The sequence below is a fragment of the Phodopus roborovskii genome, unplaced genomic scaffold, assembly GCF_943737965.1.
Source record: "Phodopus roborovskii unplaced genomic scaffold, PHOROB, whole genome shotgun sequence".
NCBI classification, from domain to species: domain Eukaryota; kingdom Metazoa; phylum Chordata; class Mammalia; order Rodentia; family Cricetidae; genus Phodopus; species Phodopus roborovskii.
In genome coordinates this window covers 13,570,936-13,643,024 of record NW_026126588.1, presented here as the reverse complement: position 1 = coordinate 13,643,024, position 72,089 = coordinate 13,570,936, and positions in this window count along the sequence as shown.

The following is a 72,089-nucleotide window of genomic DNA, read 5'->3' as shown; positions in this document are numbered from 1 at the left end:
AATCTTCCTGCTCCCTTGTGCCCTCCTCTTCCCTCCTCTTCTCCCCTCTCTTTTTCTTACTCCCTGCCCCCTCCTCTATGCTCCCAGTTTGCTCAGAGGATCTTGTCCCTTTCTCCTTCTCCTGGGGACCATGTGTGTCTCTCTTAGGATCCTCCTTGTTTCCTAGCCTTTCTGGTGGTGGGGATTTGTGGGCTGGAAATCCTTTGCTCTATGTCTAAAATCCATGTATGAGAGAATAAATACGATGTTTGGCTTTTTGTAACTGGGTAACCTCACTCAGGATGGTTTCTTCTAGTTTCATCCATTTGCCTGCGAATTTCAAGTTTCCATTGTTTTTGTTTTGTTTTGTTTTTCTGCTGAATAGTATTCCATTGTGTAAATGTACCAAATTTTCTCCATCCATTCTTCAATTGACGGGCATTTAGGTTGCTTCCAGGTTCTGGCTATTATTACAAATAATGCCGCTATGAACATAGTTGAACAGATGTTCTTGTTGCATTTTTTTGGGTCTTTGCCTAAGAGTGGAATTGCTGGACTTGTGGTAGACTGATTCCCATTTTCCTGAGAAACTACCATACTTATTTCCAAAGTGGCTGTATGAGTTTGCATTCCCACCAGCAATGGAGGAGTGTTCCCCTTTCTGCACATCCTCTCCAGCATAAAATGTCTTTTGGTTTTTATTTTAGCCATTCTGACAGGAGGAAGATGGTATCTCAGAGTGGTTTTGATTTGCATTTCTTTGATGGATAAGGATGTTGAGCACTGCCTTAAGTGTCTTTCAGCCATTTTAGATTCCTCTATTGAGAATTCCTTATTTAGCACTGTACCCCACTTTTTAATTTGAATATCCCCCATGGAAGGCCTCACTCTCTGGGGAGCAGATGGGGATAGAATGGGTTTGAGTGTGGGACAGGGGAGGAACAGAGGGTGAGGGAACTAGGATTGACAAGTAAGACATGTTATGAATTTAAATAAAAAACATTATAAAAAAGAAAACAAAAAGTCAGAAAGAACTTATCTTCATTTAACAGCTACTGTGTCAATCCAGTAAATGTTAATATAGACCATAGAATAATTTTCAGTCCATTAAAGAATCAAGGTTATGATTCTTGCTATTTGAGCTGGAGAGATGGCTCAGCCATTAAAGGCTAGACTCACAATCAAAAAAGTATAAGATTCTTCCTATTAAAGGTATATAATGTTTATATAGATTAGGCAATGCTATGCATATTTGTTTGTAGCATTTTTAGAAATAGAATGAACAATAATGCTTGTCAGACATTATATAAAGTTTAGTTTTGTATTTTTTATTTTGACAAGCATCAATATTTACCTGTACATGCATAATGTTCCTGCCAACAAACAAAACTGACAGTTGTTATTTATTTATATACATCCCATTTAAATATTCTCGTTTATAAATCTTTTTCTAATCGATTCATCCCATTCCAATGCAGACAGAATTTTCCACTTGTTTAGGCTTTCAGAGGACTTTGTTCACAACAATGTAGAGCAGCAATTAACAACTCCCAGATCTGTCTCTTCTAATAGTCCAAATATTTCTAAAGCAGGGAGCATATGCCATGTCTTTGGATTACCCGAAGTCTCTGTCAGTGTTTATTGACTGTGCATGAATACTAAATTGTTTACAACAATAAGTAGAAGGGGCTTGGCACTTTTCAAGTGTAATTGTAACTCAGTTTTACTATGAACAGATTTACTAAAATTCACAAAATTAATTGCACCACTTCCTAGAATATTAGTAGTCATATCAAACCTTGAAAATGCTCCTGACAAAGTGCCAAAATAGCAAAATTCATTATGAAGTTTATTGCATAGTATTCAAAGCCATATTTGTAAATATGAATACAACTGCCTGTCTCATTTCATCATTTCAAATGAACTATCACTTTGCATTTCAAATCTGTGTTCATCAAGTAATGCAATAATGATCAGCACTTGGAATTTGAACATGAGTACTAATCAGTAGATATCTATCAAAGAAGCAAGATCATTTTAATTAGCTACATTTCAACGTGCTCTATATAAACAGGACAATGTCTAATAAGAAAACAAATTGCTCTGGATCATATTCAGTAGCAGTGATTCTGACAGAAACTGTATTTCCAAAGTGATCCTAATCTAATAAGGTGTTTTGTAAATCATTCAAATTGACTAGTCATCATTTTCCTTCATTGTAAATGTTTTCCAGACTCTTACATTGAGTATGCTGGCTTGAGTCACAAGTGTATATTCAGACCTCAGACTTTGCCCATATGCATATTTTATGCATGCACTCTGAATTGGATGTCATTATGTAGAGTGTCAAGGAAACCCCTTCTCAAAGGAATTTCAGCAATTTTTTTTTCACAGAACTATGATTGCTTTAGAGGAAAGACAATATTGATGATGTGTGTTTAAAAACATCAGCTTCCTGGCTATATCAACAGATAAAATCAGCCTAAAATAGTTACAGAATTCACACATGAGGAAAAAAATGAAATGCATCTATTGTTAACCTTCAACAACTCCATGGTGCATACATATTCAAGTCTTATCTCATTTATTAACTCTAACCGAACAAATAAACAAATTCACTAAATTCAAAGACACGTATGCAGAATTTAAATCTTTAGGACATTTAGTTCTTGGAGAATTCCACACATTATTTTGATCACTTTCACCTCCCTCATCCAATTCTTCCCAGAAACAAGATGCCCTTTCCAACCCAGCCAACTCTCTTTTGTAGTGTTCTTTAATCTGTAAAGAACAATTTATGCTGCCCAAATGTTCTTGAACATGTGGTCTTCTAACTGAGTGTGGTTGAATTATCAAGGGCTACACTCTTAGAGGAAACTTTCTGTCATGAATAGCTAACAACAGCGGCAGTAAGGATTTTGTGTCCATCTTTTCTGTCTATACAAGGATTTGCTGAAACTTGGGCTTGCATAGGTTTGGGGCCTGTGTAATTGTGGCTTCAATTTTGCAGCTGTCCTTCTGTGTATTTATTTACTGCTTATAACACTTTTATCCATTTAGTCTCTACTTCCACAGTGATTCCTGAGCTCTGTCAGGGGGCAGTGTTATATATCTGTTTAAAACTTGATTTCTTAGTATCCTCCTACTGTTATTTTAGATCTTTACACACATGAGCAATTTTATTACAAAACCAATTTATTTATAAAGATCATAACTGCCTCATATCATTGGCTTCAGATTTGCCACTGCTTACCTTTACCATTAACACTACAATCATTGATTTATTCTTTATAATTTCCTTAATCAGAGATACATTTGATTTAGTTGAACAACTGACACACCAGCATTGTTGGTTGATGCCTTTAATTTTAGAAAACATTAGTTCTATACTATAGATAGTCTTTTTATAGCTTTGAATGTTTGTTCTCTGATTGCTTCTTAGACTGAAGTATCACCAGAATTCTTCCAGTTACAAGGCTGGGAAACAGATCCATTATTAGATAAAATAGCTATAAAGTGTAGTAAATACAGAGATTACATAATGATCAAGAGCAGCTAAATATGGCTCAAATATATCAATGAACCATATTTATCAAAAGATAAATAAGAGAGGACTAGGAAGATGGGGAAGAAGAGAAAATGTGATGAAGAGTTAGTCAAAATGATAGGGCTTTTGAGTAATCCAGGTGGAAATCTAGTACCTCGTAAGCCAATTAAATGGGATAAAATAGAGATTGAAAAAGGATACAATAAAAGTCTGTAGAAAGCTGGAACAAGTTGTCTCCAAACACAAACCCCATTGCCAAACATAACATACCTCTAAAATAGTTCTTGGTCAGGTGGTACCGAGAGACTCACAAACCTTTTTGCCATTCTTCCTGGTGACTTAACAGAACCAGTTTCCAAGACCTTATCAAATACACCACACACCTTGCTTGCAATATATAGAGAAATCAACAAGGAGTTCAGTTTTATTCTTCCTTGATGCTGGTTAGCTCTCATCCTCTGGTTGTTCTATATAGGTGGCTGAGGATCAAGTTGAATAGGCATTATCAATTTTTCCCAGATGTTAACCCTATGAACTCTAATCACAATCTTCAAGACAGGAACTCTCATTTATGTGAGTACAGTGAATGTTACAGTGTTAAACAACTTATACCCCATTGAATTTGAGCTTGATTTACAAGAATGAACCCATAGCTAGTACTGTAAATATGGTCCCAAACCAATAACTTAAGAGCTCTTACTTAGCCCCTACCAGGGAATTTAAGAGTTCTGCTTAGTTAAATTAACATAGCACCAAAGCCACCTTCTAAATAACCCATGTTATTTTCATAGTTAAAAGAGATTGTTAAGGCAATTTTCCCACCAGCCTGGTTTCACAGCTGCATCGGCCACAATTAACACGCAAAGATGCTATATTAGATATGAAGCTTTTGGCCTGTTACTAGCATTTAGTGGCTATCTCTGTCTTAAATATTAACCCATTTCTGTTAATCTAATTATTTCAAAGTGGTTTTATCTTACCGAAGAGAGGGTCAGGACCTTCTTCTTAAGTCCCTAAATCTTGAATCTCCTCCTATATCTCCCAGAATCCTCCTTGTCTCCTAGCCCTGCCTATCTTGCTTCCCTGTTTGCCCTATTTGCCTATTTGCTTTATTCATTAATCAATAAGAGAAGCATATTTACAGAATGACATCTACCATCAAGAGATGTCTCTCTTTGCAGTGAACAAGATGAAAGAAAAAACATAAGCCTGCTCATAGATGCTGAGAATAAAGGGAAGTTGAGGGCTCAGGCTTAAACAAGGCACTTAAAACACCCTTTAAATCTCACAGCATATTGTAGAAGAGTGGGTAGAAAGAATATTAAGAACAGGAAATTAGGGGAAAGGACAATGAAATGCCATTTTCTAAGCATGACATGGGCATAGCCATCATGAACTCCCAATAGCTGTGTCTACTCGTACTGTACCAATAGAGTCAGACCTTCAAAACAGCCAACTATGGAGGAGCAAGGGGCTACTACAGAGTGCTGATCTTGGAGATATGTGGAGATATTATCTAATTATGTTCCCACTTGTAAGCTAACCAGTCTTCGGTCATTACTAGCAAACCCAGGGCAGCACAGATGACCCTAGTGAAACTTTGGAACATAAAACAGAAACTGCTAAATACAGGCAGAGATTTGTAAGGAAGAGAGAGATAACAGGACTGGAAGATAAATGAGAGATGGGGAGGCTAGTCAGATATGCGTGATGATAAAATTTATTAATATTTTTTGTGTAGTTGGACTTAAGGTAAATGAATAATTAAGTAAGTAAATGAATAAATATCTACCATGGTGTCAGAAAGAGTAAAGTGTATGAATGGTTTTTTTTTTCTTTTTTCTTTTTTTTTAAAGAATAATCAGAAGGGAAGGTTATTAGTTCTAGTAGGAGCAAACAAAATTAAGAGTCACCCAAAAGTGTGGTGAAATTTTTCAACAAAATTTACCAGTTTATGATATAGACAGTGGAACACGATGATGTCAATTTTTTTGAAATCTCCTCATGCTGATACACTGTTAGGATATGCACGTTACAGTGTAAGTATAAGGATAACCATAGTAGAGCAAATAGAGTAATGAATAATAAAAGTATATCATAAGATCAGACCTAAGTTCTGATCAGGGTTATATACTTATTTACCTATTGTACCTGTCTGCTTTAATATTGTATGACATTTTAACTTGTGACTGAAAAAAGTACACAAACATTATTGAGCTATTTTTCTCATATAAATTATATAAAAGTCATCCTGCCTCAACTGTAGCATGAATACTATTCAGGTGAGCTCAATCATTGTGTAATTTTCCCTTAGATGTTTAGCAACATGCTGAAACACAAGCAGCTAATATCACATATGGGTATACTGTACCCTCTCTCAAATCTTCAAATGTTTGATAATTTTATTTCATCTACTGGGACTTTTATTGTCTGTCTCCTCACATTCCATTTATCCATTTCTTAGTTTAATCCTTTCTATAATTTATTAGTTTATACATGATGACTTTTCTCTAGAAATTCTTCCTTTGTCATCTTTGAGTGTAATATGCATTGGGTTCTCGTGAGCTCAATAGTCTATGATTGGGTATTAATATTTTTAAAATAATAACTTAGAAATTTACATCAAATAAAGCCCATTTAAATATTACGAACACAGGAATAAGGAAAAAATATACTTAACTAAACATATTAGCATGATATTGAAAAAAATTGATAACAATGTGTCTTGACTGATTTAGAATAAAACAGAAGTACATTTACAATGACATATCTGTAGATATGATAGAGAAATATTGATGCAAAATTACTTATGTGGTGTGTAAAGGAATTATAATTTTGTCTTAATAAAATAAATTTGCAGTAATACAAATCCAGAGTAATGACACAGTTGTGTAAAACTCTCAATGAACAAGAAAATAAATTTACTGTGTATAAGAATCATAAAAAAATTACATTGCTTGAGGTTTCTTCTATATTATAGGGAGACACTGAAAGCTTATAAGCCTCAATTATTTTTTTAACATAATCTTTTTATTTATCATTTGGGAACTTCACATAAAGAAACCCTATCATTCTCACTTCCCAGTCCTTCCAGTCCACTGCTCCACAAGGTGGCCTCCCTGCAAAACAAAGACGAAAAACAAAACAAACAAACAAAAAACACAAGCCAGTTTATGTTGTCCGTATGGAAAAATATGTCATATATTCCCTCCATTGATTATATGTAATTTTCAAGGCTTAATAAGAAAATGTGCCATGTTTTAAATAGAGAGTAGGCACTTGTGGGTTTAGAAGCTGTATCTAAAATTTTCAACTTCAAACTTTCTGATTTAGGGAAGACAGCAAAAAATGCAACACGAGAATTTTCTTCCCTGCTGTTATGATAATATAGATCAATGTAGGCAATATAGCAGGAAGGGGTTGTTTCAAGGTACATTCCATCATCACAGGGATGTCAGAGCAGGAGGAATCTGAAGCAGCTTTCACATATTTGAATAGTCAAAAATAAAATCGAATAATATAATACATGTATGATTGTTCTCAGATTGCCTTATCTCTGCATGCAATCCAAGATCCCTTGGCCCCTAAATATTATAACCCACAGTGGACAGATCTTCCCTACTTAATTACTACAATAGAGATAATATCTCACAGACACGCCCACAAACCAACTCAGGCTATACATAGACCAAAACTCTCTTCCCAGGAGATGCCTGATTGTATCAATACTATAACTAATCATGTAGCGCCCGTGCTACATTCTGGTCCACTAATCAGCTGAAGGCCTAGAGATTTAAATAAAAGACAAGACAGTGGGTCATTCGTGAAACAGGAATGCTGGAATGCTGAATGGTGTTTATCCAAGGGAAGTTGTGGGTTTATATACTGGCTCACAGCACATTGAAAAACAATCAAGGGTCAAGTGTGCAAGTTTTCAGGCTTAGTTCATTCCCAGCAGATGAGTGTTAGCAATTCAAGAAGAGTACCAAGAACTGCTCTGGTACAAAATGTTCTAGCCAACAACTCCAGCCTTGCTCAAGGTGCCTCGGGGGTCCATGCAGGACCCTAAATAATCACAACTTTCTTTTCCTATTATTTGTTGTTTTCAATAGAAATTCAAACAAAAAAAGTAGCTTTTAATTTTGATGCTCTTAATATAGAAAGAGAATTTTTATAGTACTGAGTATTTATAGTAGCAAACACACAAGTTAAAATTTAAGTATCACAAGATGTTTATATATTTCATATATGTGTGCATGCACACACACATACATACACACACATACACACACACACAATCATGGAGAAATAAATGCATGGCAGAAAATAAAGAGCCAAAATATATGAAAGAAAATTTGTTGGCAACAAGATTAAATATTCTTTTGAGGGAAAAGAAGAAAAGATGCAGAAAAAAAGGGACTACCTGCATGTTATTTTGTTTCTTTACCTGAAAGCCAAAGCCACATGACAACCCAGTAGGTATGCTATAATTCTCAGAACAAACACAAGCTTGTCAATTAGCTATGCCTTTTCTTGGAAATATTTTGAACTTCATCTTTCTACAGAATTAAATTACTGAAATGACTATCTGAATGATATATTTAAATGATCTTAAGCTATTTAATATGATATTTTTATATTATGGAGACAAAGTGAATATTGACTATTTCAGAAAACATATTGATATAAATTATATTAAATATGTCTCTGTGGCTTTGGCTCAACTTAATGTTATTGTTTTCCTTTATCAATCATGTTAGTTACATAACAACATTGTACAAATACAATTAAAGGAGCATTAACTACATGACATAATACATACAATTCATAATCAAATTTCCCTTTGGTGGATCTTCACTTAACTATCCCTCTGGATAGAAACTCATTTCTGGGCTCTACAATACAGACGTGAATTATGTTAATTTTCCTATGTTCTTATGATTTCTTTAAATGTACAAAGTAATTTACAATCACTTGGCGAGAGTGAAAACTGGTACTGACTTTATGAAAATCTGTACAGGAGTTTCTTAAAATTTCTAAGTACGAGACTGGTGAGATGACTCACTGTTATCTGCTATCAACACTGCTGACCTCAGTTCCAGTCCTCAATTCCACCTGCTGAAGGAGAGAATAAACTCCCACGTATTTTCCTCTAGCCTTCATGCAAATGATACGGTAAGTACCCTTCTCCTTTCAAAAAGTCCAAAAGTAGTCCAATATGATTTTGAGAACCTCACCAATATGCTACAGAATACTTCAAAGATATTTGAACATTCCTTTTTATTTATTGCTTTTCTGTTGGCAATAGCAAGAAAATGAAATGTATTATAAATTATTCTAGTTTAATATATTTAGTATATTTAGTACAAATATATATATATATATATATATATATATATATATAGTAGTTTATAAACATTAGGTTAGTATTCATTATTTCTCCTCTATGTATTGTTATTCTTTACAAATTTTTTCAGTTGAAAATAGATTCTCTTCTCATACAATATATTCCAACCACAATTTCCCCTACTTCCAATACTGCTAGGAGCCCCATCTTACCCCTTCCCTACTTCCCCTCCATTTCTACTTTAGAATAGAGCATATCTCCAAGAGCTGACAGCCTGACAGACAAACAACATACAATAAGATGAGGCAAAAACCCCTCATATCAAGGATTGACAAGGAAATCAAATAGGAGGAAAAGAATCACACTGCTAAGGAATCTTACAAGAGCAGAAAGCTAACAGTATATCATCTACACAGAGAGCCTGATGTAAACCGCTGCAGGCAGGCCCTGTGTTTGCCACTTCTGTCTCTGTGAGACCATCTGACTACTGCTTTGTTGAATCAGTAGGTCAAGCTTTCCTGGTGTCCTCCAAACTATCTAAGTAATACAGTTTTTTCTTCCCTTTTTCTATAGGGTTTTCTGATCTCTGAGGAGAAGGACCCAAGAGAGACCTCAGAATTTAGACTTCTTCTCTGCATATTGTCAGGCAGTGGGTCTCTGCACCCACTCCCATCTTCTTCCAGAGAAATCCTCTCTGAGGATGACTGGATAAGGCACAGAACTCCATGTATACAATAATACTAATTTTTACACATTAGAATTTATATTTCCATAATAAAAATATATTAGTTAAATAAACTATACAATATCATTGTCTCTAATTATCATCATATTTTAGAAACAAATAAATCAATGTGTAACATGTATAATTTTCATTCTATATTCCACATTAAGTGTATTTGTCAACTTGGCTACAAACATTGAAAACTGAATGAAAATGCATGACATTTAAGCAACCTCATTCATGATGAAAGTATATTTTCAAGGGGTGTTGCAACATGGAGAAAATAAATAGAAAAATTCAAGTATTGTTTCCATTCATAGTTTTCAAATTTTGTAGTCCTTAAAAGTTTGTGATCACTTTATTTATATGCTTAATAAGTTTTCATCTCATCCATCAACTTTTCATAATTTTAAAAGATTATGTATCCCTCACAATGAGAAGTCTTTTGCACACTCTTCACACACATTATTTGACCCTCTTATTGATAAGGAATCCACATTTTGCGTTGCCGGATTTACTACTTTTAACTTTCAAACACATGGTTTTAATGAAATGACATCTACATGATCTCTCATAATCTCTTCTTTTTTTTTTAACAGTTCCTATAATTTTCTATTTTTAATACATTATTTTCTGTTTTCTTTTCAGAGTGACTGTCAAGTACAAAGCTGCCAATGTGGCTTTCTGAATCACAGTTATTATTGCATACTGTTTTAATTTTTTAATCTTCGAAATTAAAGCATAATTTCATAATTTCCTTTCGCTTCCCTTCCTTTAACTTTCCTTCATTACCCCTTGACCCTTGCCGAATCTGAAACTCACAGTCTCTATTTATTTAACTGTACACACACACACACACACACACACACACACACACACGCACACACACAATTCCAGGTTTAACCACTTGGAAATCTATTACATAAATATAGAAATTTCAATTAAGCATCTGTGATTTTCTTCTCAGGCACTTATGTTTGATCCTTTAACACAATATGGTGTTAGCCATAGATGGAATCTACCATGGTACTTAATGTAGCTAAATATCTTACCCTTTATTAACATATATCTCTACTAATGATAGTCATGGTGATATAAGCATAGATGTACTCACTATAGGGAATACATATGTATACCAAAGACAGAAAAATACATATTATTGAGTCAGCTAGTGTGAAAGTAATCTAAGGAACTTGCTACTGGGGGAAATCTGAAGTTTTGTTGGCATACGCCTTTCATCCCAGCAATTGGGAGGCAGAAGCAGGTGAATGTCTATGAGTTCAAAGCCAGCCTCGTCTACAGCATTAGTTCCAGGAAGGTTCCAAAACAGTACAGAGAAACCCTGTCTCAAAAAATCAAAAAGAAAAAAAAATTGTGATGACTTTTCATCTTTATCTTCAACTTCAAATTGTATTAAAAAGGCATGGACAGAAAATAAAAGAGATTATAAGGATGGACCCGGTCCCCCTTAGTTACTACTGAGAGTAATGGATGGGGGGGGGGGCTCTGAAATTAGGAGGTATATCTCACTTCCAGTTGACTTAAACCTGCAAGCTAAGACTCAGACAGAGTTGGAATCTAATTAGTCTGAGATATGAGTTTAGGCCTGTTAGCAACAGAGAGGAGCTTCACCTCACAGGAAACAAAGGACCTAAAAGAAATATAGTATATTCACACTGCTTCAGAAATCTGACTTAAACGAATGAAAGATATAAAACAAAAAAAAAAGCAAGGATTTGTGAAGTAAACCATGGAGAAATATAGCAAATAAAATAATAAGTAACTATTAGGTGATATAAAGGAGAATATTGAAAATGTTTCCTATTAATAAGTAAGATTTGCACAGGGCAGTGTGACCACAATGAAGGAAACACTATTCAGGAAAAACAGAAATAAAACCAAAACAAAAACAAAACAAAAAAAAAAAAAAAACAATGAAATTATGAGAACCCAAAGCACAATGGAATAAATAAAACTTGTTCAATAATAAGGCCGCTATTTTACTCAGTGCATGAAAAAGGGTGAGAAAAGAATTGTGAGGACAAGATAAATAAAACTAATAGTCTGGAAATCTAATAAAATTATCACCTATTACATACTAATATTAGAACCAATAAACCCATGTTTTAATAATATACACGTGCCTAGACTTTGACAAGCCTGTGGATGTTAATATCTCCGTTAACATTAAGCATCATGAAAAATGATGTTGCATAGTGTTTCTAATCAATGTTTCCCTCAAGTTTTAACCACTGTAATATCAACAAAATAATGCAAAATTAAACAGATTGAAAAGCAATGTATTGAACTATTTCTGTTTGGAGAGGGTATTTCCATCTGTCTAGAAATCCCTGATGAATCTGATGAATGTAACATGAGGCAAGGCACAGCACACATCAAGATGGTAGCACTCAAGCTATCAGTAGTACCAAAAGGAAGAATGTCCCTGTTTTTGTAATTACATCTATTTATTAGTTTATGAAAAGCCATGTGGAAAACTACCAGGGGCTCTGGTTCCTCTGTAACTTTTTGTGAATGTTTTTTGATATTTGTCTTCTCCACAATGTCTGATGCCACAGTGGCTGAACTAGAATCTGCCAGTTTTGTTTTCCTCTCTGGAGAATAAATAAAATCAAGCTTCTGAAGGCCAGACAATTGTCGGTATGATTGCTATCACCAAATCTGATGGGTTACGTCTATCCACACTGCTCTTACCTTACTCCTATTGGATAGCCCACCTTTTTGCACTTCTGCACGAGGACTCTAGCGGTCTGGTTGGTGTTCTTTCAAGCAATTTCTGTAGCATAGCTGTTGTTTGCTTAATTAATCAATGTTTTTAAAGGACACTGGCCCCAGGAAAGCTTGCTGACTGTCTTGCAGACACAACTTGACATTGGTATAAATACATCTGCTACTTTTGTAGTGTTTTCTCTGTACCACTCAAGAAATAGGCCTGACCACACTCATTCATCCCCTTAATAAATAAACTGTTGTCATGCTTATTGAGGAGAAACAAGTGAATCATTCCATTTCTAGAAATGATGTATACAGAGATGGCTGTTTCTGTTCCAGTGCAATGACCTGACCTGTTGTCTCATTGACTGGAACCCAAAGCCCACTAGAAGTGTTTGCAAGGGTTGTTTTTGCCATGTCCCTAGTGATTGATTGGCCTCTCATCCTCTAGTTACTTCTAATATGTATGGACACTGAATATTGATAGTCATAGCTTTTCAGTGTGTCCTGATAGCATCTCAACTAATGAAAAAGCATCTTAATCATTTTTGTCTTTATCCCACATAGCACTGCTCGTTAGCATACTCTAGAAAACAATAAGCAACTTAGTCAAAGTGGGCATGAAAATTTACTGCTGGGAAGAGTAGTGCTAGCCCAAAGTAAGCATATATTTTTAAAAAACCATGGGAAGTCGCAACTTAATAAGCTAATTAAAAAGTAAATTTCTTTAAAAAGGGTTTTAAGCACAGATACTCTATGCTTTGACATTGTTCCCCATAGAACCTGTTGGTTATTAAATAAAAAACTCAGTGCGAAATTAGGACAAATATTTATGAGATATTAATAAGAAAGGTTCAGACCTTCACCCCCCCCAAATACAGTCTATTGTTATTGCCTTGGATGACTACAGTAAATAGACGATTCATATATATATATATATGAAAGACCTAAAGAGTAATGTTAATGATGGACTAACCTGGAAACCAATATCTGTTCCTTGGAATTTGCTAGCTTCCTCTCACAAGGCCCTGAGATAAGAAGAATTCACACTGCCCCTCCTTTCCTGTGAGTCAACAGGTGGTAAATAGGGTCAAGAGATAGCTGTAACTCTGGTTTGCCCAGACAAGATTAATTAGCACACCTGAGGCCCTAAGGTCTGCTGACCCTAATAGCAGACCATCCTGCCTCCAAGGGTCACATACTCAATGGACAGAGGGTCCCACCCCTTCCCTAAGCTTGTGGGTTTGCCTTTAAAAACACCTGGGCCCAGGGGAGGGGGCTTATCCCTAGCCTGCATACTGGAGGAGGCTGTTTGCGCAAAGGTTTCCTGTTCATTAAAGCCTCTTGCGTTTTGCAGCAACTGGACTGGACATTGAGTTCTTGGGGTATCGACCGAACCTGGAAGACTCCTCATTCTGAGGGTCTTACATTTATATTAATATATATTCATATATATATGAATTAATGTATATATATATGAAAACATAATAGACTTGGGTTGCAAGACAAAGAATATCAAGCTGGAACTTTCCTGAGAACTTCCTCCCAGATGCATAGATTTCATAGTGCTAGAAGGTGCTAATCAGTCCACAGATAAAGAAAATTCAGCAGTGGTATAGTCAGTAGTGGATTCTGAATTTTGCAATACTTATTGACTAGACAAGATGTGTACAGTAGTGTAATAGTGGTATGAAAGTCATGGCGGGAATCAAACATTTTATGAGTAGGTCAGAAATGTGTTCACATGAAGAAATTCAGGTCTGTTACTGTAAATATCGTTAAAAATATTCATGGATGAGATCATGCACTCTAAATGGAATACACTACAATAAAGTTATATGTACATGCATTTAATAAAGTTACAACTTTATACCCACAGGATTGCTCTGCTTTCAAAAGTGGCCAAACCATCTTTCTCTATAATGCATCAGTTAATCAACAGATTAGAAAAACAGGTACAAAAGATGTAAAGCTGGGATTAGACAGGAAGTGGAATGGGATGAAAATTCCACCATTGGGGAAAACAAGGGAGTGGCCAGCTAATCTTAGTAGGGATCTCAGCAGGAGGAAATAATTGTCATGCAGTCTTTAGGAGCAAGCAAGCTGCAGACAGAGCCATCTGGACCTGATGTTTCCCTGCTAGAGGTCAGTTGTTAAGCACATCCTGCTTTAGCAACAGTATCTTTTGCAGGCGACCCTGCTCCACCCCCCTCCCCTGGAGGGAGGGGGGAGAAGACTCGTCACCAATGACTCAGGCACTGGGAGTCAGTGAGTAGCAGAGCGTGCTGCAGACTCTTATTAAGGACATTAGGCCTGCCTTTATAACCCCTCCCAAGGTCCCACTGGCTCGGGTGGTGGCTGCTTCTGCTATACATGGTGTGGTCCTTTCCCCATTGGTGTCTCTGGGTCAGGTGGCTCTTAGCAGTCTCTGGGGATAGGGGCAGGCTTGGCAGCTTGGCTCAGGGAAGAAGTACCTGCTGCACATTCTCATGTGGGCTGGCCTGGGCACCTCAGGCTCGATAGGCTGGCTGCAGTTTCTCCTACATACCCGCTTTTTTTTTTTTTTTTTTTTTTTTTTTTAATGTGGCTTAGCTGGAGCTGCAGCAAAAGTTCTAGCTTCAGCCTTGTTGTCCCTGCTTCAGAGAGCATCCAGCATGATGGACCGTGACTGTCTTAGGATGGCCTGCCTCCCAGGTACTTACTCACCATTGACTAGCAGTCCTCAAAGGATTACATCTCTGGGGAGCATGCCCAGGAGGGAGGAACCTCTGTCAAACTATGCCTAGGGAGTTTCGGTGAGCCAGGCCCAAGAGACTCCCCAAGAAGCTCTACATTCTGAATGATGGAGTGCCAGGAGAACCTAGAGTGTGGAAATACACTGTAGGAAACACTAAAAGAGTGATTGGTAATAAGACGATACCCTAATCAAAGCAGAGGAAAGAGGACATCACCTCTGAGCCATGCTTTGAGGCAAGAAAGAACACATGCATCCAGAGGTCAGGCTCCCATTTGTTTTCAGGAAAAATTCAGGGGACTAACACAAAGGCCTCATTCCTGCAAATTCCCCAGATCAGTTCTCTTAAGGCACCTGGTAATCAATATGGATTCAAATACCCTCACCTGAGGCTCCTTACAGTGGGAGGGTAAGCTCCCCATTCTCTTAATGGCAGGAGATGTAGACAAGAACGAAGTCTAAAACAGACTAGAACAAAAACAGGAAGGAATCGTATCAGACCTAAGTGTAGTAGACAGATAAGTAGACAGACACAACACAACACACACACACACACACACACACACACACACACACACACACACACACACACACACAGGAGGTCGCCATGCTCACCACCTTCGTGAGGACCAAACACATGCAGGGGCCAATTCACCAAACAAGTCACCGAAAGAGGACTCTGAAACAAGTCTTTAGCAAGAAGAGGAGTCTGAAAGCGTGCTGATGGTGAACGTGCACCGAAGTAGGATCCATCCTGTGCCAGCAGCAAAAGGCAAAGTTCAGGGCCCAAGAAATAGCTGCAGCAACAGATAAAGAAATATACCCTGACTCATGCAGAGCTGAGAACCATGCCAGCATGGGATCCAGAAGCCCTATGTCATTGGTAGCGGCTTTGCTGCTTCCCTGATCTTTCACGTTCTTACCCACATACATGACTCCTGAATTTTTACTGATAAAGATTAATTAGAGTAACACTTCAAAGATCACCATAGAAGGATGGGAAGAAAACATGAGTCAGAAGATGGGAGAAGTGCTGTGAAATGCTTCTTCTGGCAACAACTTGGCTATTGAACTCGTGTACCTCCCGTAGTTATGGTTACCTGCACATAATCCACACAATAAAAAGGCAACAGGATCTGTGACTATTCCAGCCAAACTAAGTGGACTCGGTAATTTTCAAAACAAATATAAATTAATGAAATGAGAGGAAATGAAGCCTAAAAGTAAGAAAGGAATATGCTGGGGTTAGAGCAGGGAGAGTTGAGGGGGGGATATATTCAGTATATAAATGTGTGAAATTGCAAAAGCATAAATCACATTTTTCTCACTTCTGTGGTGGTTTGTATGAGAACAACTCTCAAACACACATGTGTTTTAATGAATCTGCTTAGGAAGCATTAAATGAGTTGGGCTCTTTTTGAAGGAGGAGTCATTGGTTGTAGAATTTCAGGTTTCAAGAGGCAGAGCCATTACCTGGGTGTGTACATCTTGTGTTTTTCTCATTCTGTGTCTTACTTGCAGATTTAGATTAAACCCAACTACAGCCATTCCTGCCTGTCTTCTGTCATTCTACCCATGATGATGCTCCTAGAATCATTCTTTGAAACTGAAAATTCCAATCAACTCTTTCTGTGTTTCTACTTTCTTCAACCTTACATTAATCTCACCATAAACCAAGGGCTACCAATACTGATTGATGTTCTTTCTCTGTTCTACCCAGTATAGGATAATTATAGGTTCTCACCTCATTCCAAGATGGCTAAGTTTATTTAGAGTTCACACGATAAGAAAAGCTCTTCAATAATGTTCTGTAAAGCATGTACCAGGACTATATCCACTCCCAGCAAACTCCCTTTCAAAGAGGATATGGACATAGAATACAGGTTGGATGCTTGTCTACCTCAAATACAACCCTAGTTTTTTTGTTTGTTTGTTTGTTTGTTTGTTTTTGTTTTTCTCCTGTACTTTTTGGACCTCATATCCATCCACTGCTCTACAATGGAATCACTTTCTCAGTTCCCTTTAATTAGAGTTCACTCAACTCTAATAATAATTAAAGCCTGCATGTTGTGCATACTCTAGGGGGCAGTAAATCCACAATTCAGTGAGTGTCCTCTGGTCACTATGCGTGGTTGTGGTTTTCACTCACAGGCAACAATGGCATCCACTTCAGAACAAAGTCTGCTGATGTCTTTATATCAAGATGTCCCTTATCAGTACCAGGGGGCACAGTGGTGACAAAGTACATCTTCTTGTCTTCCACTCCTCCCTAAAGTTTTTGCAAGCAACTCCATGACTTTTATTTCTTGAAAAAAAAAATGCTCCTAAACCAACATTTTACTCTCATTTATTTCATTCTAAGAAATCTGATTCAATTCTAATCCTACCACATCTAGTTTCAAGTAACCAAGACAGGTCCAGTCACCTGATTTTTTATTATTTCCTCCTGAATGTTCAGGTCTTTCTGGAGCTTGACTACAAGCTCATCTAAATCATTCAGATCCACAGGCCTTGGGAATGCTACATCCCACATGAGGCTCAAGAAAGCCACTAAAACCCCATACCAAAGCCAGGGACCCCATTGACTTAATTCTCCTGCAAACACAGTCCTCAGCTCAGTTAATTGGGAATCAGACAATTTCCCTTGTAGACCTAATTCTTGTACTAAGGAATTTTCATAGTCTATCATCTCTGAGACTCTGATATTCAAGGGATCTTTCTGATGAGCAACCAAATGTCTCCAATTGGAAGCAAAACTACAGCTGCTATTACAGGATATGATAGTTTATTTGGTGGCCAAATATGAGCAACTCTGGACCATGAATACAGATTCTGGTTTCCCATAATCTTGTTCCAATATAGTAACAGTTTCATTCAGATTTTATACTAAAAAAATGAAGAAAGGTCTAAATCATAATATTTTAAAATACAGTGGTGGAATGATCAGATTGGAATATTACAGCAAAGCAGAGTAATATCTGTTATAGACCTAAAGTCATGTTTGATGAAATTCTTAGCATTTGGATTGGTAGGAGTTAGTGCCTTACAAAGAGTAATTTAATGAAGTCAATAGTCACAAAACGTTAGATTAGACATAGGGATAGTCAATTAAAGGCTCTGAGTGAGATTCAAGGTAACTCAAGATAATCTAGATTTGATCTCTAACACTTTATTATTTCACAATCACCAAATTTGATCATTTAGTCTTGTAGAATTCTTAATTGGGGTTCAGTCTTTTTACTCCTCTCATCTGTTAGGAATTTTGGGTAGTGTGGGTCGTGAGGAGTAGCTCCTACTACATCTCATTCATTCTATTCTTCAAAATTATCTCATTATTTATATGGCTTTCAAGATTTTTGGATCCAAAGTAGGTTGTTTGACATGGATTCAACTGTTTATCTCTGTAGGAAACTTATGTATAATACAATTTTTCGTACCTTCTTATGTTTCCTGCCAAATCAGAGCTTAGTATACAGGGGATCACCCATATGTCTTTTTTGCCATTGTAATACTGCTATATATATATATTTTTTTTTTTCTAGACAGCTATTTGTCTGTTGCATAACGTATTGTCTACAGTAAAATGGACAATAGCTACCATTCTTTGATTGAAAATCCATCCCAAAAATGCTACATTGATGCCATGTGTGTATATATGTATGTATCTATGTATATGTATATAATCTCTCTAGTCAATCAGCCATTTATGGATATACACACATTTGTATGGTGGGCTCTATTGATTATTAACATATACAACCTCATATAACACAGATAAAGGTATCCACCCTGGGATTCTTCCCAGGTATGTTCCATTCCCAATTTTCTCAGACTCATTTGCATATCTTATCACCAATAGCAAGTTACACACACTTTTAACTACACAAAGGAACAAGATTGAATCTGGGGTCATTTAAATCTAATATGGACTAGCATCATTTGCCTGTGATGCCATCCATCACAGTACCATGTAATTGCTTTGTCCTAACACATCTTAAGTTCTCCCAGTACTTATTTAAGTGCCAAGTATGCTGAATGACTTTGTCTTTGTCAATGTCCTATTGCTGTGAGGAGACACCGTAGCCAAACAACAGTTATAAAGGCATGGATTTAACTGGGGCTGGCTTATACTTTCAGAGGTTAGGTCAACTACCACCCTGAGGGTAGAATGACAGCATGCAGCAATCCCTTAAAACATTAAACTAGAAGCCAGATTATGCATGCAGTGGTCACCCACACCCACACCCACACAACACATTAATGACAAGTTATGACACAGGTTTTTAAATAAGAGAAAGAAATAGGGTAAATCTGCATGGGAGAAGAGGTGGGAAGGTGGGGAGGAAGGAAGATTAGTAGAGGAAAGAGAAACTGTAATCAAAATATATTATGCAAAAATATCTATTTTTAGCAAATGGAAAAAAGACAGAATTAGCAATGCCATGGCAGAAAAGTTTAGGATGGAAATGAAAAGTATAAAATCTTTGAATTAAAAAGAATATTGTTCAGCTGGGTGTTGGTGGTGTAAGCTTTTAATCCCAGTATTTGAGAGGCAGAGGCATGTGTACCTCTGTGAATTCGAGGCCAGCCTAGTCCACAGAGCTAGTTCCAGGACAGGCTCCAAAACAATACAGAGAAACCTTGTCTCAAAAAAAAAAAAAAAAAAAAACCAATTATAATAATTATAATAAAATATTTCAAGAATATAAAAGAGAGAGTAAATGAATCATGATTTGGTAAGTATGTTGGTAAGTATGAAAATTATTAAGTAATCCTCTGTTAGGAGACAGTGCCCCAACTAGACATCTCTCAAAACCAAATGAAATTGCCAGTGTTGGGAATGAATTTATATATCTCACTGAATTAGTGGACAAAGGGTCCCCATAGACACCACAAAAATATCTCAGACTATTACCAAACTATTGGTTTTTCTCTAAAATCTTAGGGAAAGGACTGATTGTTGCAGACAACACCTACATACTCCTAGAACATGGACAAGTAAAGCTGGTGAATAACTAGGGCTGTTACTACAGACTAGTGTTCATGATACAGAAAAGTATTCTGGGTATTTTAAGAGGAAAAAGGTAAAGACGATCCCAGTTGCAAATCCTATCATCTACAATGGTGTTCTGCATACATTATATACTACTACAGAAGTGAAATACATGGTAAGGATGTCACCAACCTGTATTTAAGGATTTAAATCCTTGTAATGGAGCCCATGCTGGATAATGCTTTGGTGTCCAAGAAACTAATACTAGGTAGGCATACACCTATAGGAAAACCAAATTCTATTGTTCTGGTAATGAACATAGCAATAAAATGACTCCTAAGGACATTTTACTGTCCCCACAGATCAGTGCTTCACTGTATTATCATCAGAGGTTTCCTCAAAGAACTAACAGAAAAGCCCCCAACATAGCAATGTGCAGTGAAACACTGGGAATGATTATATACATACATACATATACATAAATATAAATATACATATACATACATATATATGTATATGTATATACATACATTATATATATATATATATATATATACATATATATATATATATATATATATATATATATATTCCTCAGGTACAGGGGAATTATGTGACAGAGGAAAGGGTAAGAAGGTTAGAGCCAGATGGGATGCATGACTCTAAGAAAATAATGTCTAGACACAAGACTGGCAGACTGATTAACATATGAACACACAGAGATTGTGTCAGCATGCACAGTGCCTTCACAGCTTCAAGCCAGATGGAGTCACAGTGCTGAGAGGAAGTGGACATAAGCTCCCATCCCAAGCAAGAATCTACACTGCTATCTCCAATTGACATCTCCTTGCACAGCAAATATTAGTTTTCTCCAAATGGAGTCAGTCTCACTGGATATGTTAACCATACTTATTGGCTCATGCCCAGAAGTAGATAGCCAACATAAAATTAACTCAGTGATATTTTTCAAGACTTTTTGTCTAATTTTTTTATTTTTTTGGAAATATTTATTTTATTGGTCCTTTGATTATATTATTCTTCCTTAATTTGTGTTTTAATGGTGTGTATGTGTGTTTCTAGTTTGTTTTGTTTTCTTAACTCTAGCTTTTGTTTATTTTGTTGTTGTTTGCTTATCAGTTTTTCCTCTAAAGAGAGAGAAAAAGAAAGAATGGAAAGAATGTGAAGTGAAGTTGGATAGGTAGAGGACAAAATATAGGAGAGGTTGAGAGAGTGGAAACTGCAAGATCAAGATATATATATATATATGTATGTATGTATGTATGTATATATATATATATGTATGTATGTATAAATATACATAGTAAAAATATAGAAAGTGATTTGTGGAAATGAAGTACATCTTTAAAAATGAATTGAAGAATACGGTTATGAATTACCTAATTCTTAAAGGTTATGAGAACAAAAATTATTAGATTTATAACAGTGAGCAGAATGAATTTTCATGTCGAGAAAGAAACTGGATCTGAGGCATAATCATGAAAGAGAGTTTGTACTATTCAAGGAACTTAAAGTGGTCAGTGTAGCTAAGGTTTCCCGGGCCACAAACAAAACACAAAATTGAAAATATTATTAGTGAATTTTTTTTCCACCCCACCTCCAGTAACCATGATTATCATTTACGTTTTGTTTTAAGAAAGTGGAAAACAGCTAAGGGTTAAATAAATAAATAAATAAAGTGTCATATTTCTATCTACCTTTCCATCCAGGTAGACCAGATGTTTTACTTTGAGTTTTCACTTAATTAATATTTTCATAAATTTTATTTAATAGAATAATTTGTTTGCCTTCTCTGGAAGGCAAATGGCGCTGTTTTTCCCTAGTAGAATAGAATGTTGAACTTTTAGATATATAAGTCCATTATTCTGCACTCTGTAGTAAAATTATTGATAGTGAATCATTATAATTGTGTTAATAATACGTCTCAGGTGTTCAAGGCTCTTGATCCTGATTCTCACCACCTGAATTTTATTTCCATCCTTGAGATCTGCATGATCTGAAACTTATATGCTGACTTCTGATTCTTACGCATGTGTCATGGCACATATATGACCGACCACACACATACGCATACACACACAGGTGTGTGTATACATACTTAAATAAATTTTAACTATTGATAAAATGTAACTTTTATTAACATTTTATTTTAATGAAAATATGATTGCATCATTTCCCCCGTCTCTTTCTTTTCTTTAGTTCCTATCATGTTCTGTTCTTTTAGCCCTTCCCATGAACCTTTTACTTCCTCTCAAATTGGTGACTTCTATTTCTCTGGTTATTGGTACATATATTTTAAATGAATAAATATACTAATACATCTGATGAGTTTGTATGTATGTGACTTCATAGCTGACAAGACATCGTGTTACCCTGGCCTGAGCTTCTTGTATAGTAATTTGTTGTCTTTTCTAACCATGTTCAACAAAACACGGGCCTTTCATGTTGAGTAAAAACTTGATAGTTGAGAGTGTCTTACAATGGGACATACCAGCATGAGTGTTATTCTCACCAAAATGAGTTTAATTTCAAAATATGTTGTTTCTGCAAAAATATTAAATATTCATTATTCATCTTTCTATCATCTAACATTCACAAATATTTGATCAGCAACAGAATGGTTAGTCCATTACTCTACAAGTGTCAAGTGATACAATTGGCTAGATATTGTAACTGAGCAAATTTTTAGTAACAATAACTCAGGTATCTTTTTGTTGTTATCATTATTATTATTATTATTATTATTATTATTATTATTGATAATAGCTTGTTCACCTTTGTTAAACTTAGGGTACAAATATTTACCAATTCAATCATCAAAATTATAAAAACAATTCATCTTTTTACTGGATGTTGTAATGTGTACTGCTTTTGAGTATATAAACATATATGCACACATAACTTTTCATCTACAGGTATATGCTTCCTAGAACTCTTTGCCTCAGTAGACAGAAATAAATATCTAATTCTAAATTATAAATAATTTATTTTTACAATTTATAACATATTTCTTACCTCTATAAGATGAGTAATCACCATAGAGAATAAAAAGCAAATTATGAAGTATAGAAAGAAAAAAGGAAAATGAGATCATTGATTTTAAATATACATGCATATGCTGAAGCACATGCAGATGAAATATGCACAAAAATAAAAATTGCATTGTTCTGACCTTAAATTTAATTTATAATTTATGTTCTAATAAATATTCATGAAAACAAAAGAAGAAATGAAGAAACTATAAACTACGTTGCAAATATGAAGGTGGTTTGAAAGTTTTCTTTTAGTCTTTCTTAAACTAATAAACTAAAACATGATATTGAGCATGTAGCTAACTTGCATAATGTGCTGATAATTTTAGATATTAACAAAAGCATGCACTAACATGTATATTTTAAATTAGTGCTACCAATGGTTAATATTTTCAGTACAGTAAGTCAAATAATACTAGAAAATGTCATCAATCTAATAACAGGGCAGCTACAAACATACTTAAGTAAAAAAATTTATAAAATATAAAAATAAATTAAAATGAATTATTTATACTTCTCAGTGCTAACATTAATTAAAATGAAACTATAATTATGCCTATTAAAGAAATGTACTGGATTTTTGATATTTTAAAGATACAGGGTAACATACTGTTTATATCCTTAGTAAATATCCATTGTATTAGTTCATTAGTCAATATATTAAATGTGTTTTCTTCTGTTTCTCTTTGTTTATGCACATGTTTTAAATGGAATATAAAATATTGTGCTTAAGCATTCCAAATCATGTATCTGTTATGTTTTATATAAAATAAAGTAAAATATGATTCATATTAATTTAGTCAGCAACTAGTTCTTCCAAATCAAAATTTGATGACAAAAATTTTGAGTGACAGACAAATGAAAAGCATAGTGAATGGCTAGACATACTTACATTGTGTTCCTCCCTGAACCATTGAGCACCTTCTGGTGACCATGGCAATTTCACATAGCCACATAAAGAATCTGGTTAAGATGATTTGTGTTTAGCTTCTTTGCAAAGCAGATGATGACTAAATATTATTGTAGCAGGATTTTTGTCCTTTTCTTTGCTATGAGGGTAGTTTAAGCATATATTATAGTTTCTCTTTACCTTTCCTCTTGCTTTCACAACATTTTTATTTGTTTTGATTGAATAGAGTCTGATACACTATGAAAACAATCAAGTTCTCTTTAGTTCCTTCATTTCTAATTCTTACACATTTATGGAAGAATGAATATATATATATATATATATATATATATATATATATATATATATGGTCTGGCAATCAGATACATTCACTACTTAATTATGCAAAACATTGTTAATATTAGTATTGTTCCAGATGTCAAAGACAGATTAGTGAACCACATCCTGATATAGACATTCTTTCACAGAGAAAAATAAACTTCATGTGTACATAAATACATATTTAACATGTAGCAATGGCTATGCCCTGATTAAACAAACAAGAAAAGAAGAGAAAACAGTATGTAATACATAAAGGATTCATCCAGGTCCTTTTGGAGACAAGATATCACCATGTGGCCCAGGCTACCTTAAAACTTATGATCCTCATGTTTCCATCTCAAGGACTGAAATAACAGGAGTGCACACTTAGATTTCTATGCTTTAATTGTACATTGTTTCTGTAGAGTTATTTAAATTTTAGCAAAACATTCTCAAAGCAAGTCTGAAACTTAAGCATTAGGGGGCATTGTGGGAAAGTGAGTGGAAAAATCAAAGCGGTGCTGTCTGATTGTGTCTCCTAGAAATGTCAGAAGCCACACCCATAAAGTCTCATCTACAGCATGCCCAAACAGGAGTTAAGATAGGATGACATAATTGAACACTTAACTCTGGGTACAGAAAAGCCCACAAAGCCTCAACCCCACACAAAGAAGTACAGGCAACTGAGAAATGCTGAGAGCATGAGAACGGGTCTTCCATAATGAAGTTGGTTTTCCAATACCAATGGTAAGCCCTGAAAACAGCCTAAACAGACTGAGAAGCTTGTAATTACAAATATATGTCTAGATGCATATATACATGTAATTAATGAAAGTAGATGCCCTGAACTTGAAAGAGAGCAAAGAGATATATGGGAGGCTTTGGAGTGAGAAAAGAGAATGTGAGATGAAGTAATTATAACATTAAAAAACAGAAGTAATAAAAATAGCACATATAATTTCCCTACCTTTTTGGTGCTACTCTTAGAAAAGAATACTTTTGAAAAATTGTTAGTCCTGTTTCAGATATTTCAAGTTTCTGTTACTAATTTTGTTTTAAGTGCTTATTCTTTTCATGTCACCAACAAAGGTTTCATGGTAGAAGTCCTCCTCATTGTCGTGATCAGTTTATACAGTTTATACAAGTGGGACCTGGAAGAGTACATTCACAATCTGTTTACTAATATGATTCACTATTTTATAATAATTTATAAAGTCACGGTAAAATTTACAGCTATTTGCTTGAAATTGTACCTTCATTAGGGAAGAACTAGTTAATCACTTTTGTTAGGGGAATCTTTTGAAACACAGCCTCATGTAGCCCAGACTGGCTTCCGGGATAGTCAAGCGATGTACAGCCAACCCACACTTTGAAGTCATGGCTGTGAATTGGAGCCAGGAGTGCCTCTGTGGGACAAAAAGTTGGAAAAAGACAAATACAAGTAAAAGATAATGTGTCCAAAGATGGTTTAATTCTGACCTGTGAATCAAGAGTTGCAGATTGTTTTTCTGAAAGATGATATGTTCAATGTGTAAGCACTGTGAATCTCAATAATACCGACTGTGTCCTTATTGTGGGCAGGCACACACTCGAGTTCATTTAGTTCATGAATCCTCACCACACTTCTGTACTAGTAAAATTTTTAGAAATAGATAAGGAAATCCAGGCAGCTTTCAATGAAAAAGTAGGACAATGAGAGCATAAACTAGCTTGCCAAATTCTGTGAGTTTTAACCAAAGCCTCTAAAGTTTTCAGTTACTTATGCAGTGAAGAGATACTGTGGTGATAACTTCCAATACTACATTTACAGAGGCTGTTTTTTATAAAATTTTGTTTTCTTCATTGTCTTTAAATTATCATAGAATAATAATCTTCCAAACAGAATATTAGTATGCACAATCTCTTCTATTCTTTCTCAAGTAAAATTTTCCCCTAACGTGATGAGACTATGGAAATTCTGATCTTGGTTTTCTTATTGTGCATTTTTGAAGTGTTTGTATAGGCACAAAATGTAACAAGATGACAACTACATATACACACATAGAGAGCAGAAAGGAGAAAGGGATGACCAATAGAAAAGGTAGAAGCAGAGGGCTGTCAAGCTAGCATACACAATGTAAAACAGAATTTTCTGTAGTTCCAAAACACTTGAAATAAGCTAGCAATCATTTCCTTTTGTCACCATGACCACAACTGTGGTAAACTATAGCCTATGGAAATTTACTGCAGTCTCTAGAGCCAACAGAAACTAGCTGTGAATCCAAGATTTTGATTTAACATGGTTACTTACCCATTTGGAGTCTTTTTTCTCAGTTTGTAATGAGAACACTGAGTTGTTGTGAGGCTTAAATAACATAATGTAAGAGAAATGCTAAGCAGATTGCCTGGCAGGCAGTGAGGGCTCCATAAATGGTAGTAATGATTACTTTTATTGAAACTACAAAATAGCCTTGCTGCTGGCTTTTTGCTGATCATTAATAGCTTTAGAGCAATATTCCCCATTAACAGCCAGGTGAATATGAGGCTTAAATGAGACAATTGTATACAGAATACTTGACTCTTGAGTTGGAACAGTTACTGGTCTTTTCTCTAAGCTCCCTTGGACCCTTGACTGACTACAAAATAATACAAAATAATGTTTAGCATAATCATATTTTGGAAAAAAGCATACCTTATTTGCATATCTGATGTTCATTGAATAGCTGGTGACATTGCTGATGTGGATACCATAGAAAAAATTCCTATTCTAAATTATTGTGTTGCCTGTATTCAATAATATTATTGAGTTCTCTGTAAGAGTGTTATGCATTCTGAACCACTGAGCCATCACTCTAGCCCCAAAATGGATGAATTTAATATAAAAAAAAAACACTCATTTTTTTAAAACTAAAGTCTGGTTGTCTCTCAACCTATTTATTTCCAGTGTTTCAAATTGTATTTTATAGTATTCAAATGTGATAATACAACGTTGCCCTCTGAGTCTCTTTATATATCTGTCTCTTAACTTGTACATGGCAGTTCTGTTTTTTGACATTTTAAGCTTATTTCTTTTCTACCTTTCAGCACCTTTGGATTTCAAAACCTGAAAATTATTTTGTGAACGACCGTTCCCTGTGCTTACTGTGATGGCATGGTATGACTGCAAGACACTCCTTTGTGATTTGCTGGCTAGCCTCCCAGTACTCAGCAATCTTATAAACATCAGCAGATGTCCAGTAGTAAGAATCAGTGGTGTGTTTGGAACCCTCCTAGCTTCCAATCTGTTTCACTAGCTCTGAATGGGTACCCAAATATTAATGCTGTATTTTCTCCAATAGAGGTGTCTGCTGGTATTAACCCTGCATGCTCAGTACAAACCAGATGCTATGTGGGAGGAGACAGGTAGGAGCCATGACCCAACTAGAAAGCATTATCACCACCCCTAAATAAACCTCTTCTACTCATTATACCTGAAGTGATCTGCTTCCTTCAAAAACAAGATTTAGAGTTCATATTTTCCCAGTTTGGGGAAGAATAATGTTGTTCTGACCTAATACATGTGACCACAAATGAGAAATATTTTATCAACTAAAAAGAAAAGAATCCATATTTGTACCCATGGCATTATTTATTAAAATGAACTATTCATTTATTTTGGTGCCATTTTATGAGAGATAAAAATCTAGATTGTTTTACTTTTTTGTTGTTTTTACAGTAAGAAGTTTATTAGGGAAATTATTAATGTCACAGACAGGCAGCAACATGGTGGGAACCTGAGACCAGATCAGATCCATGTGGCAGACGGGGGTTACCTCCTTACAGGGTTCAGAAGAGGGGAAGGTTCAAGCCCCTCATTGGTAGAAGCTCAGAGTCCATGCTCACAGTCAGACTGTATTTGAGTTGACTGCGAGGGTTGGGGGCGGTGAGAATCTGGACAGTTACTGTAGTGCTGTATAGAAACTACTGTCTTTTCCAGAATTACCAGAGTGCAGTCCAAAATGGGACGTTATAAAATGGTGTGACCCTGGCTAACAGAAACAAGCAGGAAAAGGAGATGTATTCACTGTGGCCACATGGGGAAGAGGAATAAAGAGGTCCAGGAACCCTCTGTGGCCACGTCCATATTTGAGGTCCTGATGTGAGGCTGGGGTTTGAATAGAGGGCAAGAGGCATGCTAAGCAGCCAGGTCAAGGTGTGCTGGCTCACTGAGCTGCCATTGCCTGGGCTGCAGTCTCTGTTCTAAGATGGTCTGACAAGTTGTCAGCATGCCTGTAGTCCCAGCTACTCGGGAGGCTGAGACAGAAGGATCGCTTTGCTGAGACAGAAGGATCGCTTGAGTCCAGGAGCTCTGGGCTGTAGTGCACTATGCCGATCGGGTGTCCACACTAAGTTCAGCATCAATAAGGTGACCTCCCAGGAGCAGGGGACCACCAGGTTGCCTAAGGAGGGGTGAGCCAGAAAATGTGGAGTTGTGCCATAAAAAGTCATCCTCTGCACATGAAGTGGCCTTGCGTTCAGCAGTTCTAGTTAGCTGTGGTTACTTGCATAACACCTGTTTGAGATCAAGCCTTTCAAAAGCTGATGCAGCTGGGAGACATGAACTCCTGGCCCTGCCTTTTACTATGGTGGTTGATACCTGCTACAGAAAAGAAAATCGCACTGCTTTGAGGGTGTAGCCTTTAGTCACAAACAACAAGTAACTCTACAAAGGGCTTCATTTGGGTCTTCATTTTGTTTTGTTATTTTTTAATTAATTTGATTTACAGGTGGTTTAGAAAGAAAAGCATTTCATCTTATTGCCTAATATAAATCAGAAATTGAAAAGTAATTTCAAGGTACACCTGTTAGTGGCCTAAATAAACATTCACAAATCATTATTGACTAAAATGGTGAATCAAAAAGTACAAAAAAAAAAAAAAAACAACAACAGCACTATTTTATAATTTGAATCATCTGAAAATTTACTAGGTGTAAGAATCCTACATCTGCTATGCTTCATCTCCCCCATTGAAATGTTTTTCAAAGGCTGAAAAGCTGGGTCAGTGTTTAAGTGCTCAAAATGTTCTTGCAGAAGACCAGATTTTGATTCCCTGCAATCATGTCAGATGGCTAACAGCCATCTGTAGGGGGTTCTTTTCCTCTGATTTGAGGGTGCCTCCCTCTCTCTGTATCTGTACCATCCTACCCTACTTCCTTCCTTCCTCTGTCTCTCTCATTTGATCACTATCTCCACATACACATTAAAATAATAAAAATACTTCTTAAATGAAAAATACCTTTCACGTATTAAATGCTGAGAAATAAATGCTATGTCGAACAATAATCTTGAACTTCAAATACCTCCTGAGTTTTACTCATTGGGATTGAGGAAATTTGTGGCAAGAGAGGTATCTCAAGTTTGATAAAAAAAAAAATCAAGCAATGATTTATTATGTAATAAGTCTGTGATATCATAGTCCTTCTTTATATATATATAGGTCAATGCAGGGGAATGCACTGCTGCAATAGGTTGAGACTGGAGGATTTAAAATGATATGTTTCCATTGTCTTTATGTTTCACCTAAATTTAATTGTTATTAATATATTAATATATTGTCACAATAAATGCCAAAAATTATGTATGCATCAACACAATTAAAGATAAGTGCTTCTTTCCTCTTTTTAGAAGTTTCAGTAGGCCCTGAGTAATCAATGCATATAACGAAGAATAGTTCTCTTTTGAAAATTATAAGAATCTGAAGAAATAGAAATTATTTCGCTATGGAAATGAAAGTGATAAATGAACAAATGACTAATATAAATGATCAAAAGAGCATTATATTTTCTCAGCTAGAACTTCTCAAGCACATACTCAGTGAAATAGTAATTAAAAACAGAAAGTTGCTTAGAATGATAAATTAAATCCACATGAGAAAGCTAGAAATAATTTTATCTTTAACAATGTAATTTTCTGTTCACTATAGTATTAAAAATTTCACTTATAAATTTATGATAGTATTTCTTTTAAATTAAGCAGACCTGAAGGTTATAAAGGTAAAACAAAATAGTCTCAAAAGACAAAATAAAACTTGATTGATATTGATTTTCCTTGACTGCATATCTGCACATTAAGGTAAGATATATATATATATATATATATATATATATATATATATATATATATATATATGCGATGCTTTGGAACAGAATATATCCCAATATAGGAATAATATTGCATTTATTGCAACACTGTTGGGCAAAATCAATCATCACCTAGGAAATGTGCTATACTTTTATATTTTTCTGGATCTAAGTATGGGACATGTTCTGTGTCAAATCATTTATATTTTCTGATTTGTATCCTCTTTAGTCTTGACCATAAACAAATGCTGACTTTGTTGAATCCTTTGTTGGCTGTTTCTGGAAAGCAGTTTGGAACCAGATTTTTAGAAACTTACCTTAAAGCATGAGGACTTTGGTAAAGTAATGCAGCTGATTGTGAGGATTGCTTCAATTTTGGAATCACAGAGGAAACTCCAAACCAGCATTTTGTTTATTTTCTTATATCCTATTCATGAGATGTCATTTACAGTTTCCATATTGGTGTAGGGGTGGAAGTGAGATGTGGTGCCATGAGGTTCAAGCAATGAAGAAGGAGAGGAAAGTGTTAAAGGGTTTTCTTAATAAGCCAAAGAAAGAATTTTTCTGAGGATGAACAGTAGCAAATGAACAGGGATGGTTCAGAACAGCCTTAAGATATAAAATCTATGATAATGATGTCCTTTCCATATAATTCCAGACTGTAACATTAGCAGTATCAAAAACCTCAAAATTTTTATTATATCTGATAATATTTTAATATATATGTACATATGTGTTTGCTTGCTTATATGTATGAATATACAATATTCATACATATTGTATTTGACTTTGTAGTGCTTATTTGCTGCTGTTCAATTAAGGCTATGTCCTGGTTAGTATCTACGCATAGTATTTCTCTGAAATAAGGTATGGTTTCAAAAATCCTACAGGTGACATTTTATGTTTCTAATATAAAATTATGCAAGTCTTGACATCTAGGTCATTAAGGTTATTCTTAAATTGCCACAGTAAAGTTTGAAGTCCAATCAATGCACCTGAGTTAAATATGTAACTCATATTTTACTTTGGCAGAAAAATGGCATTCACTAATGAGAAAATTTATTGGGCAGCTGTATTATACATTGTAGAATTCACAGTAGTCTTGCTCTAATCATAACAAGTCACATGACATGATTTATAACCTAGTAGAATTAATTATTTTGTCTTTTCACACCTAGCTTAGTCTCTTTGTGCTAGACACACATGATGTTCTGCTATTTCATAGGCATATTTTGAACACTCATGCTCCAATACCATTATTCCTTCAACTTTTTCATAAATTTCAAAACAGGAAAAGTGAGTGGTGCATTTTGTAGATTATTTGTTACTTCCCGGAAAAACTATTGGCTGCCAAATTTTCATTTTACTTTTAAATATCTGTATTACTTCAAATTGTGAAGCAATTATTTCTTCTTGTGGACAGTGCAGTGATTTTACTTAAAGCAGACATTTTACTATGAGTCTTATGCATGTCAAATGGCTTTATGAATTTATCAAGATATAGTCTTTTTTTTTTTTGAGGCAGGAATTTTCTAGCTTTGGAGTCTGCCTTGGAACTCTTTCCTTAGACCAGCCTGGACTCAGCTTCCCAAACGCTTGGATTAAAGGCATGCACTACTACTGTGTTGGGTGGTGGTGGCCCAGTCCTTTAATCCCATCACTTGGGAGAGAAGGATCTCAGTGAGTTCAAGACCAGCCTTTTGTACAAAGTGAGTTCCAGAACAGCCAGATCTGTTCTTAAAAGGATGTAGAGAGGAGAGAGAGAGAGAGAGAGAAATTAACTGTTGGGATATTTATATTATATTATATTATATTATATTAACAAATCTACATTTTGGCATCTAAGATATGATTGTCTGTGTAATCAGTATGAAACACCTCCGAATTTGCTAGCCACAAGCTTCCCAGAAAGTTATCATCTTTACATTTATCACACACATTTCAAGGTGAATTGATAAATAGTAATCATTAGGGAATGTCATTGAAAATAATCAGTTTATGTAATGTAAAGTACTATTTCCAAGAAGGAAATAATCCATTAATATTTTATATTAATTGTTATTGTTATTCTGTTAAAATAAACCATATGATTTAAAAAAATAATATTGTTAAATTGATGAAATTGGGTACAGAAAAAAAAATGCATGAGAATCTCTATGACTCCCAAAGTACAGTCATAGAGATAATCAATTAGCTGTAGTACTGTGATCACTTACAATCTATGTCAATGTAAGTCCTACTTCAACAGGAGCTAATATGAAATTAAAGTGTAATACCTAAGTTTAATAATGACTATAACATGATCCTTTTAAAAGTAAAATCCTAATCCTGTTTCAGTTATCCCCTATTTACCAGTGTCTTGTAATTGAAAGCGTGTCTATCTTTAAAAGGACTGATTTAACACTGTTTCTGTGAAATGATCTTTTTAGGGCTTCCTGTGTAGTGAAGCAAATTTCCAAATTCATTTTGAGTAAATATTGTAGCCTTAAGGTTCCAACCTAATTCCTGTTGTAACTTCATGATGACTCCTTACATTCATTTTAAAACGAAGATGGACTACCCAAAAATCAAATGAAATAAAATGTACAGGGCTATAGTTGCACTTAAAATAAGCTGTAATCAAAATAAAATAATTTTTAAAAAGATCTGGGCACTTCACCATGTAAAGTTGGCTTACTAAATTTTTTTTTTTTATAAACACAATTCATGTTTGCATGATCTGTTGTTCATGTGTTTAAATCAAAGATAAAACAAAATACTTGTAACCAAGTTCTGTAAGTAATTGTACTGAAATTTTGTTGAGGATTGCAACCAATTTGTAGTATTACCATTTTCACAATATTAATTTTATTGATCCCTGATCACAAATGGTCAATTCATTTCCCATGTCTATTTCAATTTCTCACTTCATTGTACTCAAGTTTTTATCATACAAAATTTTCATTTTCTTGGTTATGCTTATTCTGTGATATATTTGAGATTATTGTGAAAGGCATTATTTCCCAGATATCGTTCTTACCACCTTTGTCCTTTCTAAAAAGGAAGGCTAAATGTCTGGTGCTCATGGTTGAAATGATTTATGAATAAATACTGAAATGCTACATTTGCTACTCTCCTTCCACCCACATTGGGAAAAAACCAAAATTTTGATGCAAAACGTATATATAAACCACTAAAGTTTACTATGTGTTTCCATTTATTTCAAATGAGTATTGTCTTATGCCTAACTTCTATTCAGTGAAAGGGATGTAAGTTCGATTTGCAACTATGAAACTAATCTTGGTTGTCAGCTTTACTACATCTGTACCTAAGTAAGACTCAAGCAGGTGGGCATGCCTTTGAGGAAGTTTTTATTCTACCCTGACGGGGGATGTCTTTATGTATATATGTTTCTCTTATTGGCTGATGAATAAAACAATTTGTCCTATAGAGGTCTAGGAGACCAGGAGAATTCTGGGAAAGGTAGGCAGAGAGAGAGAGAGGCCCACAAAGAGACACCATAGACGGACTGGGAGGATAGAATATACCAGGTGTTCTCTGGTAAGATAAGGGCATGTAGAACTAAATAGATTAGTAGTTATGGGTTAATAATTAAGACAGGGGTAGCCAGTAAGTAGCCCTAGCCATCAGCCAACAGATCGATATTTAATATAGTGTCTGGGTATTTATTTGAGGCTAAATCAGCTGCAGAACCAGACAGAGAAAGAAATTTCAGCAACAAGCCTCTCCCCCATTGGATAATTTAAAGTGGAAAACACCACTTAAATCTGAGCCACACGTCATGGTGGCAGCCCATGTAAAAGGATGTGGAAGGGGGAAGCCTTTGCTTTCTGCCTGCTTGTTCTCATCCTCTTTGCATGTTTATGTACCCTGTTCCTATGTCACTCTTAAACTGGTGTCAGAGTATATTTCATGGGATCTCCAGCAAAGACTGAAAACTGGTAGCTCTCTAAGACCTCTCTGAGACTGTGGCACCGGACTGGGATTACTGAGGCATGCAGTTTCACTGACTGAACCACGATTAGACCCTCGTTGTTATTTGTTTTTGTTTTCACCAGGGACAGTCATTGCTGGGCCTCCAGATTTTATAACAATCTGATGAATTCCTTTTTTCCTTTTTATTATATAGTTTGTTCTACCAAATCTGTTTTTTTTTTTTTTTAAGAATACTGACTAATATATAACACATCCAGGGCATTTATTTTTCCTAATATAAAATAATGTCTTTTTACTCTGACTTCTTTTTGACAACTGTATTCTTTCTGAATATAGATGAGTTGTCAGGGAAGTCTGCAGGACCTCCTTAGAAAATGAGATGTCACAGGAATTGGAGTGAGAAGGCTTGCACTCATCCAGAGACAGCATCCCTACACCAAATCACAGAGGGGTTACCTCCCATATGACTACTTTATAAGACAAGTAAGTCACTTCTGCATTGACTATGTCCTTGGTCAGCTTTTGGAACTTTAGTTCAACACACCAGGAGCTAATATGTAACTGCCATTATTAACCATCATTATAAGATTAGAAATTGAGACTTAGGAAGTTTAATAAGCATCCCCATGACTCTTCATCCCTTAATTGATTCTATTTTGAACTCTAGAAATACTGTTTGAACACAAATCATGTGATATTGTTTTATGAACTGAAAAGTACTAATAGTTGAACAAAGTGTGAGTTAAGAACATAACTTCAGGAGAAATATTCTCTATGGGGTTTCTATAGATAATCTCAAAGCCTTTAATCTAATGGTAAAAGAAATCCTCTCCAATCTATGGGCACACAGCTTTGACTTTTTTTTTTCTTTTTGAAAAAAAAAAACTTCTTAAAACTCAATTGTGGAATGTTTATTTATAGGTATATAAGCCAGTAAGCAGAAAAACTTGTCAGAATATTGTTGGATTAATTCAGGTAAAGTGGAGGAAATCAATGCTTACACTAATAAAACCAGTGGTGGACAAGGTTGTTTTAAGGAGAAATGAATAAACTGTTCTTACAAGACTGCTGATGTATGAGATAGGAAAAAAAAATAAACTTTATTTACTAGTAAAGAAGGTTGAATTTCCAAAGAAAGAATACATAAAGTGCCTGAGAGCTGGTATGTTTCTGACATTTCTGAAGTATAAACTGATTAGTACTCCTAAGAATGAAACTGGCACATCAGCAATTGATATCCAAGACAAAGGCCAGAAAGACACACTGGAATTAACAAAGGAAAATGTGTGAACAAAGGAGGGTATGTAGGAGTGAAGCAAGTAACAAATGAAGCAAGGATTTAGTGAATGAAAGAAAGGGGAAGAGAAAGATTGAAAGAAAAAGGAGGAAAAGAACAAAAGAGATTATTTACAACAGCCACTTCCTTTTCATGCAAGCAGGCTAAATAGTAACAGCAATATATACACAGATGAACAAACTTTCAAAGGGTATGGGCAACAACCTTGTTTCCGGATTATTGCGCGAAGCCACGAGTATGGGAAGCATCCTTAAGACTCAGCCAGAATACAGCCATTTCAAAAAAGTGCAAAAAAATTTACAACCTAGATATTTGGAAGAGTTAATAATGTATTCTTTAAACATCACTGTACTGTTATTTTCAAGTCTGTTGCATGAGAGGTGATACTGGCTACTTGACAATGCAGCTCCAGGCCATGGTAACAGTAACAACATTTGGTGACTGGCATCAAGTAGAGCATGAGACAGATAGCTTCCCATGTGTTGTTTCTCTACATTTTCTCTGAGACAATAATGTCAATTGACACTGAATTACAGCTTGTGGTATTGAAGCTGGCCCCTCAAAGAAAGGAAGCAGAGATAGAGAGACTTTTACCATAAAGGGAAAACTACAGCAGAATTAATGGCATGGAAGAAATAAAACAGGAAAAATGGAGACCTTGAACCTTAACAATATCATGAGTACATGATGGCTTCTGCATCTAAGAAATAAAGATGTTTTCTTACGGGCCTTGTTCTTAACATCAGCTAGGGGTTCATTTGAGTTGGCAAAAATAACAGTTTATGATTAATTTAATAGATAGGTAGAATGAGAGAAAATAAAACTCTGCATATATTCCCTTTCAAGTATCATAGGTGTCTCACCAAATGAGCTATATATAACAATTGAGTGTTGGAGGGATAGAAAATTCAACTTGAATTCAGTTGGTTCATTAATGAAGACAAAGGCATATATAGGTATAATGAATGTCATAGCTTGGGTTTTATTATTTTAATGAAACACCATAGTGAAAAAACAAGTTGAGGAAAAAGTGTACCTTGTCAATATTTCAATATCATTGTTAATCATCAAAGTAATTCAGCGCAGGAAAATGTAGGCAAAAGTTGTCACAGGGAATGTGAGAGAATGTTCCTCCCTGGTTGCTCATGATGGCTTTTTCAACCTGCCCTCATATAGCAGTCAGGATCACTAGGGCAGGAATGGTATCACCCACAATGGGCTCAGCCCTCCCTAATCAATCACTAATTAAGGAAATCACCTAGACCAAGAAAACTCTGAGGAGTCAAACTCAATCAGCAAAGAGGTAGCTGTTATACAAAACATTTGGACTAGGATGGCAGGAGTAAGGGTTAACTGGGGAGTGATAGATAATAGACACTTGGACTTGAAAAGCGAGCATCCTGGCATGTTGTCTCTGGGATACAATATTTGTAAGCAAGATAAATCGAGCAGTATTTCTTAGCTTTTGCAATTCTGTTAAGCCTTTAATACAGTTCTTCATGTTGTGGTGACTCCTAATCATAACACTACTTCCCTTGATACTTCATAACTGTAATTTTGTTACTATTGTAAACCATAATGTAAATATCTGTGTTTTCTAGTGGACTTAGGCAACCTCTGTGAAAGTGTTCTTTGAACCTAGAGGGGTTGTGACACTCAGGTTGAGAACCACTGCCCTAGGGGTTTTCTCCAGCCAGCCAGATTTATGAAAAGAATTCAACCAAAGTTCTCTCTGATAAATCTAGCTTGTGTCAAGCTGACACAAAACTATTCAGTAAAATGAATATCTCCAATCAAGCAGAAAGTAGCCAAACTGTTGTCATGGTTGAATGTGTGTGTGTGTGTGTGTGTGTGTGTGTGTGTGTGTGTGTGCGTGCACGCGTGTGATTTCTTCATTAACTTATTCTATAAATCACACCAAGATATATAAAATATCAGCTATAGACGATGTCATGTTAAAGCCATAATAAAGGCAAGTTCTATGAAGTCTCTATTGGAGTTAATAATCTAAGGAGTTCATATACTTTGGACAAGATGAAATTATCTGATGTTAAAAAGCAAACCAGCCTAGATACAAGGGGGAGGACCTAGGCCCTGCCACAAATGATGTGACAGCCTTTGATGATCCCCCATGGAAGGCCTCACCTCCCCTGGGGAGTGGATGGAGGAGGTGGATGGAGGCATCCTTGAGGGGCAAGGGAGGATGAGAGGGAGAGCAAACTGGGATTGATATTTAAATAGAGTTTCTAATTTAAATAAAAATTCATTAAAATCAAGCAAACTTCAGGCATTTGGTTTTGATTTAAGCAGACTGAAAATAAATTACCATGAAGTGAATAGTTAAAGTGAGGAAAGGATGGAAAAGCTCCATGTTTATGAGGATAATGTAGCATACACACACACAAAATTAACCTTAGTTCCCCCTTACTGTATGATGGAGACTTTATTCTTATCATGAGATAAACCAGTCCTGATTTTTAAGACTTCTTCAGTGACTGTACTCCTGGTGGCATACTTAGTTAAGTTTCTGGAATCCTTCCATTGCAATACCTACCATTTTAGATTGTCCAACCCTACCCAAAGTGAAAGACTGTGGTGACTACTTCTCATTAGGGTCTTTGTTTAATCGTTTTCTGCTGACAATTAAGTATAAATCAGCCAAATATGCCCACATGCATGAAAAGTATTTGAACCAAACCATTTCATATACACTCAGGAAGAATATAAAATAATTTGATGAAATTGTAATACTTTTTTTCTGCCACAAGCTCCAATTAAGGCCCCAAATTGGTGAAGTGCATGACAAAAATATACTTTTCCCCAAAGATATTAGGCTTTCCCAACATATCTACTTCAGAATAGAAGAATATGCATAAGAGGAATCTCATTAGTAGCTGTTGAATATCTTGGTAATTCTTTTAAAAATGAGAGATAATCTCAATTAACTATTTGTAAAAGAGAACATTAATAATTACTATTTAATTGTTCTTATAAGTCCCAGCTACAGATTAGAAGACGCATGATAATTATTACCAGTTGAGATTTAAACTCTCAACTTAAGACCTGGAATATGACCAACAGGGAGATGTCAGTATATCTGTACAGAGTGCACAGTACTCATGTTCACCACGTTTATCTCTTGGTATTCAGAATTTTACTGAACAATTGCAGAACAAGGAGTTACTTTGGGTGTCAAGAAATTATAGTTAAGTCACACAGGTGTAGAGAAGATCTTAATGACTCACTGGTTTTTCTCTTTCTCCAAAGCTTAATTGTGCAGGAATTGAAATTCAAGAGCAATGGTTTATCTCGATACATTAATCACATTTTGGTCACAATGTTACCTGGAATGGTTTACTAAATTCTATTTATGGCACTAGAGCAGTAGCTGAGAGCTTTATACCCTAATGAGCTCCTTAAGCATCAGGAAAAGAATGAGAACCTGGGCCTGGCATAAGCTTTTGAAACTGGAAAGCTGAGCCCCAGTAACACAAGACCTCCAGTTAGGTGACACTCAGTTCAACAAGTAACCCACCATGGTGCCTGCCCCAAATAACACACAGAGACCCTGTATTAGGTATAATGCTGTTGGCCAGTTACTAGTTTCATATCAGCTAGCTCTGTCTTAATTATTAACCCATTTCTATTAATGTAAGTACTTCCACGTGGTCTCATCTTACCGGAGAGAGGGGACCCACAGTTCTGTTCTCTCCAGTCTCTCCATGTTGACTCCTCCCTACTACTTCCAGAACCCTCCTTGTCTCCTAGTCCCGCCTATCTTGCTTTCCTATTGTCCAAAAGTGCCCTTCATTTTCACACTATCACAATCTACTCCCTGCCCCCATAGGGCTTGAACAATATCATAATGCAAAGTGCATTCAGTCCAACTTCTATAGTCCCTGTATTCCGTTAATCTCAACTCTGTTTAAATGTCCAAAGTCTCTTCTAAAACTCAAAACACTTTCTTAACTGTAACTTCCTGAGATATCTAAATCAAATTGCATACATCCAATAAACAGTAGCACTGAATATACATTGCTTTTCCAAAGGGAAGAAAAGGTACATAGTGAGGAAATACTGGACCAAAACAAGAGAGAAATCATGGCTCTCTATGTAAGATGGTAAAGAACTTAAATAGCTCGTCATATCTACCACTCCTATGGGTTTTGCTGACTCTAATGTGATTTCCTCTTTGTGGTTAATTCCTGCATTCCTTGTTAGTTTTCTCTTGTTCTGGCATCTCCAACATGTTGTTGTCTCCCAAGTCATCCAGATTACACTCCTCAGGTTAACGCAATGGTCACTCCATGCCTCCATTCAGAAACTCCCTTGTCGAACACCTGTTCTCTCTGGCTTTCCCTAACCACAGAGGACGATTTCACAAACTCTGTCCTCTAAATCTTAAACCTTAATGCCCAAGTTTCCAAGTTCTGCTCTAGAAACTGCCTCCTTATTGCCATGCATTTGCATAAGGTTTTTGTTATAATGTAGGCCTAGGAAATCCTTCATGTATTTTCATTTCACAAGTTGCAAGATTAACTGGGAGTGATGACATTTAACAACAGGTTTTCCTTTTAATGTCTCATTTTCTTGATCATAAGTGTTGGCTCGACCACTGAATTTCCTTGTACTCCTTTTTTCTAAACAGTATATTTTGTATTTCTCTAATTCCTCTTCCTTAATTGTTCTTCACTCTCTTCAGTTGGAGCGTATCCCTTCTTGTCATGGTCCTTTCATATCACCTATATCCTGCTCTTTCCATGTCAAGTCTCCTCCCCAAGTCCCATTAAAATTTCCTGGTTCCTGAAATTATCATTGGATATTTTCATTTCACTGTCACTAGAAAACTTGAGCCAGAGATGCTTTTCTAATGCAGACACCATTCCCAGTCGTCCTGACTAAATAACAGTGGCAGAAACAAGAATGCTGTTAGCTCTCAACTGTCATTTAAAATATGTTATATTCTCCAAATTAAACACAAATAATTTCAAAAACAATAAGATTTACAAAATAGTAGGAACTAAAATAAGCTGAGTGAGTTACTGATATATATATATATATATATATATATATATATATATATATATATATATATACCACTGAAGAAAGACCAGAGGGTTAATAATGACTTTTCTTCACTTTATTGCCTGAAGCCCTCCTTATTTCACAGTTTATTATTTGTATTTTGTTTGCCGGTGGCTAAGACACATAAATAGCAGAGATAACATTCGAAAGCCATAAAAATCAGATAATGAAAGCATTAGTTTTCTAATATAGTAAAAGTTGATAGCATAGTAAGAAAAGTAGTAACATGTGCTAGAGTTGATATAAACTGAGACTGATCTGTGGGAGATACCAGGCTCTCAGACCAACTTTTCAAATGCTCAAAAATCAAGCAACAAAGGTATGGAATGATACATGTCATAGTCAGGGGCATCCTGTGAAGAGTGAAGTATCTGCCTTCCTGGTTGCCTTACTCTACAAAGTGGTGTGGTAGCCTTAATAAGAATGTTGAAAAAGCAATTTTAAGATCAATGTAAGGAATACTTGCATATTTGCTTCAGTACCAAGAAATGTCAGTCCTTCCATATTTAAATAATTGGAAGGAGAGTAGAGCATATTCCACCTACAGGCCAGCACACACAGAGACAGGAGAAACTAATATCAAATAGGAATAATGAGCACATTGAGATTTATTCTAACCTGTAGAAGCTCCTGCTGCAGTAGAACCAACACAGAAATAAAACAAAGGGGTGGCATTGATACCTCCAGTCATTTGCATCTGTAGGTACGTTATAATTAGTTAAACTTGGAAAAACACATCTCATTTTTTCCCTATATTTGAATCTTAGATTTTGTTATACATACATACATACATACATATATATATTCAAAAATATGCTTGTGTACATATTATGTGTGTATTTGTATGTGTGTGTGAGAGAGACAGAGAAGGAGGGAGAGAGAGTGTCTAGGTAGATAGGCAGATAAGAAAGCTACAGAGGAGATCACAAGAGAGGAAAGATTGAGGAAGTAGCATCATAAAGGTGATGTGAAAGAGAGATAAAATGCTCATGCTGAGACTAACTAAAGGAAGAATGCAAATAAGATGGAATGTGACACAGTAGAGGGCAGTGGAGAAGAAAAAAATAGAAAAAAAATTATATGTGCATGAGTATTCCACACTATATGCTAATCATAATCAATAGCAGAAAAAAACTAAACAAATTTGAAGGCTACTAATTACAAAGTGCTGAAGTTCCAGAAAGTGGGAAATTTTCATTTTCTCTGCTAGACTTCAAAGCCAGTATAAGCTTTAGAAAAAAATGTTCAAAAAGCAATTTTAATATAAACTTTTTGACAATTAGTTCATAAATAAAGTCTATTGGATCATTACTTAATATTAATTTGCAAGTGCAAGTTTTAGCCCTTATGCATATTTCTAACCATTCAATTAATGGCAAGAAGTGCAACATTTTTCAGTAGAGTAATTCTGAATTTCTGTGATTGGTTGTGCAAATTGACATATTTGAGTATTCTCTATTCATGCTTTATATGTTGGTTTTGAGCATTTCCTAACATGAATATAGAAATTCTTATCTTCTATGAATAAGTATATGTATTTGTGCACATATCCACTCAGAATTTTCCCTGACATCAGCACACTACTGTGTTTGGTAACATGACTAGTCAATAGATTTTACTTTCCTAACCAAGATCAGTGAAATTTTCCAGACATTTTGTCCTCTAAACACTATAATAATGTGTGTTACCACAAATGTTCAGACATCTCTCCATGATATTGCTATAAACACCACCACCTGAATAAACCAAATATAAGCACAATAAGTGCAAACAATGAACATGTGTGTCAAATGAAATAGCTGATTTAAATGATGAAATCGACCCCGTCAGAAAGAGCCATAGTAAGGGAAGTTCCCGGCATGCCGTGCTTGATGAGATTTTAGCTACAAGTGAGCTCTTACAAGAGACTGACAAAGCATGGAACAGAAGAAAACTTCTGAAAATTTGGAAGCTATAAAGAAATTGTCAAGGGTAATGAGCCAACTAAAACTGGTTATAATTAAATGAGGAGAAAAACAAATGAAAGAAACTTAACGGTAATACTTCTCACAACACTTTACAAATATTAAAAAGAGATAAATGCATCAATGGGAATTTACATAATATTCTTACTGAACTAAGTCAGCCATAAAATAATGTGAAATAGGAACTGACACTGAAGAAAAATAATTCACCTTAATCTGTAGCAAACTTCCAGCATCCAGAGGAAACTGGAAATTTCAGTTAGCCTCCATTAACATAAAGATACCAAACACGCAGAATCTATCAGCATGTATGTTCTTCAGCATGTACACAACCAACTATATATTTAGAATTATTGCCTAATTTTGTTCTTGTTTTCTATCCATCACTAAGAATGATAATACCATTGGCCACCCAACTTGTGAGTCACTTTTCATATATGATTCTCTCATTTTTTAATTAAAAAGGGTTGTAGAGTTGTTGTCCAGCTGTCTTCATTCAATTAAAACACAGTAAGGGATAAGCTTATTCCAAGAAAATGTTCATGGGAATAAACAAAGTAAAAAAAAAAAGTAATTTACTAGTATTCAGGTGTATTCATGTATATGCAAGTATATCTGTGTTTATGTTTGTAGGTATTTCTTGTCATTTTTAGAGTCACAAATTAGTAAACATTAATGCAATATTCTAATAAATACAGTAACATAATCCATTGTTTATTTGTAATAACTTCTGAGAATAAACAATATTCTCAGGCAAGATAGTAACTAAAATGTTATAACATACAACTGTATAAATTAAAATTATACAAATGAGACTCATAATTTAAGAAAGCCCTAATAGATAGCTGAATGATGATTTGAAGTAAAACAAACAATAAAAACTTGACAAATAACTGAACATACATATGTATTAAATAACATGCCTAAAAAGGTATCATAAAGACAAACAACAATTCAAAACTAAAATAAATGGCCCTGGGAAAAATCACACACACACACACACACACCACAAAAACATACAACATACAAAACTGAAGTCAGGACCTAATTCTTGCCTTAAGCAAAGCAAATAAAAATAGGATACAGATTAACATTTAAGTGAAAGTAGCTACAAATAGAGAAGCAAAGAGCAAATGATCTCACTCATTATATGGTTTCCAAATATTTCTTGCTTAGAATTTACAAACAGAATAGTGACTAATACGAATCAGGGGCAAAGATGATATGAGATAACTAGAGAAATGTTCATAAGGTATTAAGGTACATAGATGACAAGAAACTCTGAAGTACTTTACATAATATCGTGTAAACTTCTTAAAAATCAATAAGATATTGTATTTTTCACTTTTGAGGTCATAAATATTTTAATTGGATTTAAATGTTGCACCTTATATGTTTCAGACATTATAGACTATCCTTGACGTTCATAATTTTTATACTTTTTATATTATTCAAAAGTAAAAGTAAGTAGGTGTATATATATATATATATATATATATATATATATATATATATAAAACTATTGTAAAATATTATTTTTAAGAGATATTGCCCCTTGCTTGCATTATTCTTATATACTTTAGTCTTCTTAGAAAAAACATCTAAAATTATGAATAAGTATACAGGAAACTTTACATGATGGTAATATTTAATATGTATTACACATTAGTCCATAGTTAAAATCCTTTTTTAAAATTTTGTGTAAATGGTCAAAGAAAAAGGAGATAAGAAATAGTAATTTACAAAGATATATTACAAATATTACAGAGAAATATTACAAAATTTAATAGGTGCCATATGCTATAAGGAAGTATTATATTGAACCTATAAATGGTCCTATTCCAAGAGAGACATTATTGATCACTTATCTTTAATAGAATGATTGGCTTCACATATAAGTTATAAGATGTTAGAATAAAACAATGGCAATTATGATGATATCTGTATTTATTAAAAATCAATAATCTTCATTTATATGTGCAATGATTGTAAATGAGGCGATGATAATTTTCCTATAGAATAGAAAATAATGGGAAAAAGGATGGGTAGGGAATTTGGTGAGATTACCTGATGGTGGAAATGATATGTCCAGAACAGGTAAGAATGGGTTTTCATATTTATTTTATTTTTTTCTGTTGTTTTTGTTCAAGAAAACTTGGCATAAGTGGGGTAAGGAGCTTACTTAGTTTACATTTCCAGGTCACAGTCCTTCCTGGAGGGAAATAAGGCCAGGGCCTAGAAGGCAGAAACCATGGAAGAATGTTCCTTGTGGATATTCTCTGAAAACCATGCTCAGTTAGATTTCTTGTTCAGCCTAGAAGATTTTGTATTCTGTACCCAAGAAGTGATGCCACTCACAAAGTTTGGGCCATCCTTCATCGAATAACAGTCAAAACAAATATCCGAATACTTGTCTCTAAGCCAATATGATACAGGTAATACTTCATGTGAGATGACTTCAGACTGTACCAAGCAGTGAGTTAAAGCTAATTATTCAATCACATAACATGAGGTTCAAACACTTTTAGCATAGCAGGTAGATAATTATTTCAAAAAAACAAAAAGACCTCAAAACATTCGCAAGAATTATCAGTGTTCATTTGAATATTTCCCAAGAGAGAAGTTATTCACAAAGATGTCCTGGTTCAATATAAGAAATGTCAGTAGTAAAGACATTTTGGAAAAAAGTGGATTTGTAGGGAAAAAAATGCTGCTAAGGGAAAAGGTATTTGGGGAGTGATATACATACAGATTAGGCAGTGAAAGTAAAGAAAAGCATTGGAATTAAGATAGACTTATTTATATAATGATGTTAGACAAAAATACCTGTGTATACATTTACACTCCTATGGAGTTGACACAGGTGTTCAAAGACAGGAACTTGGTATTTTGATAGAAGATATTAACTGATGCAATAATTTCTTCAAAATATGCTATAACAATAAAGTTGGTCTCCATTTTTGAAGTTCAGAGAAAACGGAAGGACACTGAATACAAGTGTAGGGGATTAAATATTTGTACAATTGTCATTACAAAACCACAATGTGCATGTACTAGGACCTTGAAAATCCACTCCTAGATTTTTCTGAGAAAGGTAATTGCAACGCACAATAAAAAACTGCACAAATGTTCACTAAAGCATGAAACAACCCAGACAGGATTACAACTTTCAGTAACATGAATGAAGGAGATAAAGATATCTCATGAAAGAAAGCATTGGATATTACAGTAGTCAGTCCTTAAAATGTGTACAGCACACACATATGTGTGAAAAATATAATCACTAAACATACCATAAAAATTTGGTTATATTTCTATATTTAAAATCAACAAATATAAATAAAACTTACTAATGAAATTTAGCTACATTTAAAGTAGTTAGAAACTTAATACCATTAATTATGAAATTCATTAAAACTTTATTAAAATATAGAATAAACAAATAATTATTTGTACTCACTACCTACAAGATATTCAACAAAAATGGAACACGTGACCAAGTTACTGAAAAGTTATGAGAGTTAAAAGAAAATAAAACTATAATTAGTCTTGCAATTTTTCAGTAATGCCTTGAGACGGAAGCACAAAACTTTAACCCTAGCCCTTGGTAGGCTGATGCAGGAACATCTTGAGTTTTCAGAAATCCTGGAATAGAGAATGGGATGCTGACTTTATAAGAACAAATGAACAAGAAAACAAACAAAAAGTTTATATAACATGAAATATGATGTGAGAGATGGAAGTCACAGAGATTTCTTTTACTTTTTCTCTTGAGATTCTTAATTTGTTTTATGTGTACAGATGGTTTGGCTTACATAAATGTTTGTCTAATACTTGCATGCATTTTCTGCAGAAGTCAGCAGAAGGATCAGATTCATTAAAACTGAAGTTATAGCCAATTGTGATGTGACATATATGGGTCTTGGTATTTGAATCCCTTTCCTCTGTAGGAGCAGTCAGTATCCTTACTACTGGCCCATCTCTCCAAGTTATGACATATATTTTCAAGAATTATTAACTATAATACAGTTGGCATAAAATGTCTACATGAAGACATGAAAAATATTGATACTATCGTTAATTTGTGGCTGAAAAAATGCTACCATATTTTTATTTATACACTAATTATGGTCTATATGTCATTATAGTATATTAGCATGCCCTCAGTTAAAAAAATTGTAAGGCATTAAGATATTCTTCTTTAGGGGATGATTTAGAACTGTTTGGATGTTGTATTGATGTGTGATTTCCTCTTTGTAGAGAATATAAAGTGCTTCAAAGACTTGTCAAAACATTTTACCAAGTCTATTTTCAGAAAATGGCTACAACATTTTCCTTCAGTAACTGAGAAGTACTTCTTACTTTACACATCAAACACCAATTCTTCCTGAGAGAATAGAAATATAGCCATACAAAACAAACCTTTTCTCATCTACTAGTTGGTGAGTGATCATATGCCTCAATACCAAGCTTGCACTTCTATTTTGTCTTCCAATCTTTTCTTACAATTGTTAGACACATGGTTAAACATGTCCTTTGAATATTCTAAAGGTAATGATGTCAGTAAGAAAACCACCATTCAGCTAAGATGTTGAATAACTTGACTCATCACTATCTAATAATAGAAAAGCTATCTCTATTAAAATGTTTATTATACTCTCCCTTCTTCTGGAAATAGAAAGTGACTATGACACCTTGACTTTTCCCACACTGTTCCCTTGGCACAATGCAGTGATTCAGTTATTTCAAAAACAGGGAATAACCAGTTACATATGCCAAACTAAGACTATATTCAAAATAGAAATGAAACAAGGGGAAAAGAAAAAAAGGTAAAATTGCTAAAATATCTATAAACTCATAAACACAATTTATATATGACTATATCATTATGTATATAGAGAGATGAGAGACAGACAGAGGGAGTTGTGTTTCAACAAGATATATATGTCCTCATATGCTTAAGTATTTAAAAAACACTGAGAGAATGAATTTTATATTGTTTGATTTTCTTGGCAAAATACAAAAGATTCTTGTTGAGAATAATGATGTTTAAAATGAACTAGGGTGTTAGAACATATGTTGGTAAATACTTTAATTGAAACACAGCATATGTACTGAAAGGTTAATAAATCATAATTCTACAGCTCAATAATGTTTTATAGTTAGAACACATCTGAGGTCTTCTATCTGCTTCCTGCAGATTGTTTCAAACTGAAAAAAAAAATGTCATTGCTCGTCTAGTAATGATAGAGAACAGATAACGATAAATCAAAATCCCATGAGCCCAGCAGAGAGTTGGGTGCTCAAGTCAAGCAGGTACTCTAAATTTCAATGTGTGAATACATTAGGGAAAAACTGTGAATTTTGTTTAAAGTTTGAATGAACTTCAGGGAAGGAGCACATTTCTATCAAAGCCAGTTAAAAGGTATTAGCTAATCTAATGCTTAATCTATGAATAAAGGACATTCTTAGCTCAAGGCATGGAGGAAGTTTGTTTGAAATCAAGAGTGAATGAGGTTAGGGCAAGAACCAAAAAGCAGTCCTCAATCCACGTTTGGAAATTCATAAAATGAAGCCTGGACTCTTCCTTTCTCTGAAACAAAAACCTACATTAGCAGTAGCAAGCCTAGGCTAAATAAACACATATGCCTGAAGGGTCACAGAAGCAGATTTATTTTTTTACTTGCTAAGGAAGAAGAAACACTTCCCCAACCAAGGCTTTGCATTCATTCAAACAAATAAAAACAAAGATTCACCTACAAACAGAAAGGAACAGGAAACTGTTTTGTACTTAAAATACAGACAACAAGCTTCATTTAGTTGCTCCAGGTAGAGAGGGGACAATTTCCTACAAAAGCTCCACTAATATGCCAGACTCTCATAGGATCTTTCTGATATTAGACAGACTAGAAAAACATGATTAAAAATCTTGAACCTTATAAGAATTCTGAGGGTGAATATCAGGCAACAGCAATCTATATAGGAAAAGTCTGCAATGAGACTACCATCTTTATGATGAGAATACCATTTCTAGTATAAGCATGTAGAGGCTGCCAAGTTATGCAGGCCAAAGGACCATGGAACATATAACTTCAGTGATGCAGATTCAAGAGGTTTAGCAGTCCTAAAGCTAAATAAGAAAATAAAACTTAATTTGGGGTGTGTCATTGTTATGCTAATAAGGAAACTCAAATTCAGCTAATTTGCTAAATTGGCTCAGACAACCATCATGCATATATGCACACACCCATATGAACACGTATATAAACCACACACCCAAAGTAAATAAACAAAACAATATTTTTACTCGATTTTCAGTGCAAAAATGTCTAGAATTACTTAAATTTTTTTGAAACAGTCAAAAAAAAAACCACTAAACCTATAAGCATAATTCTATTCAAAATAATTTTGTTAGCTATAACTTGTGATTAATATGTAAAATTTTTCATTGGAAATGTGGACTTTGGCAGTGCCATAGAAGAGAAACTTAATCCTGGTATCATTTAACTAAGACTCATCCTAGTCCTCTAATAAAAGAAATAATTTCTACTTACTGGGTGACACATTAAACATTAAATGGAAAGGAAATTAAAAACTTTGTCTTAGCCTTTTGCTAATAAAAAATTTGATTTTCTGACCTCAGTAACCTAGAACTGCAAGCAAACCCATAAACAGATGTGATCAAGCTATGCCCACACGTTGAATGCAACATTTTTCTGTGTGTCATTTATTGCTATCAAGAAGACACTGCTTTCAGCACGACTGAAGTAGAAAAGTAAGAATCAGTCTTTTCCGGCTGTGAGCTCAGTAAGCTATAATAATACCTGGCCTGGCAAACTGTGCTCCTAGTACAATAGTGGCATAAACATCAAGAAAGTAGCCCACCACATTCTGATTGACTTTATATAACATAAAATGCAACCCATATTTAAAAACATTATCAAGCCAAAAGCTTATAGCTAGAGGGATTAGAGTCCTTAGGGGAGAACCTACTTCTAATAGTTATCTAGGGATATAGTATTAAACCTCCTTCAAACAACACATCAGTAAACCTCAAAGAAGCTGCTATTTGCTTTAGATGGTGATAAACATAGAAAACAATGACTGACCAAAGTGCACAAAATAATTCCAGTCAGACTCTTTAATCCTAAATGGAATTTATATACCACTCATTGACACAGACGTAAGTTCACCATGACATATTTGCTATGATATCATCTCATGCTCTTGCTCCTCCTCTCTGAAGACTTCATAATCCCAAGGCTTTGAGTGGTTCTTCGTTTTGTGCCCTGTTTAATTTTATTCACGTGCTTTCTGAATCATCCAGGGATAGCATTTGAATCCTGCTTCACATAACTAATACATTGTTAAGCTACCTCAATAACATTTCTTATGTTAATTTATATTCTCCGCTTGATTTTTAATTGTCATTAATTATTTTCCTGCAGGCCCTAATCATTCCTAATTTAGAGTATAGTGTTAGCATAATAAGCAGAGCCACCATTTGCTGGAGCTACACTTGCAAAAATGTTTTGAGGTGCCTTATATATTTCCTGTGGTGGGAAGTTGAACTGATAAAACAATGGTTTGGGGACGGTTTTGCCCAACAAGCACCAATTAATAAATCTGATTTGATCACAGAGTTCTCTCCCCCTCTTTAATTCCCTAAAAACTTTTTCAACACTCCTTTTACATAGGGGTAAGCTCCTGTGATAATTTTTGGAATCTGGGATTTTATGAAATTAACCTTTAACTTGTTAAACTATGTATCTTCGTTGCTATTGTCAGTGTGTAAGTTTACTGTATTTTGTGTATACAATCACACTCTCTGTTTCCACATTTATTTAACTCCCCAATCCCAGAAGGTGATAGTATTAGGTAGTAGGACTTTTGGACATATTAAGTGATTGTCCTCATAGGATTAGTATTAGTGTTGTTATCAGAGACTGCAAGCTGTGATGAAGTCTCCTTGAACTTGTGATGACTCTATGACAAAATGAAGATGGGAACAAAGATGGAGCCCTCAGAACATTAAATCAACCACAGTTTTGTTCTTAAATTAACAACTCCAGAATTCTCAGCAATAATTTTGTCTACCTTGGACAAGTACACTGCTATATTTTACATGACATCCTAAATGAACAAAAACAAGTCAGTCTCTGTAGCCTTCAAGATTCCAGGAAGCTTGAAGGTGAAAGAGTTTTGTGTGGTTTTTGTTTGTTTGTTTGTTTGTTTGCTTACTTGTTTTTTTGTTTTTTAATAAAACATTAATAATAATAGGTGACTCAATAAGTGCTTTGGCAGATCTACATGTGGCAGGGACAGTTTATACTGTCTCGTTCTAGTTACATCTTCTCCATTACCTTAGGAGAGCTGGCAGCAACCTTCACTAATCTCACCAAGGTCCACATTCAGATGAAGCAACAAAAAACTTCAAATTTTCATGAAAATTTGTGGGTTTTAATAAAGATTTTCTTCCCTGAACTTTTAGATAAAGAGGATGTAAATATATTTTCACAATTATGTGTTACTTTTTTTAAAAAAATTATATTACATAGCATCATTAAAAAGTGTAGGGTCAAATTTTCTATCAAGTTCTTCTAAAGGAATTAGCGTTTTATCTCTGTGACCACATATCTTTTTTAATTAGCCTTTCCTTTCTACTGTTTGGATTTTTATCTTCGTGTGCCCTAATGTCTATTCCAGTGCTTCCTCTCATCTTACAAACCGGCTTCCTTTCATCATACTTCTTTCTTTCCTTTTCTTCTTTTCTTACCTTTCTACCTTAATAGAGCAAAGACCATTTGTTGAAGTTCTGAGACATGTACTTTTCAAATTCTTGATTACTGTGGGCAGAAGTTTAATTAAATAAAAAGTAGGTTGGTTAATAATTAGAGTTATTGAAAATAATATAATACCTTTCTTAATTAGAATGAAAATGAAAAGACTTATAATAACAACTGTGGCCTTAGTTTGAAATTAATATGAGAGCAGAGAGAGTGGGAGGAAAGATTTGACTATTGTTTTGCATTACGCTTGCATAATATTCATAGACTATAAACTGATATCTATGGAGAACATAAATATATTATTGTTTTCCAACTGCATCTCTTATACATGTAGAGGAAATAAATTTGAATTAATTCCCTTAATTGAGTGCTACAGGCTCTTTTTCCCTTGATCATTCCAGAAGAACAAAAATCTCCCATTGAACTACTATCACCCTAATGACTTCCAAGAGCAATAACTACCCAGGAACAATGTAAGGAGAGTGAACTCGGAATTATTTCAAATCCATGTTGGATAGTGTTTCTCTTTTGATCACTGTTCTATGTTCTATTCCACGTGATTTTTTTCTTACTTTTAAGAGTCCTCTGGAGACAGTATGGTGACTCACCTTGAGAAAGCATTTTACACAAGGACTGATAGTGTGAGTTCGTGAAAACCAACACCTGTAAATTGTCCTCTGATGTCAGCATGGCTAGTGTAACTTTACACACACACACACACACACACACACACGCACACACACACACACACACACACGTCCATGCATGTGCACACATGTATCTATATACACAGACACATACACACAAAAAAAAATAGGTTAACAGACAAATATTTTTTTAAAACACAGAGAGACAATACTGTCACTGTAATCATTGGTATGATAAATCATGATTAAATTTAATGATTTCAAATCTAACTTGAATTAGTTTATTTAAAAATACACTCATATATATATATATATATATATATATATATATATTCAGATATGTAATATGTACAGATGTATTCAGCTATCTTTACTTTCTTAAAAGTTAATAATAAGCTTAACTTAAAGGGTAGAATTCTTTTTTTAGTTCATACAAAATTTAATTATAATAAAGTGTTAAAAATTACTTCAGAAAGTATCATTTACAAAAACAACATGAAAGTACTTAAACAAAAACAGTCCTTTCTGTCCCAAGAACATGAGAAGAGTAACATGAGGAGGTACGAAAGAGGCAGAGGAATGATAGCTACATTTTTGACCATACAAACTATTGCTGGATACATAGAATTTTCCTTGCCAGTTGAGGCCACATCATAAGACTCATTCTCAAAGAATAAAATTAAAGCTAACTAAACAAAAAGCACTGCAAAAGTCAGAGTAGCAGTCAAAGAAATCACGAACAAAAAGAATGCTGCGAGACATATCATCATACCATGCTTCACATCCTACAGAGCCATGGAAATAAAACCTGCATGACACTGCCACAAAACCAAAAACATAAATCAATGTACTAGAAGGGAGGATGTAGGAACTGGACTATACAATGGCCATTTCACTGTTGACAAATATTTTTAAAGTGCCCATTGTAGAAGAGAAAGAATTTTTAATAAGTGGGGCTGAGAAAACTGGATATCTAGATATTTAAGAATGAAATTAGATTCTTATTTCTCACTCTGAAGGAAACTCAGGTCCAGATAGATCAAAGACTTCAGCCTCAGACCTGATACCCAGAACTAGTAGTGATAAAAATTTGGAAAATATTTCAATTTAGAGGTGCTGCGAAATTTTTCACTTGAACAGCACTGAATTAATTCTAGTGGCATAGGAAATAAGATCAATATTTGACAAATGAAATCTCATGAAACTAAAAAGTTCTGTACATCAAAGGAAGCTAGCAATTGACGAAGCAGCATTGAACATAATGAAATAAGTCATTCCATATAGTCCTCCAACAAATGACTGATCTCTAGAATATATGTAGAAGATGAACAGAAACCTAAACATCAATAAAATAAATATGCTAATTAAAATGCTCTATGGAAATGAATAGCAAATTCTCAAAATAAAAAAAATACAAATGTTTCATAAATATATTTAAAAAGTGGCTAGCATCCTTAGCCATCAGGGAAATGCAGATTTTAGCTACTTTATCATTCTGTTTCACCCAAGACAAAATGGCCTCCATCAGAATACAAGTAGCAACAAATGCTGAGGAGAAATTATAAAACAGAAATTTCATCATGCTGGTGGTGGAAGTGTAAACAAGAGCAGCCACATTGCAAATTAATCTTGGAGTTTCTTAATACAATAGAAATATGATTACCATATGACCCAACTATATCACTTCTAAGCACATATCCAAACATATATATATATATATATTTCAGAGGCATGAGTAAATCGTTTGCTATTTCTCTTATTCACATCCGCTAGAAAACTAAATTAGACTGTGTATCCTTTTACACATAAATGGTAAAGGGAAGTATGAGGCATACACATGAAGGGATGTTACTCAGCTATGTAAAGAATGAAATCACTAAATTTTCAGGTAAATGGATGGACCAGAAAAAGAGGGAAACCAGATGAGATCGTGCAGATCCATTAAAAAAGATGCGTATGTTTTTATCTCATACAGTTAACCTAGCTTCAAATATTTTGCCTTTTGTATTTAACTAAGATCACAAGCTGAAGCTAACACTTTAGAAGTGGGCTAGTAGGACATGCATTAAGAGTCAATGGATAACAGGTTATAAGAATGTAAAAGTAGAGAGGGGGAATGCTAGAGATGGGAGGGCTTAAGTGGAAAGGGATTAAAGAAGATGGGGTACATTATTGGGGCAGAGGATGATCCTGATCCTAATGAAGGGTACATAAGCAAGTTATGTAGAAACCTAATATCTTGCAGCAAAATTAAGTATATAATTAAAGAGATATTATTACACATGTTATTGAAGGAGGTGAGGGATCATGAATGTTAAAGGATTAAACAGGGATGATGAAGAGGAGGAGATAGCAGATAAATTAAACAAAGCTAAGCATGTGTGTGTGTGTGTGTGTGTGTAAAAGTGTTATGTAAATTAAAATACAATTAACTGGTAATATAGAGTTTGATAGTATCCTGTATTGGAAAATGCTACTTCCTGAAAACAAAGTTTCTTAAAGCAAATTTTCATTATGAGATATAGGTTTATCTTCCTGTAAGTTTTTGTTTTTGTTTTACTTTGTTTTTGTTTTGCTTTATTTAATTACAGATCCCACAAAAGTATGAAAAATAAAACAAGCTATAACTGTTGTGTTTGGTTACCAACTGTAATGGCATGGCATTATACCATTGTGATGATAGCATATGGTCTCCTGTACAACTTAAAGAAATCAATCTCAAACTGACCAGCTAACTTCCTCCCTGCTGTCTAGCTTTCATAGAGCGAAAAAGTGCTTTGCAGCCTGACATAAGAGAAAAGAAATTGATGGTCTCACCCAGCACGGGACTCTGCATGCTATAACACCGAGAAATCAGCCAAGATGTATTCACTGTGAGACAGAAAATCGATTGTTACAGGGTAAGTAATCTTTGTCTTTGGAGTTTAGGGTGACACCCCAGGAGAGACTTAATGTCTGGTAAACTATACATGATCAAAAGCCCATGGCCAGGGAGACCATAGGTACTTGGGTAAAACATGCTTTCAGTGTTCTGCTACATAGTAATGTCTACTACCTTCTAAATAACTATGTTTATACCCATAGGCCTGTGCTGCTCACAACCTTAATAAGGTACATATGTTATGGCAGTGGGAAGTCATCAGTATAATAAGTTATAATGCTTAAAATAAATATTTGTGGAGCATCTTTATCAAACTCCTTGCCAAAGTTAAGAGTATATCACAGAAAAGGTGGGGGGGGGGGTTGTATGAGAATGGGGAGGTTTTCTGTGAAATTTTTTTCTAGACATGACAGAGTTAGCACATTCATGACTTCAAAACATCTCTAGAAACCTGCACAAGATCAAACCAACCAAGCTTCCAGCATAAAGGAATAGCCCTATACATGGAGGAGCTCCAGGAGAGGTAGACTCATGTACTGGATAGGTAGACTCATTCAACCATTAGTAGGTTGTTTATGATTCTGTGAATGATGCACTTTCATGCACATAGGGGCAATACTAAATGGACTGAAGAGTATTTAGTTATTTTTCTAAGACATGAAGTTCAGAAGAGATATTTGATGAAATAAAGGAATTGGAGAGGAGAACTTGAGAGTTGATGTTATCATGCTTCATTGTATAATGCTAGAAAATTCTCCTAAATAAAAACTCAATAATAGTGCTGCTGCTGATAACCTGTGTTGCAGACAGGTGAGTCACCTATAGGTAGATTCATGAGTACTGTAGTACTATATAAAGTAGACCAATTCGGTCCAGATGACCACTAACTGGCAATTGGATAAAGAAAAATTGGTGAGTGCAAAGAAATTAAGATGGTTTAGGTGATTTTGTGTTAAGTTTTTATTATTTTTCTGATTTAATGTGCTTTATTTGTACTGTATACAGCAGTACTATGCGGTTTATTTGTACAAAGCAGCATGTGTACCCTACCATTGTTTACACCACTGGAAGAAAATGTCTCTTACTTACCCACTGATCATTATCTGCATTTAGGTTTTCAGAGAAGAATGGACCCCTAATGAGGTACCTCTTGTTCCATGACTGAGTATCAATAATCCCAAACTCAGGAAGACCATGTACAAGTAACCACAGCTACTACATGTTTAAATACATGTCCAGAAGTCAGCATTCCACATTGATCTCCAGCATTTCTTCTAGCTTTGAATACTTTTTGCATCATTTTCCATTATGTTCTCTGAGATTTGTAGAAAAAGTTACAAACATGTGCTGAGAAATATATAATATTTGCAGTATACATTTTCTTTCTGGATTCTGTATGATCTTGTAAATCACATTCAGAATATTTCAGTGAGAACTTTAATTCAAAAAATAATCAAAATTTAAGACAAAAAGTGGGAAATAGTTTTGGTGGATCCCTAGTAAAACAATTACTTTTATTTTGTAATTCTTGTTTTATCTACTGCATTTATTTCTTCAGGAAGCCAAAATATTCTTCTATGTTTCCTTCTTGCCAAGAGATCATAGACGTCAGCAACTTCCAATAAGTTTGGCTCTTTCTCACTCAAAGATTAAGGTCAAGCCACTTACACTATTTGTCAAATTACTTTTCTTAAGTCATGATTACATCTAGGATACATTGTGGGCACCAGACACAATTCTTCTAATTACTCCAAAGCAGTAAACTTCAATAAAAGTGAATTAGGAAATTGCCGGAGAAACATCATTAAACTTGGCAAGATCTATTAGTTACTCATAATTGAGCAACTATATGCCACGAATAATGTTTTAGTAACCAGTGTGTTCATGCTAAATGAGTATGTGTATCAAGAGGAAATGAAGTTTATTTCAAATGCCACTCATTCAGTCATAGTATTCAGCCTATTGATTATTGACATTGATTGATATGAAATAGTCCAATATAGAGTTTCACAGCACGCACGCATCTTGGGTTTAGTTCATTGGAAGATGGAGGTCAGATCAGCAGGTTCTAGACAGAAGAAATCATAAAATTATCCCTCTGAAAGAGACTTACTAGGAAAAAGTCTCAAAACATGCAAGAAAAATTTGTAACAAGACCTTGGAGTGGAGAGATAATGCTAGCTGTCCTAGCCTGCTGCTCTGTTGCTGTAATAAAAAATGCTAGCCAAACACAACTTGGGAGAAGAAAAATTAAAGTTTAAAGGTCATTATGGAAGGAAACCATGGTGGAAACACAAGACAGGAACTTGGGGGAAGAAACAAGCAGAATCCAAGGGAACACTGTACTGACTGAGTCTTCACAGTTTGCCCAGCTTGCTTTCTGATACAACCCAGCACTTCCATCCCAGGGCTGATATCACATACAGTGGGCCCTCTCTCATAAATATTAAATAAGCAGCACTATATTAACAGAGCATGTATATAGTTCAGTGCTGTGAAAGAGAGACAGAGACAGACAAAGGGGACTGAAAGGTGGGGGAGGAGGGGAGACACACAGAGGAGCTGGCTTATTTTCAAACACTTGACAGGAACTTTATTATCAATGAATGCTTGAAGATGAAGAAGGGAAATAAACTGCACAGCCTGGTGAGTATCCTGAAGAGAGAAACAAACAGTCTTTCCCTTTCCTGAGAAGCACAGGAAATTCTTTGCTTCACATGTTTTCAGGGTGATGAGAAGTTCCATGCTGCTTGATTCAACCTGTTTTGCCCTCAACTAAAAGCAGTCAGGTATTGAGTGAGACACTAAAAGTACCTTGCAGTTGTAAGAGGGAGGAGAAGATCTTCCTTTCCTTTTGAGATCTTTCCATTTACCTGTTTATACCAGGGACTACCTGTTCATTAGGAGAAAGACAAAGGTTGGAGTGGCTTGTGACTTGAGTTATAAAAAAGAGATAAGTCTAGAGGATCTGTGCTCTCATTTGTAGCTCACCACAAAGATGGAGTTATTTTCTATGTTGGGGAAGAATCACTCATTCCTTTTATAGTTTATTTAGAATTTGCATTTAGAAATTGTCTTATTTTGTACAACTGGAAATATGGATCAAGAGGTACTACTTCTCCAAGACTCTGGTTCTGTGTCTTGGAGCAAAGAACCAATCAAACACATCCATAGTAGCACACAAAGCAAAGAAATTTATTTTTTAAAAAGACACACCTCCAGGGGAGGAAGCAGCCAGAACAGGCACAACATTAGCTTGTCAGTACCTCCAATGTATAAAGGCTTGGAGTTATAGGGCACATTTGCACAGCAAAAGCTTTGCTGAATTTGCTCCATGTGTTACAATTAGCTCTATGCACAACTACATACATTGCATGTTTCAGCATCATCTTAAATCTCCACTTAAGACTGGGTATTTTTGTTCAAAAACACTCTGGAGTCCCTCTGATGCTGAGCTAGTGATGCAAGAGAGTTTTAGTTGGACTTGGCTGGGGTTAGGAGGCTTCAAATGTTTTAGTTGCCAATTTGTTTCTTTCATATGATAATTTCATAAGACTTTCAGCAAGACATTCCTGACTCCTGCATCTGTAGCCACTGTTCTTACAGTGCCACATTACCTTAAACTATAATTTCAAATATAGTTCATTTGTCTCACTAGTGGGAGAGCATTTTCACCATCATAAAGAATTCTCACGAGTATGCTACATCCTTAATCTACTTTATTATTGTGCAAAATGCTTTTCATGTTGTGATACTGTATTATGCATCTTTCTATTTATCTACTTAGCTCTATTTGTCACTGCAAATTTTACAAAGTAATACTAACCTACTAACATTCTGCTATAGGGATAGTTGCCATTCTTTTGGCTGATGCTCCTGCTCCTTCAATGTAATCAATTTTGTTCTTCTGTGTTCTCCTTATATTAACAACCGTCGTTCAATTACTAGCCTGGATTCTGCTTCTCTGAAATGACGAAGACAGATTTGCATCTGTACTCTCATTCTCAAACCACTCGCCTATGATTTTCTACCATTGAGAGTTATTACTAAGATAGAAAAATCAAATCAAAACAAAACAAAACAAAAACAGCTGACTTCATTCCAATATGTCCATTCCCAGGCAATTCCCTCATTAATATACATGTATTAAAAACCAAATATAGAATGAATCTTAAGAGATATGTCTTTAAACTATAGTAGTGGGTAACAACATATGTCTTTGAATGAGAAAAATTAGTATTTTGATTCGATTCTTCAAACTGTGTTTTGGTGAGACACCTGAAAAGATATTTAATGTTTTCAACTTATTTTTAACATTTTCAAATTGGCTATTAGACTATATCTGGGTTCCTTGGGAGATAATTTAAAGCACTTTACAGAGTACCTGCATTTTTTATTCTCAAACATATATTAGCTAAACTACTTCCATGTTGTTTTCTCTTTTCTGGGAAATTATAACACCAATTACTCTTCTTGTGTAATGTATTTAAACCTACTACTCCTATGGCTCATATATAGTTTTGCTTTTGTTTTTTTTTTTTTTTTAATTTGGGCCATCAACATGTCTCAAGTCATTGATGTAACCTGTAAGATTTGACATTAGCTAAATTATCCATAATGTTATAATATCATCATATGTGCTTCTCTAAGGGTAAAATTCATAATACTCAGTGATCTCTCTGGTTTAAATGCAAAGTACAATTAATACAATAAGAACTGTAAGGTGTTCTGGGGTACTAGCATTAGAGAGAAACCAAAATCTTTCTGTCTTTCATTCTATCTGTTCATCTGCATACTTGAACTTCAGCAACACAGAGTTTCCAATCCTTTCATTCTTTCCTCTGACTGTAACTTTTAATGCTTCTCCTCCTCATTGCCCTGGATATTTTAATAGAGGTGCCCTATCATTTTATAATGCATGTAATACCTGTGCGTCTAATTGCTTCAGCACCTTTGTTTATCATCAACGAGCTGGTGGGACTCTGATCGTGTAACTCCAGTGACGCTTCCATTTGAGTGTCCGACATGTGAGAGCAGGAACTCCATTTGTCTTTTTTTCTGATTTCATCTGCCAGAGCCAAGTATCTAATCTTCCATGGACCCTTGCTAAACAGACTTTTGTTCATTTTCTAAACAACCCGGAAACTTTAAAACACAGATTTCATCAAAGTAACTTGTAACAAGACATGATTTTTTGTGGTAAAATTACCCTACAACAGTAACTTGGTAGAATTTCTTGCTTCCTGGCAATTCCTGATTCCATTTAGATCTGGAATTTGATTTTTTAAAAAGTAAGCACATACTATATGACACAGGCAGGCTTGGAATTCAGCGTCTTGCTACCTTTGTCTTGTTCTGGGATTTCAGTTATGTATTGCCTTACCTAGCTAGAAATTAACTGTGACACCGTCTTTTTAGTCCCATGTATCCACCTTTTCTATCTTCTTAAACAAACTTTAGGTCAAGACACAGAATCATTGCCGTTTTACTTTTGCCAAATGTTGCCCTGTTGTTAACTCATGATGGCACCTAGAGTTGGAAGCAACCTGGGAAGGAAACTCTCATTTCAGCGTAAAACTGAGGAAAGGTATTAAAACAATTTATGTGGTCTCCTAAAAACACAACAAAAGAGACTAAGATACTGACAAAAACTGCATCCAGTATCTCCCGTTGCTCTGCTTTATACTAGGGATACTATTGATATTTTAACATACTGAACATCTGGCTTAATAGGTAAAAATTAAAAGTTAAAGAATCTGGACTTCATTAGTATAAATACTTATTTAACATACACTAAAATTCTGCTTTTTGATGAACTGACGGAGTTGATTAACAGTTAGTGTAAAAAATAATTTAATTCATTTCTGGATAATTATTTACACTTAATAGGAAATATGATTTTTTTCTGTTTAAAATAAAGATGTAGGATTCCATTGAGACAGAGCTACAGTTTTCACTTTATAACGTCAACAGTAGGAATGTATTTTGTCACACTCCTATGTGTGGGGACTGAGTGTGGTTTCAGTTGTTAGCTCCAATCTCAGAACCTGCAGGGCATCTTTTTATCAAAGTGCAGAGATTTCATGAGAAATCTCTAGCATTTCTTGAAAGGACAGTATTCCATTCAATCAGGTTATTAGCATAGGGCTTCATTTAATGTGGTCCTCATTTTATGTATCTCCTGATATAATCACATGAGGGCTGAGAGGCCGCAGATTTGAGGTTCCCCGACGCTGTAGCAGAGGCGGTACTCTTAGCAGTGGAACTGTGGAACTGAGACAGAATGTAACTGAACAAATGGAGGCTCAGTGTCTCACACAGTTTCCCCTTGGCACTTACACCATGAGGGAATGAGAAGGGCTGATTGAAAGTGGGAGATGCTGATTGTACTTTAAGTCAAATGAAAATCACTGTGCGTAGTGGCACACACACACAAAGTAATATCTGCTCTGCAGAATCATTTACAGAACCAACTTAGAGTGTTTCATAATAGAATTTTTAGGCTTCACATTGCTGTGATTGTGATAAACATTAAATGGTATAGGGTATAGAGTCTATACCATTTGGGGCTTTGCATTTTGTATTTTCCCACACTCCTTGTGTGCAGTCAGATTATCTACTGGGAAGCTGAAGTCACATGCAAGCAGTACTACACAATGTGATGAGTTGCAACATCTCAGATATAAACATCCAGTAAATTTCACATGATTTCTCCATTAAGATAAAGTAGGATTTATATCAAATTATTCAGTCCCAATGAGATCTGAGGTAATGCTTTTTTAACTAAACATGTTTAAGGAAAGCTGTGCTAAGACACAGTGTTTAGGACAGTAACTACATCCGATGTATTTTAACATTAAAATATTTTCAGTATGAGATGGGTTTGTCAGCACATAATCCCACATGGATGCTGGTAAATGGCCTGTGTCCTAGTGGATAATCTCACTCACATGCATGTATTGGTGTAACTAATTAGAATTATGCTTATTAATTGCAAAAATAGAAAAATTGTCATGAAATGAAGAAGGGGACAAGATGGGGGACCTGAGGATAAATCCAGAGAGGTATTGTGGATGAACATGATCAGTAAGAATTTCATAATTTATAAAACTTTCAATAAATAAAAACTATTAAGTCTTTTAAAAGATGTACTTCCATCAAGCAAGTAGATCTTGCCCTGTTCTATTCTAATAATATAAGGTTGATAGTCACATAACTTCATATTTTTAAAATTATATTTGGTATTTACTTATTTAAAATGTTTGTGCTTTACTTGTTTAATTCACACTAAGCATATAGCATGTGATTCGCTATCTTATAAAAATGGTGTTTGGTAAATTCATCATCAGAAGTGTTTAAATACAGTATAAGCCAATTCAACTTCCTTTAACTTAGAATGATTGTTTAGACTAGTAAGAAAGCTCACTAGTTAAACTTTGTAAATTATAATTTTTTGTTATTATTAAACAGCCCTGCTCTTTGATCTTTGTCTGACTCCAGATCTTTTTTCTTGTAAATCTTGATTTACTTACTGTATGCATACAAAATTATTTCTACATAAGTCATACTTGTTTCCTTTAGTCTTTAATCATTTCAGTGATGTGAATGCTGTTCAAATATCACAGACATAACATATTAAGTAAAAAATTAAAACAAAACATAAAGACAACATCACTGTAATTTGAAGATTTATTATGCTATTAACTGAAATATTTTAACTTATAAAGACAGAATGCAATATACAAACTCTGTGTTACATCTGCTTTCCTTTTGTAAAAAAATAATTATCCATGCACATATATTACCTTTAAAAATATCTGTCAGTATTAAACAAATATTACCATAAAGCAGCATGTTTTTAATTTCTAAAATCTCACATGGGTATTTTACTCACTACTAGCTCTTTTTGAGATTGAGATATTGTAATTGATTGGCCATCTGTCTTTCCTGAATATTCAAATTCTTTTGCTCTTGAGAATTACGAGTAAGTTCTTAACAGCTGTTTTTAACATTTTATGTAGATGAAAAAGTAAATCAAAGGCTATTACCAACCTAATTCTAATTATGGGAAAATTATTAACTTTATACTAATACAGTGTTCTCATGTTTTGCAGTGTCCTTTTATGGAGAAAACTTTATCAAGTAGGTCAAAATGACTACTTATCTCAAAATTATTTATTAATAAATATAAATGAACAATTGCTTGTCTTTTAAATTTGTGTCAGAATTTACCATGATTCAGTTATGTGGATTTGGGTGTTTTCCCACAATTTCTTCATTTGTTTAGAAAGTAGTACCTCTTCTCATTGTATTTATATTGTCTTAAAATCTCTAAACTGTTCACGTATGGTGGCACATACTCTTACTCCCATTACTCTTAGAAGCCCAGGCAGGAGAGTGGCTGGACTTCATAGTATAGTCTGTTTCAAAGGAAATAACAAAAAATATATACATCAGACAAAAGATCAAAACTCTATCTACCTTACTGAATATTTGAATGAAAAATAATCTTCATTATAATAAATAGTTTTTTCTAGTTCCGTTTTTAAAGTTTGTGTAAAGTCATATGATACAGCCAATATTTCATTTGACTTATAAGAAAATCATGACAATTATGAAGACATCTCTGTGATTGCCACGTAACAGTTGATGATATTTGTCACAGTTAATAAGTAAGCAGTCAGCACATTGTGACCTTTCCTTTGTTTCTAACTTAACCTATGTTGTTAGCTTTCTATACAGAAGAAGATATCAAATTATAAAAGTAAATCACAAACTAATACTGCACATATATAGGGAATCAAATGTCTTATTGTACATATGCTTACTTCTTCTGGCAAAGTTTATGTTATGTGTGATGCATTTAAGGCAGAGCAACTTCTCCAGTGTTCACACAGAAGATGAATCTGATGTTTAAAGCGTGTACATATCTGGGAGACATTATACCACCAGGAATTATATTACCCTAATTTCCTAAGTCATGCATGCATAATCAGAATTTAAAATGACATTATGGTAGGTATAGCCATCTTTTAAGCCTGACTTAATTCATTCTAACAAGGACAAAGGATAACAGTACAAAGAGCTCTTTGAGAATTTCATACAACATATTTGATCATATTTACCCCATATTACTCCCTGTAACTCCTCCAAGAACACTGTCATTGTTACAAGTCCTTCCATTTTCAGGTCTGCTTTACTGTCATTATGATTGTATGAGATGTCATATTGAAACAAGTGTTCTGCTCCTCTGGCTGCTACAACCTTTCTGCCCTCTATGTTCCATGAGTTGTAGGTATCATCTTTGGATATTAAATGGACTCATAGTCAATAGCTGTTCACTGTATTTGTTTCATTTGTAGTGTTCTGTAATGATCTCCATCAACTACAAAAAGAAATTCTGTAACGAGGGGTTAGAGCTACACTTATCTGTGGATATAAGGATGAGTATTTAGAATTGTGGCAAAAATAACTAGCTTAGGCAAGTGGCAGTCCTAGGTTCCATGAACTCAGATGGCTTAAGATTTCAATCCCAGGCATAAATTCCCTCCTAGTGAGCAGATCTTAAATGCAAGTAAAAAGAAAGGCCTGGCCTCTGTTGATATTTTCAAATATATCCTCAGATTTTTCTCCCCAGAAATTCAGTTTTAATCTAAAATAATTTTATCTATTTTGAACTATTTTTTGTAGAGTGCAATAGACCTAGACAGAAATTAAGTCTTTCCTAAGTAGAAATGAATGTCACCTGACAATGGTTATTTATCAAACTCTCTTTTTCTTGATAAAAAATTTAGTACATAGTAAGGCACCAGATCCTGATAATTTCATGGGATTATTTGTGAGTCATTCATTCTATTCTGTTATTCTATGTACCTATTTTGTGTCAGTAGCTGCACATGTTGGTATAAATCTGCTATATAATTTGAAATACTTTTTTTTATACCACCAACATGCTAATCACTAGTTTGTTTTGGATTATTTATACATACACACTAATTTATGATTTTTTTTATATTGCTATATACTATGTATTTAGATTTAAGAAAGAGATTATATAACTTTAGTTAATTACATTTTTCACAATATGAATTCAACTTACCTAAGAACATGTCAACAATTGATCTGGTATTTTGACTTTGTAGCCTATGACTTTACTGAAAGGATTGATCATATTTTAGAGTTTTAAGGTATACCTGTTATTGACCTTAAATCATAAGATTATATATGCAAATAGGAATAGTTTGGATTCTTCTTTTCCTATTTTACTCTTTCCATTTACTTACTTTTTTCATGTCATTGAGCTGGCTAATATATCTAGAATTAACTTTATGAATGAAATAAATATACATTCATGGTTCATGAAAAATGTTTTTTATTTTTATTTCTCTTCATTCACAATGTCACCTATCAATTTGTTGTTTACAAGATTAATATATGGAGACATGACACTTCTAATCCTAGTTTCAAAGCTTTTTTTGTGAAAATGTTGAAATTCAACTGTGGTTTCTCTTACCTCATTTGAAATGATTATATGGGTTGTGTTCTTTTTATTATTTGAATTATTATATTATGCTTATTGAGTTGTATGCATTAAAAATCATTGGATATATCCTTTACATTCTGCTGTGGAATTCTGTATGCAGGTATTGTGTTGACAAATATTTATCAGGCTAAACGTCCCACAGTTCTGTTTTTTACTTTCATTATTCAATTGTGCTTTTATGCTATTAAACTGGTTTCATACAATGAGATAAAAACATCCTTTTCCTTTAGGCTTCATTGACTAGATTAAGAAATATTTTTTTTAAGTAGATTTTTATAAAGCTGCTAAAGTTTAAAAATAAAGGGGCTGGAGGGGAGATTTGGAAGTAAATAGTACTAGCTACTTTTCCATGGTACCTGGGAACAGTCCCCATACACACAACAGGTGACTCACAATTTCCTGATATATATATCAGGAAATTGGTTTCTAGTGCCTGCAGAGGGAAAAAGAGACAGTTGTAAGTCACCTGGAAAGTGCTTTCTAGGAACAGAACTTGGAACCAATGCAAAGGCAGTATATTCTGTTGACCACTAAGACATCACTCAAAGCCCACTGAGTATGCCTTTTTAAAAAATAGTGAATCTTTCAATTTTGTATTTCTCCTTTTAGGAAAATCTCCATTATTGCTTCACTTCAATCTCATTGCTTCTTATAGGTCTGTTTATTTTGTTGGCATCCACATGCTTCTCTGTGTTGTACTGTGTATATCTTTTTTTTTCCTAATCTGGGCTGGAGTGATGACTCAGGAGATAAGAGAGCACTGACTGCTTTCCCCGAGGATTTAGGTTCAATATTATCGCAAAAGACCACCATCATGCATGCAATCAGTGAAAACATTTATTACCTCAAGAATAGAAGTACCAGGATTCTGGGGCCACACATATAGAACAAAGGTAAAGATGGCAAATTATGACCCCCAAGAAGCTTGCAGGCTGTTTTAAACACAGCTAGAGGGATTCTAAAATCAGTGTGATCAATTCGATCTGTGATTGGTTTACACAATTGACTATCATTTTAGTAGTTTTCTAATCGGTTAAGTCTGGCTGGAGTGGGCTAAGGCTATAGCTTTCCCATCCTTGAGCAAGGCTAGACAAGTTCCTCTTTGTCCTTATTTGGTTTCTGCCTTGAGGTACCTGGGGATGGGGGAGTTGACCTTGTCATCCTAACTGTCAGGAGCATTGGTGATTGTTCTTTTGTTCATGTATTCCTCAGAAACTGTCTTACTTAGTTTAAAGAGACATTAACTGAGACCTACTTTTCATCTGAGTTATTGGGGGGGGTGCGGTTAGGATATTTGCCTGGCCCACTCAGTTCTTTCTTCCATCACCAGAACATTCAGGCACTTATTTCACCTTACAAAAGATTGTGATAAACAGGCACAGACCTCCTGTCTCAATACATGGGCACAGTGTGTTTATGAAGAACATGTTCTCAATATGAGAACTGTAAAATTAGATACTTCATTTTAATTATGTATTTTTAATATGAAAAGGATAATGTTCTTTCATCACTGATTCATGATGTTTTCATTTCACCAAATGATACAATATAATTTCTCTTGTTTGTTTTGGTTATGTCTCAGGGAAATTTCTTAAAATTGTTGAGAATTTCCAATACGCAATTCTAAAGGCTTTGCCTTTACATAAACAACAAGAAGAAATGAAATTATGTTGCATATCATCACACCTTTGATGATTTAAATTATTCTCTGTGATTATAATAGGATACTGTATATTTTCTTGATGAATATGCATGAGACAGGTCATCATCTTTGTTCATGCATACTCTATAAATCCAGTCAATTCATGGACACTGGTTGTAAACCTCCTACATCAACTTTCTTAAACAAGTATAATGCATAAGTGCAATATATATATATATATATATATATATATATATATATATATATATCCTTATATCTACAGAGAAGTATAGTGCTCAATCCTCACCAAACAAACTTTTTTCCATAGAATATGATAACTACCTCAAAAGTCCATAACAGGTCAAAATGTAGAAAAAAAAACTGACCATCAATGTCCAACACAGTGATATATTTACATTCAACCCCTACAACTAAGACTCAGGGAACATCATAGAAAATGGAACAGAAAGATTTCAGAAGCTAGATGACTAGATATTTGCTGAGAGATATTGTCCTCTATCTATAACAGCTACATTTCCCTAAACAAGAACTGCATAATGACAATACCAGTTGATATTCCACTGGAGATAAGGGAAACTTTAAATACTTCAGGACTAGTTATAAAGCTAAGGACAATTAACAGCTGCTGAACACTTTCCATTGGGAAGGAGTCCCTGATGTGTTATCCAGCCACAGTTATTAGCCATAAACATATATAAATACAATCAACACTAGATAGATTCAGCATGTTGTGTTTGTGTGTATGTATATGTAACAATAATAATTAGATCATAGATTTGAGAAGATGAGAGAATATAGCAGGAGTTGGGGGAAGAAGAAAGATGAGTCACAATGAGAAAAATCTGACATGTGTGAAATTCTCACAAAAATAGAAAAAGTTTAAGTAATTATGCATAGAGAATAATGAGCTGGTAAACTCTCATTGTGAAATCTGAAATAGTTTGTTATTGCCCACTTTTCATTTGATTTAGACCATTTTTAAATGGTAATGGTAATTATATATATTGTTTCCATTACATGAATATTTTTGTTGATATAAAATTGTTTCATGCAAGATGAAAACAAACACAAATATTATTAACCCTTTTGTGCAATATAACCAACTGCTTCATGATTCTGTAGTCATAGTTCCCATAATATCAGGGACTGTAGCTTCAATCCATAAACCAAATTATACCTGTTCTCCTTTATATTACTATGTCAGGTGTTTTCTCACAGCAGCAACAGAAATAACTAACGATTGTTAAGAAATTTCACCAATACTTGCCAATATAGCAAAACCATTATTCTTTCTAAACTTTTGAATTATAATTTTCCCACTACAAAATTCTGCATTGCTGTTATAATTTGTATCACTTAGTTTTTCTCTCAACATGTTTAATATCCTCATGTTCTTGTGTGTATAGGAGAATGGTGACATAATTCCTTCTCTTTTTCTTCTTTAATTTGTCCCTCTCTTTTTATTTCAGTGTGTTATTTTTCACCTACAATTTATACAGTAAAAATATGATAAGGCCATCCTCGTTTTCTTTGGTATTAGTCGTCCTGTTCTCTAAGAGTTTTCAGAACTCTTGTTGTTGAGATAATATTTCTTGATGCTCTTCTGTGATGTGTTTTGATGAAGAACTGAGGTCAAAGGTGAGTGCAAGCAAATCTGATGCTTTTCTTGTTTTTGTACCACTGCAATGAATATTTCTGTATCTCAGCCTCAAAGGTTTCTGAAAAATGTAACCACGATTTTAGTATTGTTAATGTTACCTCTGTCATGTGACAGTATCTGGAGGCGATATGAAGAAATATCTACTCATCTTGGATAGGGAATGCTCACATATGGAATTAATCATTACCAAGGTCAAACTTGTTGAAACAATGAATTTATTGTGATTAATTTTCTTATTATGGGAGAAAGAGTTACTTCAGTATTTCTGACAACTCCTGAAGTTTGGAACTTTAGAGCTCTTTGTTTGCTTTACATTTATCTGAACAGATTGGGTTGGCAGGTTTCCCGAGACTTCTATGTAGTTTATATCCTGGGTAGATAATTTATTATTAGGCTAAACGAGAGTTCATCTAGTAAGAAATGTTTGAACTTGGAAGATATTAGTAAGTAGCAGTCCTTCATATTAAACTACTATCCTATGGGCTTCTGCTCTAAGTAGAAAGTGAGTCCTCAGATACTCTCGACCTGCTGGAATATATAGGATCAACTAGGTAAGAGAGAGAGAAGGAGAGAAAGAGAGAGTGAGAGAGAGAGTTTTGCAATTAGACATTAGTCATACATTCAGTAGTAAATCTTCAAAGGAGGATGGAATATATAAGGGAGAGTTGTTACAAAATCAAGACAGCTTAGAGGGCAGCATCTAAACACAATAAATAATTTTGTACTCAGTTTTAATGATCAGAATTTTTCACATGACTTCAACACTTCTTTTTGCTTATATTTAGTCTTCTTTAATCGTACTGCTAGCTTGCTATATCACTGATACCATCTTTGTCGATTCAAATGTATTGTTGAGTACTTTCAGAATTTTTTTATCTTCTGGCCAATTTTACCTAATTCATTTAAATTTTTTAACCAAAGAATTTCTATGATAATTTTTTCATTGAGACATTATTATAATAACTTCTACTTCTTTAATTATAGCTTATCTTAATTCTGTCAAAATACTTATAATAGGCTCTTTTGAAATCTCTATCTGTTGAATTGGACACACACATTCATCAGTAACCTATTTTGTATGCTTTTCTTGTGTGTAAGGCATAAATGGTAGATGCTACACAATAGCTACTCTGAATAATAATTCCTTACCTTCCAGTATATATTAGGGTCATTTGCTTGTATTTTGACTGACTGGGATTTCAGTTAAATTCATTTCCCTATGTGTGCAGAATGAGATAGTTCACCTTCAATACTTCAGTGCCATTGGGAACACTGTAGTTAACTGGGCTTATTTTGAATCTCACATTCCCTGGTCACACTTAACTTTCATGTTCCCTTAATTATTATTGGATTTTTTTTTTTGCAGATTTCAACAGCATCTTGTGATTCAGAATGCTCTACATACTGTCCCAGCTAAACCAGAATGCTTTGTAAGTGAAAATTTGAGACAAAAGTCTGAGATATGTTCACAGAGCAAATGGCCTAGTTACTAATCTTGTGAATACTAGTGAGTTAGTCTTCTCATCAATATAGACATCAATCTTACTAATATTCTTCTTCCTTCATTTCTTTCTCTCTTCCTTCCTCCCTCTCTCTTTTGCCAGAACACCAAATGTTCTTTGCCTCAAATTTCAACTTTAATTTTTTTCACTATTTCAAATAAAATAACTTTCTTTAAGTGAAGATAACAAAGTTGTGCTTTTATAATGAGTCCCAGAGACTTGGCAAATGTGTCAATAATACCAAAGCAATGTTTATGTCAGTAACTGCTTCTCTCTGAGTGTCATCTTCCTCTAGAACAGAGTGAACAGTGCCATTAGTTTCTGGTCTCCTGTGTAAGTCACTTCACACAGCAATAACCCTGTTCTCTAAAAGAATGACCATTGTTCTTCTGTCCTGCTTATGAAATAGAGATCCCTGTTAAAATCTGGATCAAAACATCTGGAATTTGTTCAAGGCTGCAAAATATAGATGAAAAGAATAAGAAATTCTTGGGGCCTGTCTATGTAGAAATTGTCATCTACTTGGTAGTGGAGCATGGAGAAGGGCAATATGGTTTTGGTTTGTATTCCTGGCATGGGATTCTTATGCACCTGACTTGGTAGTGAACGACATGGGGGGTTAGATGTTTACTTCCATTATTCCACATTTCTTTTGATTTTATTACTTATATTTACTTACACAACCTTAAAAGGTTTTGATTTCATTTTTAATAATTTTCACTAGCAGTTATTGTATGAGAGGAGATGTAGCTCCTGAAGATTTCCATGCTCACATTGATATGTTACTTCTTATTTGAAAATGAAATAATTCAATATGCAAAGGCTATATTGTGATTTCAAGTATATGGTATTCTAGAAACATTAAAACTAAGAAGACAGTAAAAAGATTACTGTCAGAATTTGAGGAGAAGCAAAGATTAATGATGACAGACATGGAAAACATTTGAAGTGCACACCTAAGAATGGATATTTAATACTTACATGCATAAGTATCTTATTCATATATATATATATATATATATATATATATATATATATATATATATCACTTATGCCTAGTTCTCCCCCAGAAGTAAAAAAGGACATGGTATTCCCTGGATTTTAGAGTTATGTAAGGTGCTTCTGTGTGGGTGTTATGAATAGAAAGTGCTCTCTTCAAGAATGAGTGCTCCTAACCGCAGACCAATTTCTTAGCCCTAACAGAGAACTTTTAGGACTGTGAAATTATCATGAAACTCCAATGAAAGGTACAGGACATTTTATACTCATACAAATCCCAAATAAACAATTTTTTGGGGGTAGTGATGGTGATACCAGTATAGGTACAGCTTCTATAACGAACATGTCATTCTGTAGGATACTGTGGGGATGAGGTGGAATGAGGATCAGCGTCAGTAGTTTCAATGTTGTCTGTTAAAATGTTCTATGAACCTAAAACTTCTGCTAAAGTAAATTCTATTTGTAAAATAATCAAACTTTATGTTTCTTAGCAAATGTCACAATTTAAATTTACTTCCAGGCTTAAACCATATTATAACTCTCAGCAAGTATTACCATTTCAACAATAACACTCTTTTGCTTACACACAAACTAATGATATCGTGTGTGTGTGTGTGTGTGTGTGTGTGTTCAAAATTTCATTTGCATGGCATTTGATACACTCAGATTTATGTCGAATTGTGACAGCCCATCTTTCAGTAGGTTGA